Below are 72,089 nucleotides of genomic sequence, written 5' to 3'. Positions count from 1 at the left end.
GTGTTTCAGGAAACCTTCAATCTTGCTGGTTTCGGTCTTCTAAACTATGTATGTCCATTTTTATCAAACTGATTACTGTTGCGTGACTTTTGACTTTGAGTATATCCACCACAGCGTCAACGGCGTCCCGGCGTGTGCCAGCAAGGAGATCCTGACTGACATCCTCCGAGGGGAGTGGAACTTCAAGGGTTACGTCATAGCTGATGCTGGCGAGGTCATGTTTATGATCAATCGCCGCCATTACTTCAAGACCAAGATGGAGGCTGCGGTGGCTTGTCTGAAGGCCGGTTGTAACATTGAAGTGCAAGGGAACAATGACCGCGCCTACCTTACCTTAGGTACGAGTGAGTGAGTGAGTGAGTTTAGTTTTACGCCGCTTTTAGCGATATTCCAGCAGCAAAAGGGTGAGGGACATCAGAAATTGGCTTCACACATGGTACCCATGTGGGGAATCGAACCCGGGCATGACGAGCGAACGCTTTAACCACTAGGCTATCCCATCGCCACCTTAGGTACGTGGAGGGGGATGTGTTTCAGTTTGATACAAAAAGGTACCAACTTACTAACCTTGATTAATCCAGCTAAATGTGTATACGAAACTGGGTTTCACCTACCACTTTGTTGTTATACTGCACATATGCGTGTTTGTAAACACACTGCTAAATCCCCCATTGATGTTGATGTATGTTATTCAACGCTGCGATCTGTAAATAGTCAAACCGTACCAGATAATGCAATGATTGGCATCGAGCACATATGTCTAGTACGCATTTGGGAAACGATGACGTTTGTCAAGGAGTGAGTAAGTTTAGTTTTACGCCGCTTTTAGTAATATTCCAGCAATATTACGGCGGAGGACACTGGCAATGAGCTTCACACACTGTACCCATGTAGGGAATCAAACCTGGGTCTTCGGCGTGACAAGCGAACGCTTTTAGCACCAGGCGACCTCACAGCCCGGTGCCAAGGAAGTCTTCTATGGACAAACACGGGTCACAGAAACAAAACCTTCTTTGAGACATCCAGAATTAGAGGTGTTTAATTGTGACAATTGTGAAAAATATTGGTAATGTTGATTCTACAGCTGATGCCGTGAAGCAGGGCAAAATATCCGAGACGTATGTCCGTGACCAGATGAAGCCTTTGATCTACACTAGGATGAGACTTGGGGAGTTTGACCCTCCCAACATGAACCCCTATAACAATCTGAACAGACATGACAACGTGATGACCAAAGAGCACCTCGCTCTTGCTCTCGAGGCAGCCATGAAGAGCTTTGTCCTCCTGAAGAACCAGAACAACTATCTCCCTATTAAGCACAAACTGAACAAAATTGCTGTGAGTATTTTGTGTGATACATGTCACATGTAGTACATGCCTTTGTCATCGTTACGTCACTTCTGGTGTCGTCGTTATTGTCATCGTCATCGCATCGTCAATGTCACTATCACAATCATCGTCATCACAATCATCTTCTTTGCATCGCTATTGTCATCGTCGTCATTATCACCACCGTCATCGTCGTCGTTATTGTCGTCGTCATGGCATCGCCATTGTCATCGCCATTGTCACCAACGTCATCGTTATTGCCATCATCATCATCAGCAGCAGCAGCAGCATCGACATCACCGTCGTCGTCTTCGTCATCCGCATCGTCGGGAGGTATAGATTGCCTATTGGTTTATGCTTCCTCTGGGGTAGCGTAGTGGTTAAGGCATTCGCTCGTCACGCCGAAGACCCGGGTTCGATTCCCCACATAGGCGTGATGCTAATTCCATGTGATATTCTTGGAACGTTGATAAAACGGCGAGGGGTCATCATCACAACCATTGCCTATCTGACAATACCGTGTTTCCTTGTACTCATACTAACTCGCAAACACGTGTGTACTCTTTCGATTTACCTGTAATTTGAATGGACCATTGTTTAAATAACACTATATTCTAGTCAGTGGTTGCAGCTTAAATATAGTCACGTTTCACGTTTTTGTCTCAGTCCGTAAATGTATGCTTGTCTGAGTTCGAACGATTCCCCGATTTGCCTGTAATTTGAATGAACCATTGTTTGAATAACACTATTTTTTACTCAATGGTTGCAGGTTAAATATAGTCACGTTTCACATTCTTGTCTCAGTCCGTAAATGTATGCTTGTATTAATTCGAATGTTTCCCTCATTTGCCGCCAGCGTAAAACAGATTTAGAACCAGTCAGATTACTCTGAGAATGTATTCCAAGGTGCTTCCTTGTATTGAGGGGTAAATCAAGAAAAAAATTAAAACGGCAGGTAGCCTAATCTACACAGACGTACAAAAGAAAGTACTCACATAGTTTCTTGCTTGACAACCGAAACGTCTCTCTCAAAACAATAATGAAGTCGCTCTCATAACAATAAAGAGATTGTTCACCCATATATTGTCCAAATTTCGCAAGCCAGACGGGCTAGCTAGGCCTGAAAGTTACTAACCCACTGAATAATTTACTAGTCCGTTATTTGATTGTAGACACTGGTTTCATCATTACCATACTTTTATCAGGCCATAATCGTGCATGGTTTCTGAGTGTATCATTATTTATAACGTCGGAGAGAATGATATATTTACAAAGTGGCCCCTTAGAAATTCACTAGTCAGTTGTGCCAGTGACTGTGATGATTCGCTGGCCCGACTGGATGTTTACAGTTATTACGGTGCCAAATGGCTAGAATATTAGCGAAATCAGTGTTAAACGACAAATAAACAAATCCGATTGTTTACAGGTTGTCGTCATGTATACTACCTATCATTTAAAACTCTCACTATACGTTGTAAACTATGTTAGTACTTTCTTTTGTACGTCTGTGTAGATGAGGCACCGTAATAACTGTAAACATCCAGTATATATATAACCTAGGGATCTACATTTTTTTTATTACGATTAAAAATATGTAGGAGATTTTTCGGAGTCGATCAATGCTGATATGATATTATTGAATGTTTTGAGAGTGCATCACCATTTGCACTTCCTTGCAACCATATTTATTTGGAATGTAGTCGCTTTTAAAAAATAATTGGTGTGTGACATGTTATTTGCATATATATGATTTTCATTTTTAAACAAATGACTAGAAACAAACACTAACAAATGTGTGAAGCAAGATGAGTGTCAAGGTTAATGTTCTAATAGATTTCTCGACCTTCTTGAAAAGAAACCTCGTCAAAATCAAGAATGGGACCTCATGCACGTGTATGGGGCTACTGCGTTGTGCACGTGCATATCATGCGTTGTGTTTAGGGGTGGTAATAGAGGGAAATGATGGTGCGTTCATAAGATGTCTGTCCTTGAAACCTGTGTTAACGTTTGCACTTCCTATCCAACTTGAAAGTTCATTATCCCCTACTAATGTATATGGATATATTGAACTTTGATCATACATCAAATATCGGAAAAGCAAAGTTACGTTTAGTTAAAAGAATTCGCCAAGTTTCACGAACTTTCATCTTTTATTGAACTCATACCATTTCAACGTTACGAATTTGTTTTACAATAAATCAGTTCATGTGTAAACAGTACCTTTAAACAGTGTGGAGTGTTTTGAAAAATCCAGTCTAGAACAGTTGACCCTAATGGCAACATTTACAACTAGTGAGTCAAACCTTTGATAGGTAGTATAATTATAACAAACAATTTTTTAACAACCACACAATTAAATATGAAGAATATTCATGGCGATACTTTCCTGGTTCCGTCACCAGGTAGTTGGCCCGATGTCAGACAACAAGAACGACCTGAAAGGAGATTACGCTGCCCAAACAGACAGCCGTCTTGTGGAGAGCGCTCTCGATGGTTTGAAGAACTTAGCCAATCACGTCAACGTCAAAGATGGCTGCGACGACGTCACCTGTAATCACCTGGACAACAACGACGTCATCAGCGCTATTAATGGTGTAGATGCTATATTTGTTTGCCTTGGAGGAGGTAAGCTGTCCGCTGTCTGGAACAGTATGTAAACTAGCTTTTACCGAATATTTGAATTATATATTTGGATGAACAAAACGAACTGTTGCTCACTGATTTCTTGTTACTCGTTATTCTATTTCTTGTTACTCGTTATTTTTTTTTTATATCAATGTATTTACCTATGAAAATTTTATTTATTTATTTATTTATTTATTTATTTATTTATTTATTTATTTGTACATGGACTCCAGGCATGTTTTAATAAAATAATGCATATTGCAGATGTTAATTTGAAAGTATCATACAGAATATATACTATCCCCCCAAAAAAGAAACACGCAGACCATTTGTATTTTGGAAAATATACTCATTATAGGCGTTAAAACAATCGTCATAATATGTAACAATAACAAATTTATTTATTTATTTATTTATTTATTTATTTATTTATTTATTTATTTATTTATTTATTTGTTTGTTTGTTTGTTTGTTTGTTTGTTTGTTTGTTTGTTTATTTATTTATTTTGGAGGGGGTTATGGTGGGTATGTTTAATTCATATTTGCCGTAGCTTTCTGCCTTAGCAATAATATATCAGCAATATCGCTGGCAGAGATAGGGAGAATGGAATTCACACATAGTACCCAATAGGGGAATTGAACTCGTGTGTTCGCCGTCACGAGTCAACGCTTTAACCAGAAGGCTTTTGCGCTGGTTCTCTTTACATTACAATGTATACTGTGTGGATTGCTTACATGAACAGAACCGAATGGGACTGCCAAACGAAGAATTAGTATTTATCTACCCAAGTTTGTTGTATGAGGCTTCTAACAGGAGCAGGAGGTCATTCTCGCTAATTTGTTTGACACACATCATCGTGTCTCACATGTATACATGGATGCTCATGCTGTTGATAACTGCATTTTCTGGTCCAGAATTTAGTATTTACAGACCGCCGCCGTATAGCTGAAATGTTGCTGAGTGCGGCATAAAACTAAACTCACTCACTATACTGTAAAGTTAATTTTATACGACGTTGGTCTGGAGATGATTCATCAGCTTCAACATAGAAGTCTAAGGCTTCAACGGCGTAGGGCGGTGTTCGTTGTGTTGATGACTGGATTGTCTGGCCCAGGCTTTGATTCTTTACAGACGCCGTATAGCTGGGATACTGCTGAGTGAGGTGTTGAGTAACAAATAAGGAAAAGATTGATCATACTGATTACTTATATCCGTTGAAGATCCGGGGTAGAACAGGCCTTCAGCAACCCCTGCTTGCCACAAAAAGTGACTATATGCTTGTCGTTAGAGGCGACTAACGGGATCGGGTGGTTAGGGTCGCTGACTTGCTTGACACATGTTATCGGTTCCCAGTTGGGCAGATCGATGCTCATGCTGCTGTTCATTGGATTGCCAGTGCAGCGTTAAACAACAAACAAACAGACTTGTTGAGCCCCGATTACCCTGACCGTGTTTGAACTGTTCTATTTCAGGTCAGACTATTGAGCGGGAGGGTCACGACCGTCACAGCACCGGGTTGCCTGGACATCAGCTGGACCTCCTGAAGACGGTAGTCGGTCATGGTAAGAACAATGGAAAACACTTTAAACGCAGTGTAGGTTCCGCTGCACAGGGCGACCGTGACTGTACGACAGTCGCAAGAATGGAATTCGAGAAGGGACATTATCGCACTGTCGCGCTTTGGTCACTTTTTGCCTCAATTTCCTTCTTTTTGCGTGGGCAACAACGCGACAATGCGACAACGCGACAACGCGACAAATGTCCGCTCTCGGATTACATACGTAAATCTATTACTTAGAAGCTACCTTTCAACACCATGATCGCTATGGGAAAGCACCCACTGGTCTTGGTCAAACTGACCTGTCCAGACTCAGTCCAGGATATGAGATCCAGTCTCGATTATCAAGGGTATGACATCTTCAGTCCTTGATGATAAATAGTTCGGAGTAAATCATCACTAAAGTCCGTTTGAATCAGATGACTTGATCATTGTACAAAATTGCCACTTAAATATAAATAGTACACGTTTATCATTTACTAACACCCAACAGCTTTCTGATAATTTTCCGGACACCACCAAAACAGTTGTTTAAGAAACTATCACCACTGAAAACGCAAACGGCAGAAACGGAACAGCCAGTCATGGCGGGGGACATCTCAAGGTCAAGACAGAAAGGGCATGTAATGATTCCACGGATAACAGTTAACAACCTGTTAGGCTCGCGAGAATCACATGCAACCCGTGCTTATCATAAGAGGCTACCAACTGGATAGAAAGGTCCCTATCTTTACAATGTGTGAGTTTAGTTTTAAGTCATATTTAACAATATTCCAGCAATGCCACGGCTGGGGACACCAGCAATGGGCTTCACAGACAGTACGTATGTGGGAAATCGAACCCGGGTCTTATTCGTGACTAGCAAACGGTTTAACCTCTTAGCTCCCCAGCCCCCCAATCCTATCATAAGAAATGTCTCTTTTTAGTTGACCGAGTGTGTGAGTATGGTTTTACGCCGCTTTTAGCAATATTCCAGCAATATCATAACGAGGGACACCAGAAATGGGCTTCACACGTTGTACACATGTGGGGAATCGAACCCGGGTCTTCGGCGTGACGAGAGAACGATTTTACCACTTTGCTACCCCACAACCCCTGAGCTGAGTTGAAGGTGGATGACGATATGATATAAACATTTGCCATCATGTGTGATGAATTCGCGGGATACCCCATCTTCAATTTCAGTGCAAGGTGGGCCAGGAATTATAGGAAAACGTGCTTCTTCAACTCCAATCGTGGTGCTTTTGTTTAATGGCGGACCAGTAGAGATCTCCTGGGCGGAAGAGAATCCCCATGTGACTGCCATAATTGACTGCTTCATCCCTCACCAAAAAACAGGGGAGGCAATCCAGAAGGTTCTCACAAATGACGGTCCTTTCTCCGTGCCTTCTGCTAAAATGCCTTACACGGTGCCAGCTAGTGACAAACAGGTGGGTCATTTATTGAATGATAAACTACATGTCTTTAAATGGAACATATCTGCCCAAACCAGGAGTAGCAGGTTTTGGCACCAAAACTTTGCTCTGCATTAATACTGAGCTTGAGTGAGTTCGTGACTGAATTCGTGACTGAGCATAGTTTTACACCGCTTTTAGCAATATTCCAGCAACATCACGGGCTTCACGCATTGTACTTATGTAGAGAATCGAACCCGGGCCTACGGCGTGAGGAGCAAACGCTCTAACCACTAAGCTACCCCACAAACCCATTTTTCACTGCTTTATCGGGTTCCAAAACTCCATAGAAATCCATGAAAACAGGGCTTTATTTATATACACAGAAAATATTAAGATATGTGGAATTAACGCCATATGGATTCTCACACATTCAGAGCATTTGCAGTGATCTGAAAAAGCCTAAGTTCACTAATGCCAGTTTTTTTTTTTACTTTTGACCTCTATTTGCGAATATGCTGGTCAAAGGTGTTTCTTAAGATTTCTTTGGAGCAGTACAGCAGATCTCCGGGGATTGTTGACAAACCTCCTTTTATTACAAATCGTATTTTATGCAAATCTTGAAAAAATGCGTTCTAATCCAAGATGGCGTCTCATGACTCTCTTTGCGATCATGTCTGTCAAGTTTCATCGTAAAAAAGTGAATAGTCCCCTTTACATAGCGATCTTCACACACTTACAGATAGTTTGTTTGTTTGTTTACAGACATTTCTGAAATGATATCTCTTCATCTGGGCTTTGAAAGTGTATCGTGATTAAGAGTTTTAGATCAGTTTCGAATGACAAATTCCTAATTCTCAGGTAAAGTATAGTCTTCGGCCATTATTAGCGCCTTCTCTAAACCAGTAAACATTGAAGTGGCCTCAAATAATATCCTAAATAGAATAAGACAATATATTGCGGATCTCAACTTCTTCTTCGGAGTTTCTCAGCTAATTCTTGCAAAAATAGTCTAGAAACATTATATATACATTAAAGAAGTTTACATTCATACTATTTTGTGTTATACTTAAGAGCCATATCCTATGTATGCCATTTGTATTTGTATTTTACAACAGGAGCTTAAAATATCAAAATATTCTGCTACGATATGTTCAAGAATCCATCATTTTTCAAATTCTGATCGATCTGACACAGTCTGCTTTCTGAATGATATTTCAGCTTCTGCATGATATATACCCTCCCAAAAAAGAAACGCACTGTCCCGAAATCTGTTGCGAAAATCCTGTATTGTATAACCCGTCCACAAATAGACTTTAGTGCATGAAAGTTTACACCAGTTTAGAAGAAGGTAATGTCTGTACAACCAAGTGGATACTTTTCGATAATGGAAACGTTGAGCACGATGGTGACGACGTAGCACGGGTGCAACGTCGTGTTTCCTGACTCTCAGACCAATCTCTTCCAACCGGTTCCATACAGTTTGACCGGATATCCTCTTAAGTCCAGGCACCCTGGCTGCTGTGCTCTCACCCGTGGCAGTGTAATCACGCAAATATAGTACCCGGATGTACCTATCTTGGGCTACAGTGGTAACTCGAGGTCTGCCTGTACGGGGACGGTCGTTTGTTATACCTGTTTGGTTGCAACGAGCTGCAAACCACAGTACCTTGCTCAAACTAACATTCAAACGCCTGGCAACAGAAGACTGGTAAGGCTGCATACAAAATTAAATGTTTCACGAGCTCATTTTTAATATAAATTTTGACAGGAAAAAAACGTGGCGAGGGAGGAACATTTTTTGTCTCTCGGAAGTACAGTTTGGAACGTTTGGCACGTGTGAATGAGTTGTAGATTCAGTCACACTCATTCTTACAGACACTCATTCTTATAGTGGACAAATGGATGATTGGGATGCTGCCAAGTCAAAATTATCTTTTTAAAAGCGGCAATTAAAATTTTGTTACGCACACAAATAAAAATGACGCCCTGATGCCCGAGAAAATTTCACTTTACTTATTAAGCGTAATCTCCAGCTTGTCTTCTTTCAATGGCGATGTTCCGTGTCGCAGAGTCAAGACGTGGCTTGGTGATTTGACCTTAAAACTCCTGCAAAGCGAATGCCAATGTCTGGAAGTAATCTGGACTTTCATTGCCAGACAGTGCATGCTCTTTGCTGCACAACTTTTGAGTGGAATGTGATTTCTGTTGCGTCGTGGCGTTGCCTTGTAAGAAAGCTTCTCAAAATCAACATTTTCAGGTAGAATCATTACACTTTTGTTACATATTTTCACGATTGCTTGAACACCTAAAATGAATATATTTGCCAAAATACAAACGCCTGCGCGTTTCTTTTTTCTTTTCTTTTCTTTTCTTTTCTTTTTTGTTGTTGATGATATAGAGTCTGATTCTGCATGCTGCGTTCAAATTAACATCAACCCATGCTTGCCACAAAAGGCGACTATGCTTGTCGTAAGAGGCGACTAACGGGATCGGGTGGTAAGACTCGCTGACTTGGTTGACACATGTCCTCGGTTCCCAGTTGCGCAGATCGATGCTCATGTTGTTGATCAGTGGAATGTCTGGTCCAGACTCGATTATTTACAGACCGCCACCACATAGCTGAAATATTGCTGAGTGTGGCGTAAAACTAAACTCACTCACTCACTCAAATTCACATCTGCAATATGCATTATTTTATTAAAACATGACTGGAGTAAATAAATAAATAAATGAATAAATAAATAAATAAATAAATAAATAAATAAATAAATAAATAAATGCTTCTTTATTTGTGATAAGATTCTTCTGACGGGTATAGAGAAACACCACTGTTGTTCAGCAAACAGTGCATACTAATGAAGGGTCTGATCGATCCCTAGGTTCCGTCAATGGTCGACTACTCGATGGACGGGCGTACTTACTGGTACTTCAAGGGAGATCCACTGTATCCATTCGGATACGGACTTTCTTACACCACCTGGCAGTACTCGGGTCTCCAGTACAGCCACAACGTCAACGCCGGCGGCGACGTGAAGGGTCAGGTCGTCGTCCACAACACCGGAAATTACAACGCTGATGAGGTTAGTTCAGACCGTTGTTAAAGTTCAAAGGGGGTTTATCATTGTGATTGAATGAACGGGCGGGTGTGGTTTAAAGCCGCTTTTAGCAATATCCCAGCAATATCACGGCGGGGGACACGAGGGACGTGAGCTTCACACATTGTACCCAGGACGTTTTTTACACAGGCACCCCTTCTGAGTTATTGATAAACTGTTTTACTCAGGAGCTCAGAATCCATTATTGACAGATTATCTTGATACCAACACAATAGTGCAACTTGCATTTAAAGGAAACACTCATTTACTCACTTATTTCACGGTTTGTTTGTAATTTACGTAATTGGCTCATGGCTTGTGAATAAACCAGCGGGGGTGGTGTGGTGGTGTTGGTGTGGGGGTGTTGGGGGATGGGTAGGTGTCTGGTTGTTTGGGGTGGGGGTAGTACTGGAGCATCGCAAACGGATTACTTATTTATTTTATTACTTGTTTTGGTCTAAATTTGACTACTTTGTCTGTGTAATCTCTGTTATTCTTTGTTTCTGTTGCTTTCAGATCATCCAAGTTTATGTGTCTTGGACGGACAGCTCTCTGAACATGCCGAAGTATAAATTGGTTGCCTTCGGGAGAGTGTATGTCAGAAAAGGGCAAACTACAACCTACAAGTTTACAATCAGTCATAAGAACCTGGCTGTATGGGATGACAAAGCTGGCTGGAAGGTTTTACCAGGTGTGTGCTACAAGAAGGATTAAATCCGTGAAGATACGGATTAGAAGTGATCTTCAGCAGCCGATGCTTGTCGTAAATGGCGACAGGCGGGATCGGCTAGTCAGACTCGCTGACTCGGCTCACACATGATGTCAGTGTCTACTTCTTAGAGACCCGTGAAGGTCCGGGGCAGAACAGGCCTTCAGCAACCCACGCTTGCCTTAAAAAGCGACCATGTTTGTGGTAAGAGGCGTCGAACGGAATCGAGTGGTCAGACTCGCTAACATGACTGACACACATGATCGGTTCCCAAATGCGCACATCTATGTTTATGCTGTTGGTCACTGGATTGTCTTGTCCTGACTCCATTATTTACAGACCGCCGCCATATAGCTGGAATATTGCTGAGTGCGCCGTAAAACTCACTCACCCAGTCAGATATGGCTGCCATAAACTAAACTTAGGTGCTGTTTTGGTACCACATAAACGTTTGTGACTTGTAAACCACAAACCAAATACTTTTCGAAGATTTGTTTTCAAACTAAAAACAATACAGGGTGTGTACTTTCTTCTGAACGACAGTATTTTTCATATTTGAGCGGTATGCAGTATTGGAGAACCTTTTTTTTCTCCCACAGTAACGATCAGACGGGGCTTTATGTCCTTTTTCTAAACGAAAGTATGCTGTAACACAGAACTACGCACGTTTCACATGTTTGGTCTAAACATGTTTAGGGTCGTGTTTAACACCAAAATGTGTTTAATGTCTATGACCCGTAATCCCTGCTAGAAATTTTATTGTGGGCAAAACTAGGCTTATCTCAGAGATATTATGCTATTCTGACACATAAACTGGTTAATCACAGTGAACAAACGTTTAAAATAATCTCCAAAGCATCGTGCGTGTACTTACTTTTGTACTTCAGTTCATGTTAGTGTTTGTTTGCAGGTAAGATGAACATCTACGTTGGAGGCCAACAGCCACATCAGAAGAAGGCCATGAGTTCCAATGTTTTGAGTGGACAGTTCACCATAACAGGAACAAAGGTTCTTGGAAAATACTAGGATGTACAAATGCCATGGAAATGGTTCTGTGGAGGAGAATCCATCTTTATGCAATAAACCGTATACCCTGTTACACCGACTTTGTCGTGATCTGGAACCGTTTGCTGCTTGAGACCCTGGATAGAATGGCAGCCCAAAGATCGGTGATGGGATCTCATGTGTCAATGATGCTTCATGTTGTTACCTCGCCTTGTGCTCTTGTTAGAGTGAATGAGTTAAGATTTATACCGCTTTTTTCAATATTTCAACAATATCACGGCTAGAGACAGCAGAAATGGGCTTCATACATTGTACCCATATGGGAAATCGAACCCAGGTATTCGGCGTGACGAGCGAACGCTTTAACCACTAGGCCATTCCACCGATACGATGAAGTGTCAACCAATTCAGCGAGGCTGCCCACCCAATCCCGTTGGTCGCTTCTTACGACAGTGAGTGAATGAGTGAGTTTAGTTTTACGCCACACTCAGCAATATTCCAGCTACATGGCGGCGGTCTGTAAATAATCGAATCTGGACCAGACAATCCACTGATCAACAACATGAGCATCGATCTGCGCAATTGGGAACCGATGGCATGTGTCAATCACGTCAGCGAGTCTGACTACCCGATCCCGTTAGTCGCCTCTTACGACAAGCTGAGTCGCCTCTTATGGCAAACATGGGTTGCTGAAGGCCTTATTCTACCCCGGGATCTCACGACAAGTATGGGTTGTTAAAGATCAGTTCTAATCCGGATCTTCAGGGGACGAAACAGTAATGAGAAAACGATAAATCGATTTCATCATTCGTGTTTTTGATTTTGGGTATGTCAAACCATTAATCGGTATTAGCCGACTGACCAAGATTGGGTTGATATTTCAGATGAATAAAGAAAAAAATCTTTGGCTTTGTCTAGTGCACGGCGTTAAGAGATACAAGAAGAAGTAATTGGCGCTGCTTCCAAACACTGAGCGGAGCTGGGGAAATATTAAACCTGCGGCATATCTTCTCATATATGTTCTTTATTTCGGTACAATGGTGTGAGTCATCACTCATATGTACAGCATGGTCCATACATTAAAAAGGACTTAGGCAGATACAGCAACCGAAGATTTAGGACACTTATCGAAGTACATCGAAGTACATGTGCAATGGAAGCTATCAATACCGGCATCTCACCAATCCGACAAGTTGTCAACACCGGCATAAAATCTCAGTCCCGTCTGTGGGACTGCGTGAGACATAAATGTTTGAAGAGAAATACTCCAGGTATAATTTATATATGGCTGCGGTCTGCAACTGACAATCCAGTGACCAACGGCATGAGCATCGATTGATCTGCACAACTAGGACTGTCCACCCGTCGCCTGTTACAAACGTAACATCTTCACGAAAGCATGGTAAGTTCCTGCTAAACATCTCAGTGACTGATTAAAAAATATCCGGGAGTAGGCACTTAACGTTTAAAACTTTAGTATGTCAAGAAAACGATATGTGTGGGGGTGGAACACCGGAGCACATGCATTAACGCGTACCTGTCTTGTAGAAATGCTCACCGCGCACACAAACAGCAGAGCGGTGCGGTATAACAAACTACCTGTTATAACGCGATCTCACGCAGAACCACAGCGGTGCCCTGGGTAATAGAGCATGCTCGTCCACGGAATGCTCGTGCACGGCTCGCTCGCAGCAAGACGACAAACAGCTGATGAAACCGACATTTTCATATCAACTTTCTGTCCACGACAACTGACACGTTAATTCGCTAAAGACCTTTGTGAGTACGAAGTGTTTGTTCAAACAAACAAGAGATATGCACCCCAGGTACGCATTTGTATGCTAAAATGTTCCACGAACAAACCACGAACAAAGTCGAAATACATAAACGTACATAATACTGTACATAAAAGGTAGCCTAAACGGCAAAGAAGTCCATGTCCCTCTATCCATCAACCCCCAAACCAGAGAGAGAGAGAGAGAGAGAGAGAGAGAGAGGGAGAGAGAGAGAGAGAGAGAGAGAGAGGCCAGAATAATGACATCGGAGTGTGACATCGGAGTGTGATTTGTTTCTTTGATGATGTTTGTGCACGACATGATCTACACGACCAGACAATCAAGTGACCATTAGCATGAACCTCGATCTGCGCAGTTGGGAACCGATGATGTGTCAACCAAGTCGGCGAGCCTGACCACCCGATTTCAAGAGTCGCCTCCTACCAGGAGCATAGTTTGTTGAAGATCAATTCTAACCCGGATCTTCACGGGTGTTGCGAGTAAGAGATAGCGGACACAAAACCTTGAGTTACATAACTATTCCTTGTTCCACTGATCTGAAGCCGGTTCTGTGTTCATCATATTGTATTTAAACCTGACATGATCTTAAATCGTTTTCAGAAGGGGCTAACTCCGACTTTTAAACTGTTTCTTTTTTTCTTCTTTATTTCTGTGATAATATACATTGATGCTTGTATCCACCTGTATTAAAAACCGAATACAGATTGATATGTAGAATGTGTACCAGACACGCTATGACCAACTGTATCAGCAACTGTATTATGTTGATGGAAAACAATGGATGTGCAACTGCAAATTTATTGTCTCTATTTTACACCACATTTCTCTCAGACAACTGGGTGATCTTATTTGATATGATATTTATTCCTAACAACGGATGTGCACCAACAGCAGTGATGCCCCTATTTACTGCAGCATTTCTTTCAGACAGCTGACCTCTGGCCCCGATTTCTCGAAACAAATTTAGTTTTTACTCGTTTCAAATTGAGTTTGACAATTTGAAACAGCTGAAATTTTAACTCAACTGCATTTTGAAAATAGAAAAGCCCAAACAACTTAAGCACTTTATTCACAAAACGCAAACCGTTATCTAATTATGAATGTAATATCAGTTTCAGTTCTTTCCGGGAAATGTAGTTTCTCAAATTTGAGTAAAAACTCAGTCAAAACGTAAGTTAGTTTCGAGAAATCGGAGCCTCATAGGTGCAACATTAACGCGATCTAATGTCAAAACTTATGTGCAACTGCAGCATAAGAGCACATTTACTCCTACCAACGACGAAACCCCAACCCCAACTGAGCAATAGTGGCAGTAATGAATCAATCTCTTTTCGAAAACCAGTTAAATAATTACCCGGCTGCGGCAGTGACACTATGTTGATTCACGTTTATTCCATATATATAGTTTATTTATAACTAATTTCCGACTACCTCATTGACAATGTGCAGCATCGTGTTGGTACCATATAGTTGATTCCAATCATTGTGAAGGTTCATGTTTATTCCATACAAATGAACCCGTGAAGGTCTGGGATAGAATAGGCCTTCAGCAACCCATGCTAGCCATAGAAAGCGACTATGCTTGTCTGGGCTACTAACGGGATCGGGCGGTCAGGCTCGCTGACTTGGTTGATACAGGTTGATACATTACACAGATCGATGCTCACTGGATTGTCTAGTCCAGACTCGATTATTTACAGAATGCCGCCATATACCTGGAATATTGTTGAGAGCGGCGTAAAACTAAACTCACTCACTTCCCATACAATTGACTCCCATATGCCTTAAAGATTCACTGTACAGATTCATTTATATTCCAGATAGCTGATTCCTTACAGCCTCGACGACATTGTTCAGATTCGCGTTTATTCCCGACTATTGATTACCAACTGCCTCAATGACACTGTGAAGATTCATGTTTATTCCAGATAACTGATTCCTAACTTCACGAAGGACACTATGGCAATTCTTGTTTATTATAGACAACTGATTCCGAACCGCCTCAGTGACGCAGTGCAGGTTCATTTTTATTCAAGTTAACCGATTCCCAACCTAAATGGCACTGTACAGATCCATGTTTAGCCCAGACAAATAATTCCCAACTGCCTGAATAACACTGTACAGTCATGTTTGTTCCACATAAATGACTTCCAACAGCTCCAATAAAACTGTGAAGATCGTGTGCTGCTATGCTCTGGGTGAAGATCGTGTGCTGCTATGATTTGGTGTTAAGAGCATGTGCTGCTTTGTTCTGGGTGAAGATTTTTAAATTTTGCTTGTAGGTGAAGATAACTCGTGACTGTTTTGGGGTGGATGCATATCCTACATGGTGATAACCTGCATGTGCATTTCATGATGATCACCGCTTCATGTTTAACATGCATGTGCCCTCTGCATGTTTTACATGAAGACTACAATCGTATGCTTTACATGAAGATCACCACCATATGTAATATATTCAAGAAGAAACGAGAGGCGACTGAATTGGACAACCTGTTTGCCGTTGGTTGCGCCCCTGTGTCGGTGGAGGAGGGGATGCTTGTGGCTGAGGGCATGGGAGCGATGAATAGTATTCCTGTGCCCAACACGCCACTTTGGCCCTAACTTGACCTAGACGGGTGGTAGAATGGGCCCGACTCTATCAATCGGCTGGTCACGCCGAGCTCTGTGGTAAGTACTTTTGTTATATCTTGACTCGGTACCTTCATTCTGAATACTCAGAACGTTCATGAATTTATTTTATGTTCTTGCCTAGAGCTTATTCCCAGAAGGTGGTGACTCATGGGCCAATCCGGTTGATCCTTTGGATTAACTGGAGTATATCATTTCTGTAACCCTTTGGTGTCAGTTTGCTGGAACTCCGCTTACGTATGACATCGCTCCATAGTGGGCAGGAAACAGATTTGATGAACCATTATATATAATATTCATTATGAGTAAGCAAAATCAAATAAAAAATAAAAAACCAAAACGGCAACTTTCAGAATCTGATTCTGAGCTTGACTCTGATGAAGATGACGTTGTGACGAAATTGTTATATTCTGAAAGGGATACTTGGCCACGCTTTCTTCTTCTGGAAGCAAAGGGTGAACGAATCCTTGCTTCCTATTCCCCATTTCTGCTAGAAAAGGGCCTACAAGGTAAAGCTATTGAGTTGAAAAATGTTTCCAAATTGCGGTCTGGGGGTCTTCTGGTTGAATGTATCAGGAAGTCACAGGCCATTAACCTCATGACGTCAACCAAACTAATTGACATTCCAGTTACATTCTTATGGGAATAAGTTAGCTTGCTTTAGATGTGGAGAACCGGACCATGGTGGGGAAACATGTACCAACACCATCAAGTGTTTAAAAAGGAGTCTAAAGGTGACCATCTTCTAAAGACTGTCCTCTATGTAAGTATATGTAAGTATGAGGCCACTGTGCAGAGGTTAAAAAGTGAACAACGAGTCAGTTGCTCTGTTACCAGAACAATAGCCAGACTTCTTGCACCTGATTCAGAAAATCCATGATATGCTTCAGTTTTTAAAAAGGTCACGGTGTCTATACCCTGTCAGACAGATCTTTCCTGGGTACATTCCTACCATCCCAAATGCCTTTCAGATCAATTACAAAATACCGTAAGTTCCAAACCGGTCACAGATCCATCAACAAAACAAAAATGAACATCTTCTACACACTCAAATCAAATCGTCCTTATCTACCCAAGTGGATACAAAAAAAACCTAGATTGTCTGCCAAAAGCACTAAAGGACAGTGCAATTTCATGATAAATATGGATTGCTCGAAGATATGGATACTGAAGTATCCACCCGTGTGAGCTATGGTGACCATTCAAATGGTCACTCACGCAAAAAGAAAGGTAAAGCAGTATCTCCCGTTACTGCTCCTGAGATGCTTAACCCTCATTCAGCTAATCTAGTACAGTGGAATTGCAGACAATTTAAACATAACTTTCATCAAGTACAGTTATTAGTACAAGACTTTAAACCGTCAGCACTATGTCTCCAAGAGACGTATCTCAAACATACTGATACATTTGATTTAAGGCAGTACACTTGTTATCACTCTTTTTCTCCTTCAGGGGAAAAAAAGACTGGAGGTTCAACGATATTAGTTAGACGTAACATCATTCACAGCGATGTTCATTTGAATACCAATCTCCAAGCCGTAGCTATTCGCCTCAGCCTGCACATTGTTTACTCTGTGCTATTTGTACATTCCACCTTCATCTGTTCTCCGACAAACTGATCTTCAAAATCCCTATGATCCGTTACCAAAGCCCTGTATCATGGGCGATTTGAACGGGCATAACCCTCTTTGGGAAAGTACAAGCACAAACCACCAAGGCCAGATTATTGAGGATTTTATATCTGATAATAGCTTGTGTGTTTTTAATGGCGAATCAAACATCTATTTACATCCTGGAACAGGAACCTATTCTGCACTTGATCTGTCCCTCGCTGATTCGAATGTTTACAACGAATTTGACATGTCTGTTCAAGATGACCTTTACGGAAGTGACCACTTACCAGCTGTCCTAAAAGCTATCAAACCTGATGATGATCCACTTTTATCACGATGGAATTTTAATAAGGCCATTTGGTCTTTATATGAAATGTTGTGTATGGAAAAATTAATACCGGAAAACTTTATGAATGTATCAGATCCGATAGGGTTGTTTTCAGCTGTGTTAAATTAAATCGCTGACCAATCAATTCCTAAGTCCACTGCAATTCCTAACCTTCGTAAACCATGGTTCAACAATGAATGTAAACAAGCAAGAGAGTGTAGGAAGAAAGCAGAAAAATACTTTCGCGGACATCCTGCCGTTCATAACTTAAATGATATTAAAATTACGAGTGCCAAGGCACGACGAACTTATAAACAAAATAAGCGCCCGTCTTGGAGGAAATATGTTTCCAAAATTAATTCGCGCACACCCATGTCTAAGGTGTGTGGGATATGGTCCAAAGAATAAAAAGCAAAGGTTCCAAATCTTCTGTTAAACATCTTCAAGAAAGTGATAAATTGATAACTGGTAAGGGTGATATTGCCAATAAAATCGGTGAAACTGTTTCCAGAGATTCTTCATCAAATTATATACCTGAATTTCAGAAAAATAAAAATCGACAAGAAAAACAAAGAATTAATTTTGACTCTAATAACGGTGAAGATTATAATGAAGTATTATCATTACATGAGCTACATACTGCTCTCGAGCAAGCTCATGACACTGCCGCTAGTGATGGTTGAATGAATTCATTACCAATTACTGAAACATTTGCCCGAGACATGTCTTTTGACACTTTTGGAAATATTTGACCATATTTGGATTTCAGGAAAATTTCCTCAATCGTGGCACAATGCCATTGTAATCCCCCATACCAAAGCCTGGCCGGGATCATACAGATCCGTCAAATTACCACCCTATATCGTTAACCACGTTTGTAAAACCATGGAACGAATGGTGAACAATGGATTAGTATGGGTGTTTTTAAACGAATAATCTTATCACAGGTATTCAATGTGGTTTCCGGAAAAATCCGAAGTACTATTGATCCGAAGTACGATTTAATTTACATAAGATCACCTCTGCATGTTTTAGCTAAGATCACCACCACATGCCTTATGTGAAGATCACTACAGAATGCTTCACATGAACATCACCACTTCATATTCTACATGATTATCACCACCACTTGCTTTACCCGAATATCACCGTCAACGTATGCCCGACGTAAGAGGCGACTAACGGGATCGAGTGGTCAGACTAGCTGACTTGGTTGACACATGTCATCGGTTCCCCATTGCGCAGATCGATGATCATGTTGTTGATCACTGGATTGTCTGGTCCAGACTCGATTATTTACAGACCGTCGCCATATAGCTGGAATATTGCTAAGTGCGACGTAAAACTAAACTCACTCACTCACTAATAATAGCGAATCATGGCCGAGGAATTATTATTGTGGTTATAATATTTAGATCTAGGAATGATGTTATTAATAATAAGTGATCAAGGTGTCCTAATAGTATATTTAGAATGGGAAATAATAAATAAGGGCCTGTGAGGTAGAAAACATATACAATGTAAGAGAGGTAGGTAATCGGCTGCGGAGGAAATAAGCATGAATGTAGGTCGTCAGAACTTAGTGGGGGCAAGTCGAGATGGTCATGCTCATGCTGTTGATCACTGGATTGACTGGTCTAGATTAAAATATTTACAGGTCGCAGCCATATACAGCTGCAAAACCGCTGTGTGGAGTTAAACAGCAACTAACTAACTGACTGACTGACTGACTGAACGAACTAAGTAACCAACTAAACTAACTAAATATATTTGACTCGCTGCATGACTGAACGGAACTCACGAAACTAAACTATACTAACCCAACTAAATAAAGGAAGAGAGAAGCAACAGTAGGACTGCACAGTATTACAGATTATTGCACAGATCAACAGTCTGAGCAAACATGAAAGGTTTCCCCGTAATAGAAATGTGCCACCGCCCGACGTTGAGAAATCCTACCGCAAATGTCACGACGTTAACTGTGCAGTCGTGAATCGTGGCCAAACAATATTTAAGGTTTCCGAATGAACAGCGATATCCATGTGCACATTTTGTATATTTTGATTTCTTATGTACACAGTTTCCTTATTTGACTAGAATATGTTTCACTCTTGCAGTACTTAGGTCCGTCCATTCAGTCAAACATATGAAACGGTTTTCCCGCATTTAAATATATTTTTCGTTTCGTTATCAATTGAAATATGCTTCCGTAACAATACAATTTCCAGTTTCAAACAAACCCTTACGACCGGAAACGAAGCGCGCGTTTTAATAAAATACGGGACAGACCCATCAAATTAACTTCGTTTATCTGGTGAGTATTGGGAATTACCTTGCTGTTACTATTGAAGTTTGAACAAATGAAGATTCTGCTTGTTGCCCTGCATGGAAAATGGAACTATTTAAATTAGCTGAGTCGTTTTCATCGTTGTATTTGACCTGTTGATAAATCCGATTTTCCACTTCACCCAGGCCTGTTGTGTTTACATAGTTGTAGCACAGATAGAGACAGGTGTAGTTGAATTTCGATCTGAATACAGTTGTCGTGGTTTAAAAGTCAAATCCTGGGTTAAGTTATAAATCGTTTAATGATTTAACAGGTGAGTCAAGGAGGAGAAACGCGTCCGCCATGTTTGATCCGAGATCGATGGTTGTTACATCTACCGTAATGCCCGGACGAGAGGGGCCACATCTTTTGATGGTGCAGAACACGCTTATCATAAAACTATCTGGGTTACTATCTGAGTAATAAATATAGCGTCTGTTTTTGGGAGGGGATTTGAACTGATCTTTTTGTTGTACTGTTAAGTTTATTTCCTAAATATGGCTCCTTGAAGCTAGGCGGCCGGATTTTAATCGGCGAATCCTTGTCTGCCCGGTTTTTATGAACACTGTTTGTGTACCAATTTCCCATTTTGCACATAGGCACAACGCTAAATTTCACAATGTGTCACATTGATCTGATTGATCTGTCATCTCAACCTTTTTATTTAATGGAACACATTTTGTTAAAGGGATTATGAAAAGTAGCTATACACATCAGTAAGTTTTATTGTTATGATTGAAGGATTCAAAAGAACTGCTGACTAAGAGAACATACTGCACTTTCTCCCTCCTGTATGTCAGTGTCAAATTTTGCTTTCTACTGGCAAATGAATATCACCTGAGTGTCTTTTGATATCAAATGTATGTGTCAAAACGAGTTGATAAAGTTACAAATATATATAAAGGATAAGTTTACTTTTATCAATGAATGTTGATATAATTTGTATCAGAAGAATCGAGTTTTCAATTCTATTCATGATCAAAATCACTCTTTGTTAGTTTTCAATGGAAAATGTACACCGCTGAACACTGTCACTGCTGTTAGACTTGCAATATAGATTTTTTACGTCAATGCATTGTCAGAGCATTGTACAAAATCTACTGTCAAAGCAGTATTTCCTAGGAGATATCATTTGATCTCACACAAGCAATATCAACTGTGGAACAGTTTTGATGATAAATTACGATTCATGTAGTCACATGACTTACATATATTGGGGTTAACGTGTTTGTCAGTGTGTGACACTGATTATACAACCAGATCCTATTTTCTACTCATTGAAGCATTTGAACAGCATGTAAAGAATGCTGTTTTGTCATAATTATACCGGGAGAAATCAGTTGTGAAAAACAGTTGAGTAGATTTTGGGAAATATACAATTGGACACATGGACAGGCAGGTTGTATACTTCCACCGGACAGTCAGTAAATTGGCTGGGTCTGTTCGAGGGTCAGACACTGTTTGTGAGCACTGGTAATCCCAAAACTGACTCATTTACTCAATATATTGGTTTTCCTAAAAGATGTTGCAATACCTTTGGAACTTGTTATATTGTGCGTTAAACTGGCAATACTGTACAGTCCTACTAATGTTTGTTGTTTAACGATACACTCAGCAATATTCCAGCTATATGGCAACGGTCTGTAAGTAATCAAGTCTGGACCAGACGATCCAGTGAACAACATCATGAGCATCATTCATATTGGGATACAATCAGTAACAATTACGTGTTAAAACCAACTCAGCGAGTCAGACCACCTGATCCCATTAGTCGCCTCTTGTGAGAAGCATGGCTTACTGAAGATCAATTCTAATCTGGATTTTCATGGGTCTTAACTTCAAAATAACTGAAAATTTGAGACATCAAACTTTGATATGACAGTAACAAAAGTAAACTTGAGACTTGAACTGACAGAAACACTGAATGTGTCACACACGACATGGTTATAAAATGTTTCTGCAACATCGCTCTAAAGCAATGAGGCATTCAGCCATGAGGTGCTCAGCCATCATTGCACAAGCAGTGAGAAATAACCTTGTATAATATGTTGCACTATTACATCACAAAATTGGGTATATTTTCTGGTTCAAACTCTCAAGGTATCTGCTCATCACGGTACAGGATATGGAAACTGGTGTAGCGTACATCACCCCCAAAGGATCGAAATATGCTTCTGATAATATGTTTTATCAGGTTGAACAGTCTTTTTAACAGGCTGTGACATGCACAGATTGTCATGTTACTTGGTGATTTTAATGCGAGGACTTCAACTTTGAATGAGACCCATGACGGTCCCGGGATAGACCTTCAGCAACCCATGCTTGCCATGAAAGGCTTGCCATAAGAGGAGACTAATGGGATCGGGTGGTCAGACTTGCTCACTTGGTTGACACATGTCATCGGTTCCCAATTGCAGACCGATGCTCATGTTGTTGATGACAGTATTGTTTGGTTCAGACTTGATTATTTACAGACAACTGCCATTTAGCTGGAATATTGCAGAGTGCGGTGTAAAACTAAACTAATTTAGAAACCATATCTTCCCCTTATAGGTTGTCATTGCGTGTCCTTCAACCCTTCAAATTAGACAACTATCTTAACCTGTGTAAAAAAATGCATAGATATCTCACATAAAAAGTATTTTAAATAGTTGTTGCCTATCTTATGTATTTAATAACCCTAATTGTGTTTGTAAATAGTGTACTGCTTGTACCACCAATTAGTTGGAATAAATACTGAACTGAATTGTCAACCAAATCAGCAAGGCTGACCACACAGTCCCGTTAGTCGCCTCTTATGACAAGCATATCCCATAATATCCCATTATTAAATGTGGTCTTCTTTTCCAGGTGGAGAACCTACCATGTCCACTAGATCAGTGGCCAAAACTGTCCCAGGGGGGACACTGACAGACCCACAGGGGATGAAGAATGACTCCCCTGCACCCTCATTACAAACATCTCCCAGTGCTCGAGTGACACGGCAGTCGACGCGTGCCACATTTGAATGCGAAGACTGTGGTAAGAAGTTCCTGACAGAGCAGATGAAGACTAGGCACAGCTTGATACACTCGGTTGAGAAACCACACGGGTGTGACCTGTGTGGGCGACACTTCCGACGGGTTGATGAGCTGCAGCGACACAAGACCAGGCATAGTGATGAGGATGGAATATGCTGCTTTGTCTGCAGCTTGGAGCTGGACAGCTGTACAGAGCTGGTTGATCACATGAAAAAACACTCTATCAACTTCAAGTCTAAGGTGTCCAGTGCAGGCTATACATTCCGCTCGTCGTCTGTTGTGAAGAGCTACCGGGACCTTTTCCGCTCTGGCAATCCACAACCTTGTTATGTCTGCTTCAGAGATTTCCCAGGAAGTGCAGAGCTTCTTGAGCACCTCGGACAGCACACTGCTGTGGAGCTTTTGAAAGGTAGCAGTGACAGAGAGCTGTGGAAGAGTTCCTCATCCTATGCTGAACTTCAGTATGCGAAGTGGAGAAGGAGAAGGAGAAGGGCAAGCTCCTTACAGAGTATAAAAAGCTCAGGAGGAAGAGCAAGTAGAGACAAAGCTGAAACTAACTCTGAGTTCACGCATGTTTGTCGAATCTGTCATAAGATGTTCAAGGATGTGGATTCCCTGTTGTGTCACTGGATGGAAAAAAAGGGAAAGAGCGACCATGTAGGTGCAGTTGGCGGTGAGGGCTATGACACTCATCATATACATATGCACTATCATGGACGACGCCTTGGGTTCCGATGTGACCTGTGTGGTGAAACCTTCACCTCTGTCAACCAAGTTGTAGCTCATCTGGAGGTTCATGCAGACACTGAGGTCAACGTGCAGCTCACGGGAACAGAAGCACATGTTGAGATAGCTTTGAGAGACACTGAATCAGTCACAGAGCCCACAGTGAAAGTGGAAGCAATAGAGAGGGAAGTAGAAGGCAGGCAGGAGGGGAAAATATTGTTTCACATGTCGGATGAGTCTGAGGGAGAACTAGATCCCAGCCCTTCGGGGAAGTTTGAGTGTCTTGTTTGTATGAAGACTGCAAAATGCAAGTCAGCCCTGCGCCGTCATATGATGATACACAAGGAAGAGAAGCCGTTCCTGTGTCCGGTCTGTGGGAGGAAATATGCTCGACCTGAGGACCTGAAGCAGCACCTGATCCGCCATGTAGCCGACCTATACCAACACAGCAACTCCACAAACCCCAACTCCAGGTTTAAGTGTGACATTTGCGCTGCTGTATTCCAGTGTGAAAAGGACCTTCAGTTCCACAGTGTTTATCATGGAGTCTACCGACCTAATGCCAGGACCTATGCTGAAGGTCAGTCCACCGTGTGTCCTATTTGTGGGAAGATGTTGCAGAAAGCAACCAGCCTTCCCTCCCATATCGAGCTTCACACTCAAGACAGAAAGTTTGAGTGTGGTGTCTGTGGACGTACATTCAAGTCCGAGAGGAACCGGAATCGTCATCAGAAGATCCACTCAGGAGTGAAAGAGTTTGTGTGTGAAATCTGTGGGAAGGGACTGTCACGAAAGGCTGAGTATGAAGCACATTTGAATCGTCATAATACTAACCCAAACTTTAATGGCAAAGCTGGCCGCAAGAAGGGCACAAAGGTTGTCAATCACAAAGTTGTTTACTCGAAGGAAGGCAATGGGTCATCAGAAGACAAGGTGGCCAGGGCTAGGAAACAAAAGACTCAAGATCATCAGAGGGATGAAAAAGGGCTACATGTTAACAGCAATGGCGATGTTTTGATGGACATGTCAGCATTGTCAGGAGTGACTCACAGTCTTCTGAATCTGCCAGAGAAGACCATCATCCCACATAAGAACAAGAAGAGGAAGATGGTTATGGTTGATAACACCCCAGTGTCTTCCTCCAACGAACACCAGGTGGTGCTTCAGAGCGTTGAAACACAAACAGAGGTTCTGACATCAGAACAGTCCTCTCTGGCTCATAACATAGACATTATCACGTCTGAACTGACAGATCCTAATTTGACTACAGCCGAAGTGACCAGTGTTGATGGTGTGTCTGCAGCTGACGATGAAGCAATCATCATCATTGTTCAAGATCCCACAACAGGGGAAAATGAGGTTCTTACCATCAAGAGTTTCCAGGAGGGGGCATCCAAGCTCATCAGCCCCAATGAAGAGCTAATGAAAGCCTTAGAAAGTTTCCAGAAAAACAAAAGTCTTGATGAAATGACCACTGAGCCAGCTGAGAGCATTGATGGTACTGAGGTGAAGGCAGAAGTCATGGATCAGCCTGAGAGTGAACCTCATAAACATCTAGTTGATGATGTAACCGTGGCAAGAGCTTCTCAAATACTTGAGAATGTTCCACTTGAGGTGGTAGGCGATACGACTTTGAGCACAACCACACAGTGTTCATTACATCAAAGTGACATGGCGTCAGTTGCAGAACAGCATGACCAAGCGATAGCTGTACCACAAGAGGACAAGGTGTCTTTTATGGAAAGGAACAAGCCTCAATTACCAGCCAACAATGTCTCTGCTGATCAGACCATGACATCCTCCAAAGATGGTGGTCAGTCAGGAAGTAACCTAGCCTTTGCTTCTCAGCAGGATTCCATGCTTTCGAGGTAAGTTATAGTGTAACAATCAGGCAAACAATTATTGGTGTTCCCTTTGTTGATAATAATCGAAAGTCATTCAAAAGAAGGATTAAAAGGAATTATCGATTGTGAAAAAATATTTTTGATTAATCAGAATTTTGTTGTTTTCGTATAAGACACTTGGATGAAGTGAACTAACCATTCAGTTTGACGAATATTCATAAACAAACTACCTAGGGCATCGCATTAATATTTTCATATTTTTCAATATTGTAATTATTATTGTAACCTGTGTATGAGCATATTTTATATCTGTTGTGATGAGACATACTGCGAAATAGGAGATCTGGCATGTGTTTGTTTCATTGCATGACAGTATTAGTTCTGAAAAAAACATGTATTTGAAAAAACATTGTGGAAACCTTAAAATTGGTGGTTACGTTAAAAATGTATACACTAGTATTTCGATTATAATCAGTACTCTCTCACCACTAGCCCTCCAATAATCAATAGGGGATTTGGGTTTCAATTCTCAATCAGTGAATCAGTATTACAAGACATTCCTTCGGTAATTACTTCCATGTCCCTTGACCTCTAAATATTCCTTAAAAAGGTTTTTGAAATACAAAAGCGTCCTTGTGGGTTTGATTCCATCATTAATTACTTTTCTCAATTATTTACAGACTGGCGACATGTAGCTGGAATATTGCTGAGTGTGGCGTAAAACTAAACTCACTCACTCATATGTTCTCTACTTCTTTCTGTTCCAGTGTTCTTCCTGGACAAGGTGACAATCTCAATGTCAAGGTTGTGTCCTTCACGTTGGACGAGACAACAGGCATCCTTGTTCCAATATACCCTGACAAGTCTAACCTGAAACTGTCAGTCACTGGTGACAGTACTACAGTTGTCGTGAGCGACACCATCCCTCAAGCAGATGTTTCAATGGACACCATCCCTGGAACAGGTGTCAGCATTGACACCACCCCTGTAGCAACTGCTGCCATGAATATGACCAATGGATCTAGCATTGCCATGGACACTGTCAGTGGGGCAAGCGTTGCCATGGACACTATCAGTGGGGCAAGTGGTACCATGGACACCATCAAGGGAGCAAGTGTTGCCTTGGACAGTATCAATGGAGCCATGGCCAGTCCAGTGAAGATGTCAACTCAGGCTTCTCCCGCCTCCAAATTCCATGACTCCAATGAAACAACAAAAGTGTCGTCAATGTTGCTCAACACTGATGGTGACCTGACTGCTGTTGAGGCGCTGATGCAGATGAAGTCACCCCAGCATGCAGGGATAAGGCCTCATCTAGTCGGTCCAGCTGGAGACAGGATGACATGTCCCAATGTTCTGCAGAAGGCTGTTAGTGTCCCAGTGTTGAAGTGTACTCCAGATGGCAGAGTTATCAAGACCCAAACAGGAGCTCCAGCAGTATTTACGTCTGTTAAACTGTCACCAACTTTACCTCCCAGTCCTGGGAAAGATTTGCAGTCTGAGCCTGATGTTGCATCACCTTCAGCCGATGTCCCTGATGAACATGATATTGGTAATGATGATAATGATGGTGTTGGTGATGATGATGGCATGTCTGATGATGATGAAATACTAGAAGAACCTGTCAGGAAGAAGATGAAGACAAAAAAGGATTCAAATTGGACCCCGGCTAGACCAGTTCGTAAATCTCTTCGCAACAGCTATGAAGGAGTTTCAAAAATTGTTGCCTCTCTCCTCAGGCAGAAGAAACCCAGAGGAACAGTGAAGAACATGAAAGCCAAAGCTAATGTTGCTGCGGCTGCTGCTGCTGCAGATGCAGATGCAACTGAAGTTGTAAAGGAGAATGGTGAGCCAGACCGAGAGTTTGTCAAGTGCAACATCTGCCGTAGTCTACAGCCGTGGGAAGAGCTGCGACGCCACATAGACACAGAACATGGAACCAACGCCTACCAATGTGGACTGTGCTCAAAGGGCTTTGACAGTAACGTGGATCTCCACATGCATCTGCTTGGGCATGAGAAGGATGACCGCATCAAGAGGACTTTGTCACTGCTGACAGAGGACATGGAGGTGAGGAAGCAGCTGGCGAGTGCAGGGGTGAGTTCTGGGTTGAGTGGGGAAGCATCGGCAGCCATCTTGGCCCTGGAAAGGGGTGGGGATCTCAAGGACGTGCTAGCTACGGTGGAGGTCGATGTGGACAACCTCATCAACACTGACACAGATTCCAGCAATAAAGAGGAAGAGAATAACAAAGAGGATGTAGTCAATATTGACACAAAGACAATCACTAAAGATGGAAAGACTATAGTCACTATGTCTAATGTTAAGAGCAGTGTGGAGCAAGGTGAAACTGGATCAGGTCAAACCCCCAAAAGTGTTGAAACTTCCTTGAAAAGGAATCAGGACAAAAATGAATATTCCAGTGATAGTACGAAACCTCCTCCCGACGGGGAGGACATAGAGAACCCCACCTCTACTGAAACCACATCAGGTGGGAATGTATCTTCAGATGACATAAAGCAGCCAGGAGATTGTGCAGCTTGTTGTGAATCATTCATGTCCTCATTCTCACTAAAGAAACAGAACTCAGAATTACCCTTGAAGGAGCATACATGTAACAGGGCGGAAGCAGAGGAATACTGGGACAGGGACTCAGGAGACGAGAGTCGTGAGGGCCTTACTTGTGTTTGTGGTCTGTGTGGCTACAAGTTTGTCAATGTCAACCTCCTCACCAGGCATGTGAAGGCTCACTATAGAGAGAAACCTTTCTCCTGTGATATGTGCAGCAAGAAGTATGCACGCCGGGACGAACTCGTCAAACATCGGATGTCACATCAGGCCGTTGTTGTTAACAAACCTAAACAGGAGCGGCGGAAGTTCCTGCCGAGAACGAAATCGGGAAAGTATCCTTGTCACCTGTGTAAGGAACAGTTCAAGACATACCAGAGCAGATACACACATGTGTTGTGTCATGAGAGTGATGACGCTGCTACTAGCAAGAAAGTTGACACTGACAAACCTAGGGACAAATCCAGGATGTCTAAACCCACAGACAAGGCAAACGTTACATGTGACGTGTGTGGTCTTGTGTTGTCTGGACCTCGCCACCTTGTTCGTCACAAACTCATTCACACAAACGAACGCCCGTGGCTATGTCAGGAATGTGGGAAGAGTTTCCTACGCAGTGATGATCTCCGTGTCCATCAGAGACGACAACACAGCAATATTGTAAACTCTGACACCAACATGGAGTCAAAGTTCCGGAAAGTTTGTCCTTTCTGTAAACGAGTCTTCACCTCTTTCAACTCCTTCCGCAATCATGTGAAAACCCACAAGAGCGAGAGACTGGACGGAAGTCTCAAGTGTGAAATCTGTGGGAAGGTGTTCATCAAACACATCAGCCTCCGCAACCACCAACAGATACACAAAAACACCTACCGCCGTGGCATGAAGAGAAACACCTCCGTTCATAAACCAGCGACCTTGACCTACAACTGTGAAGACTGTGGCAAGCAGATTAAGAGCAAGAGCAACTTTGTGCGTCATATGAAGCTGCATAACGAGGGTAAACATCACATCTGCTCCAAGTGCACCAAAGGCTTCGCACGCCAGGCAGATCTGCGCATGCATGAGCGGCTGCACACCGGCGAGCGTCCATTCCTGTGTAACCTGTGTGGCAAAGGTTTCACGTCCAACTCTGCTCTCAGCCACCATGTGAAGATGCACAACCAGCCAGTGGTGTACAAGTACTCTTGCACACAGTGTGAAGGTCTGTTTGCCTCCCGGAAGGAATTCAAGGATCATGTGAAAAGCTGTACGCCCAAACAGATGGAGATTGTGTTCATACAGGATACCGAGATTGTGCCAATTGAAACTATAGAGTATATCCAGCAAGGCGTATAAGGTCACCGAAAGGCTTTGAAAAGATCAAGCTTAAAATTGGTCTTTGGCCATCCATTCTTGTCATAAGTGATGACTAACAAGACTGAGTGGGGCTTGATACTCATAATGTGAGCCAGCCACAATGTTGCTGAAATATTGCTGAGCACAGCATTAAACAACAACCAATCATACTGTCAGCCAGTGGATTGTCTGTTCAAACTTTAGTCTGTTTGCAGTCAACTTATCAATGAATGTCACTCTAAACAAAAAAGTGAATCAAATAAAGTGAAATTATGATTGCGAATCCTCACTCATAATTTTACCTTGGATCATTTGAAACTCAGAATTTTGTTCAGGATAAATGTTGTTAAACAAACAGTCATAGTTTATGGTTTGTATTACAAGGGGATAAATACAGTGGTTGGAACAGTGAAACACATGCAAATATGGTATGTGATGTGTGTTAACTCGCCAAGTTCTCGGTGTTTCATTCAGTGTGCATACCCCCTTGTAATTCTTTCTCAGATTTGAATGTTCAAATTGCAAGGTAAAATTATGAGGTTTAACAATCTTAATTTTATTTTATTTGATTTACTTTTTTGTTTAAAGTGAAATTCATCGGCACGGTGTCATTGCAGACGGACTGTAAATATGTCTGATTCTCTGCATGGCACTGGAATATGCTGTGTGTGGTGCTGAACAAACATGTGAATGACTGTATATATACTCCTCACAAAAATGGTCTTATTCCAAATTCATTTACTGAAATAGCAAATCATGGAATTATGTACACACCATTAACAAAATGAAATAAGATTGTAATGAGAAATGTAAGACATACAAATCATCAAAAACATGTCCCCACAAAACAGTCTGGGGGGTGGGGGGAGAGGGGAGAATGTGTGAGTGGCAGGGAGACTATAAACACTACTCCCAATAATGTCCCAAGCAGGTCCTGAGGGATTAAGATCAAGTGACCTTGCAGGTCATGTGAACTTGTTCCATAAAAGTGAAGACAAGACGCTTGTTGTATTAAAGGAATGATTACAGGTAGGGTTTCACCGATTAGACTGCAGGTGTGAAATGTGGAGCACATTCATGCCACACATTTTGCACGTTGTTTCTGAGGGTGGTTGTGTTCGGGTGATGTTGTCAATGTTAACAGATAAATCAATTTCACATTCACTAAAGGTTATATATTCTTTGAATGTTTACCTTTCAGTAACATGCCGGCAAAATTCACTATCAAGATTGATAAAGATATTACACTGAAAATACTTGTTGCTTAATTCTTTTAGAAGAGTGTAAAACAGGTAGATTTGGTCTTCTTACAGAATGTGTAATTAATAACAATAATAATAGTATCAAAACTATTCCTTTTGGAGGTATTGTATATGTCATTGAACTGCATCAGTGAAAATGAAGATTGGGAAACACCACTAGTCATAAAGTGTTTTAATTTACATACTGAAACTCATGGAAAGAATTTTGAAATGACATCACATAAACATCCAAGTTTGTTTTAGGAGGTGTAGTTCTTGTATTACAAATTCGGTCCAGTTAAGGCTGTGCAGTATAACCAGTTTTCTGGTACTTACTTGGTCAGACAATATTGAAATGGATATGTATTGTGATTTTGATCAGTGTACGAAAAAGTGTCTGCCTGGCAGCCCCACTGCTTGCTGGTGGCATGGCGGGCTTACAACGTTATCTAATAACCGGCCCTGTGTGCCAATACACTTTCCAAGGGTATAGATTTGACCATGTCATTGGCTACAGCAAATATTTCGAAAATAATTTACAATTGTGGTAGCTAGATAATGTCTGTATAGTCAGGGGCTTAAAAAAATCCCATCACCCGATGCCTGGGACAAGTCTCTTTTCATTTTGGGGCAATTGTATCTTACTTGTCAGTGGACTACTAGATAATATCCACTTATGGTTTCAAACTGCAAATAAACTTGGATTTCATTTCGTATCTGCTCATAATGAAGTGATAATAGTAATTTAAGATATTGTTCTTTGAAATTATCACTGCAATAAATATTTCAGCCACTTTCTTGAAGTCACTTGCCCTATGGCAAGTTGCTTTTACAAAAAATTTTGAACCCTTGATAGTTCATGATCAATCAAACTGTAACTTCCAGAGATCAACCCACCCATTTATCTGACACTTAATGTGACTGGTCTAGAGAATGCTTTCAGACAATGAATAATACTGTGCTTTTCTGATACAGACGGTAGTGACACTAAATGAATCAACAGTGACCACCAACTGACGGTTTTATTAAATTTGCTTGTGCACATGTCTAAGTTTACCTCACTACAAGCAATTCATTAATTGCTTTTACACCATATCTCAATTTCCTATTTTTAATACAGGCCTGGTTTCATGTTTGCAAGGCTGGCAACATAATTTAGCTATCAGCCCTATGGGCTTCCAGGCATTTTTTAGGAGTTTCATACACTATGAAAATCCAGTATTTTGAAATGCATTCAGAAATTTTCAGGTATTTCCATTTTTCACATTGAAAAGTCAGGTTAAGTTTGGTTTTCTTTGATTGTTTCACAATGTTTTAGATCTAAATGTTTTCTAATTAATAACCAGTGCTTTTTTTTTTTTTGTTAACATGGAGCAACTAGTCGATATAGTCGACGCCTCGTCTGTCCGTCCGTCCGCCCGTAATCATGGAAACAATTTGGACTTAGTCTCAAAATGGAGGGATAGGCTTCGTTTCTGAAGCACAACTTGAAAACCATTTCTTATCTTTCAACAGATCTCCGCATATGTATGAGATAGATCATGAAGTGGTGCCTTTTGCTGTTTACAGATATATGGCGTTTATATTTTTCATAATTTCCATGGGAACGATTCAAACTTAGTCTAAAAATACTTTAAGCAACTGTCAGATGATTTATCCTTTCAAATATGTGGGGACCAGGGGCTAATGTCAGCCCCTTATTCTAAATAGCAATATGCCAGTCATAAGTCTAAAATAAAGTGAGTGAGTGTAGTTTTACGCCGCACTTGGACTCCAGGGTGAATGGACCCTGACATTTCTTATCTGGATAAATTTTGTTATGCATTTGGGTTAGAGTGAGGGTGGTTTTACACCACTTTCAGCCCTATTCTGGGGAATCATGGTGGTGTGTAGTCCTGTGGATGGAGCTCAGGTCACAAGTCAGTTGAAGTTAGGCAATGTTGAGCTCGGACAGTTCTTCGATGGGTGACCATTTTTGGCAGCTTGACTCCTGAGAGTTTCTAGGACTTCAGTCGTGCCCCACAACAAATTACGTGTGATACATGAGGTCTCACCTTAGGCTAGTGAGTTTGTTCAAAAGTGGTTCTGTTCAGTCAGTAGAAAATGGGTACCCGGTGGGACACATGGATTATAACCTTCTAGTGCCTTCATGGCAGCTATGGTTATGTGGGGTAATCATATGCCTGCTTGGACTGTTAGCGCTATGAGTATTCCTCTTGTGAATGGAGTTTGGCACAATATATGAAGCTATTACATGTATTATTAGTATTATTCAACTTGGATCTTCAGCGTAATGGGCATTTTAACTGCAAGGCTTCCCCTCTCATTCACTCCTTTGTTAGAACAGGTTCACGTCACGTGATTCTGGTTGTAAGTAAATCATGCTGCTTATTGAGGCTAAACCTTAACAAACGAGAGTGTGTGCCAGTGTAGCAGCTATAAAATTTCGAACTTCCATGCTAGGATTTGAACCATGGAAATTCTGATCTGGACGAATGCCTTGTCCACATGACAAGCTTAACCCCAAGCTGACATGGTAAGGACGTCATCCGTGGGATCACTCCACATCCCACATTAGGGATGCAGGAGCTCCACTGTGAATGCTGTACATTCACAGTGCACATATCCTGATTAGAGTAATTTTAATCTAACAGTTCACACAGCAATATTCCAGCTATATAGTGACAGTCTGTAAATAATCAAGTCTGGACCAGACATTCCAGTGAACAACAGCATGAGCAGTGATATACACAATTGGGATACGATTACGTGTCAACCAAGTCGGTGAGTCTGACCACCAAATCACATTAGTGGCCTCTTACAACAAACAAGGTTTACTGAAGAGCGATTCAGAGAAGGATATTCATGGGTTATCCCAACTGGGGTAAACAATACAAATACCGAGTCTCGAATACAAATACATGTCAACAGTTGATGTGTTATTCATTGTAATTAGTGAAACAATAAGTAATTCATTTTTGGACGTGTTTTGACCTTGTTGACAGTTGAGATACTTCAGAGGCATTTAGGAGGCGACTAACGAGATTGAGTGGTCAGACTCGCTGACTTGGTAGACACATGTCATCAGTTTCCAAATGCGCAGATCGATGCACATGTTGCTGATCACTGGATTGTCTGGTCCAGACTCAATTATTTACAGACCGCTGCTATATGACTGGAATATTGCTGAGTGCGGCATAAAACTAAACTCAATCACTCATTTCCTCGCTCATCCTGTACGGACAGTACAACACTAGTTCTGCATTAACAGTACAATTTGATAGCAGTTGATGTCTTTGTAATTACACAAGCAAATTTTAGAAATATAAAAATGTGATTGGAAATTTAGTCGCCACGTACGACAAGCATAGTCGCCTTTTGTGGCAAGTATGGGTTGCTGAAGGCCTATTCTACCACGGGACCTTCTTGGGTTAGCGAGGAAATATAATACCCACTTCTACTAAATACAGCGGGTACAGTACCTACATGAGCTCAATATTATCTGGAGCTCTTAAACAAGGTTCACTTCTAAACAACAAAAGGACAAATGTGTGAATCGGAACATTTCTTCTTCTGAAGGGAATGCTGTGCTAGGTGTCAATTTAACAAAAGTCAGAAAACAACAATGTATATAAGGAATTACTTTCATTTATTCTGAATTGAAGCTGCACATAGCACCATTCAACAATCACTTGTATATAGACAGCACTGCTACCACACACTCCCTATCATCTCTTGAGCTGTACATACACAAGCTGTATCCAGACTATTGTTTCACAGAGTCTAGTGGGTCTCTTATTTACTATCCTCGATGTTTCCTGGGTATGCATTCTGATAAATCTCCACTATACCCTGGATGCACCTACAGCATAATTTTATTACATCCCTTTGCTGGCTCTGCATTCTCACAGTAGCCAATTAGATAAGCCGTCGCTACAACCAAGTCAGCCAGTAAAGACATCTGATTGGATAAAAAGCCATCCAAGGGAGGTAATAAAATCATTGAGTTGTAGATGCATCAAGGGTACAGTGGAGATTTATCAGAGCATATACATTGGTGATACTGAGGATGGTTATTTACATACACACACCCATTCATTCAAGCTTCATCAGTGATAGTGCATGAGATGCCACGGGAGGTAACTCATGCAAGAATCACATTTCAGCCATACTTGGCTACTGTTAAAACAGACGAAAATGGACAGTAGTAAGTATTATATGTCCTGGGTTATAAACCTATGTGTTACTAAGCAAACAGCATTGTTAATTTGCAATAAAATGGAAGAAATAGGCCCTTGATCATAAAGTAGAACAGTTACCTAAATTAGTAGTCAAACAAAACTTCTTTGAGACGGCTTTTATTTACAATAACCTCTTTCAGTTTTATTTCGTAGGTGTAATGCTTTGATACAGATTCTTGTACTGCTGTCAAGCGGGACAGGCAAGAGTCCAGAGCACACTGTTTAATTTGGACTGGCTTGGGAGTGACTAAAAAGTCTGAATTAGACAGCAGTCCAATTTACACAGACGTTTCCTATATCGATGCCTGAAGGCTCGAATTATTCCCTGGTCAAGACGTTGGAGATCAGACACTGTGATGGCCAGAAGATATTTTACTGCAACATTGCTGATGAATTAAATATGAATTCAGATCACTATTTTTACAGTTAAACAATGAAGATCAAGCTCTGTATTCTTTCCCCTGCTTACAAATGTGTAAGTCAATTATTGTGTGTGTGACATTGACTGTTTACATGATCATCTCAATTAGTGAGTGAGTTTAGTTTTACGTCGCACTTAGCAATATTCCAGCTATATGGCGATGGTCTGTAAATAATCGAGTCTGGACCAGACAATCCAGTGATCAACAACATGAGCATCGATCTGCACAATGGGGAACCGATGACATGTGTCAGCTAGTCTGACCACCCGATCCCGTTAGTCGCCTCTTACGACAAGCATAGTCACCTTTTATGGCAAGCATGGGTTGCTGAAGGCCTATTCTACCCCGGGACCTTCACGGGTATCATCTCAATTATAGTTTACAAATTAGTGTTAATCGTATCAAAGGTCAATAAGCATTCACTGTTAGACAAAATACACAAACCAATCAACAGGTTGTCTATGCAAGGTTATTGGCCCAGCAGACTTTCTGCTCAGTCCTGATTATTAAGCAATGTTTTCATGTGTAGCTAAGTTTTGGGGCAAATACTTTGGTCTGAAATCTGAAATAACAAGACAGTGAGATACAAAACTTTTTTCAACAAAGAAGGGCTTTATGGCTGGACCATATTAGTTCAGTCCAGTATGTACAGCAATACGAGAAAGACAGAATTCGAGTTGGACAGACTGCACTGTACAAGATTCTGTGTCAAAAGATCGCAGTCATGAACTAAAAGAAGTTGTCCATCATGTTAGTTCAATATTACTGTCAAACAAACACATCTCAAAGCTGAACCTACACATATGCGCTCCAGATAAAGGCCATATTGGCGTATGTACAGATAAACACTGCATGATACGATAGGAAAAAAAGCAGAAAACGTAGCAGCTACGCACCACACAATGGTGCGTGGTCTTAGAATCATTTACGAACGTATTTATCTGGAAAAGTATTTCTGTATTGTTTATTGATCTGTTTACACAAGAGTAGCAATTTTGTGGTGCATATATGAAAAGAAACACGAGATTACTTACACGCCATTAAATTCCATTCAGTCCTCTTACTATTCCCAGCACTCTTATATTGAAAAAATAAGGCGTACATACTACTCATGTTGAAAAATTATCTTTAGCCCTGCTTTGATTTATCCGAGGTGCTAAACAACCAAAAAATGGCAACTAAGGAATAAGCAGCATCAAGCCTTAATGTTTAGTAAGTGGAGGAATAAGTGAGCTTAGTTTTACACGGCAGTCAGCAATATTCCAGCTATATCGTGGCTTGATTTAGTGCTGTGTCACTTGTACTGGCGCAACCTAATATTACAAAGCGCAACTTAGTCATAAGCCTAACTTGTACCAGGTACAAGTCAGTTTTTGAATTAGTACACTTCTGAAAAAAAACATCTAAATATTTGCATCTGCATATTGCAATAAGTGAGTGAGTGTGTGAGTTTAGTTTTACGCCGCACTCAGCAATATTCCAGCTATATGGCGGCGGTCTGTAAATAATCGAGTCTGGACCAGACAATCCAGTGATCAACAACATGAGCATCAATCTGCGCAATTGGGAACCGATGACATGTATCAACCAAGTCAGCGAGCCTGACCACCCGATCCCGTTAGTCGCCTCTTACGACAAGCTGAGTTGCCTTTTATGGCAAGCATGGGTTGCTGAAGGCCTATTCTACTCCCGGACCTTCACGGGTCCATATTGCAATAAATGCAGTGCAGCTGTGATCTGGCTGGTGCAGCTAGGTTTTTATCTTAGGTTGCACCTGGTGCAAGTAGGTTGACATCTCTTAAATCGAGACATGTATATCTGTAAATGATAAAGTCTGACCAGCTACATGGTGGTAGTCTGTAAGGAATGAAGTCTGGACCAGACAATCCAGTGAACAACAACATAAGCATCGATTACATTGGAAATATTGACATGTGTCAACCAAGTCAGTGAGTCTGACCACTGGATCCTGTTAGTAGCACGACAAGCATGGGTTACTGAAGATCAATTCTAACTCGGATCTTCAACTTTGAAACAACTGAAAGTTTGACACATCTAAGTTTGGTATGATAGTGTTTGACTTTGGAGCCAGTAAATCCCATGAAAAGCTGTCCAGGTGAAAAAACAGAAAGACATTTTTAACTCCCTTCACCATAACTTAAGGAATAATTATTTCCAGTTCAATATTTCATATTCCAAAGAAAATACAACAATCTACTGTCAAACAAAATCAGTGGCTATTGGATGGCTGTACACATCAACATTAAAAAAATGTAGACATAAGGCATCTCACACGTTTTAGCTGCTTTTAAATAATTATCAAAGGCGAGAAAACAGCTGGGACACCTGGGATACCCATATTGTGCAAGTGGGGATTCAATCATGGGTCTTTGGATGAATGAACACTTTAACCACTTTAACCAGTATTTTGAACACACATGAAGTTTTTGTAGTTTCAATTAAAATCTACCCATACAGCTATTTACAACAGATGTTTTCATTTGTTATTCAATGACCAAACTATACTGTAATACTCTAAATGCTTCAAAAAAGGAATAGTATCCATTACTATACTACCTTATTTTGAGATTACTGTTATCAGAAACATAACACATATGTTTAGGGAAACATATGTAGAAAATAGGATTGATATGCACAATTAGTGCAACTCACTTTCAAACAATTAAGGTCCCAATATATCACTATACCTATCGCAATATGGAGACCTATTTCGCAATACAATGAAATACAGTTTTGTTGCCAATACACAGCACTATTAACCACTATGGCACCCTACTACTCCCCTCTAACTGCATTGGATACCTGGGGAGGGAATATGGATTGGGCACCTGGGCAGAGCTGGGGAATATGGGTTGGGGAACATGGTTGGGCACCTGGGAAGGGCTGGGGAATAAAGGATGGGCACCTGCGTGGGGCGGGGAAATATGGATCAGGCACCTTGGCAGGATGGGATAATATGGGTCAGGCACCTGGGCACAGCAGGATACCAGAGGTCAGATACCTGGGCAGGGTAGGATAATATGGGTGAGGTACCTGGGCAGGATAGGATAACACAGGCTAAGTAACTACACAAGGTAGGATAATATGGGTCAGGTACATGGGCAGAGCTTGATGACAGGGTGAGGTACCTGGGCAGGGTAGGATAATACGGGTCAGGTACCTGGGTGGGTATAATATGGGTGAAGTACCTGGGCAGGGCCGTATAATTGGGGTCAGGCACCTGGGCACGGTAGGATAATACAGGCTAGGTAACTACTCAAGGTAGGATAATATGGGTCAGGCACCTGGGCAGGGCTGGATTATTGGGGTCAGGCATCTGGGCAGGGTAGGATAATACAGGCTAGGTAACTACGCAAGGTAGGATAATACAGGTCAGGTACCTGGGCAGGGTAGCATAATGTTAGCCAGGTACCTGGGCGGAGACGGGTAATACAGGTAGGGCAGCTGGGCAGTTCACTGGAACTCATTGCTGGTTAGCGTGGTTTAACAGAGATAAGGTTGCGCATCATGTCGAATGTGTTGCCATCAGGCTGGACACTGAACTTGCGACCACTGTCCGTCTCTACCTCCAAGTAGCCAAAGTTATCCATCCCAATAATGGTCACTTCCTGATTGCTCTCACTCTCAACGGTCACACGCACCCCGCTGTGAAGCCACCTCTTGTAGTACTTCTCACAGAACTGACCATGTCCATAACTCTCGAAGTCTGTGATGAATCTCTCGATGTTGGTCACTGTCCTTGCAATAAGCTGGTCGGTCGAGCAGGGTGGTAAATCAGTTCCGTGAACTTTATTATACTGTTGTATGATGTCGTTGATACAGATAGTTGGGTTGCTGTTCGCAACATTAAATCCGCATCCAATAACCGCATGGAATGTAGATCCCATCACTGTTGATGAGACGATCACACCTCCCAGCTTCATCTTGTTGCTGTAGTAGATGTCATTGGGCCATTTCAGCCTCAGGTCAAGGTTTTCGTACCCTGTCATGGAGTTGATGCTGCTGACCACTGACAGTGATGTGATGTGTTGCAGGAAGGTCACCCTCTGTCCAAGTTGGCTATTGGTTGGAACACGGACATGCAGACTAAACATAGCACAGCCTTCTGGACTCAGCCATGCATTTCCACCTCGTCCCTTCCCACTGGTCTGTCTGCCTGCGATAGCCACAACTCCAACACTCTCTGGGACACAAAACTGTAGTCCTTCAAACAAGGCCATTGTTGTGGGAATTACATCAGCATAAAGAACAACTTGGCCAAGACACGAAGTTTTCAAATTTTTCCAGTACACTTCTTCGTTGAAGTATTTGTGTTTCTGAGATCCTGAAGTTGTTACAGGCAGATGAGAACCACTCACTGTAACATTGTGAACATCTGTAGCAGCAAACTCTAGATTTACTGACCTCGAAGTCAAGCACCCACCCTTTAGTCGATTCTGTAAAGATGAAAGAAACATGTCCTTTGTTTTTTGAGAGTTTGTCAGCAGAGAAGCTGGTGTGAGTGGCGGAACCCCTTGCTGAGAACAGTCCAACCCAAGCCATTTGAAAATGTATTGTAAGATTTCAATACGAACTGAATTGTTGCACTTCAGCTGGTCAAATGTATCTGGATCCATTGTGGCTTCAGACGGATCCCTCTCAAGATACAGCTGCGACAGAACAGCTTTGCCTCCATTTGAACCATGAGTGGAAATTCCAATCATTACTGGCTTCCTTTCTTGATTTTCCCGAGCCAACACCTCGACACGCATCCCTGTCCCCATATCGACTTCCTCCTTGTAGTTGTATCTTCCTCGGATGCATTTCACATCTTTCCATTTCTCACTCATGCTGAAGACAGACAAACCAACCCTTGGCAAAACTTCCTCTCTTTCAAGAAACTTCGTTTCAAACATGCTTCCAAAACTCATCACCAATCCTCCTTTGTTGAAATAATCAAAGAAAATATCGTTCACGCCATCATAAAGGCGTTCTGTAGTTATGACAAGCAGAACAGTGTTGTCTAGCCAGGGTGTAGTTGTTACTTGGTCATGTTGCAAGTGGTAGACAGTGTACGAGTCTGTGTTCACACAGTCGTTAATCACATCAGAGACATTTTTAAAGTGTCGAACGGAGTCATGCTTTCCACAGTAGATCAAAATATTGGGTGGTTTGGGGCTCTTATCTTCATCTGTTACTTCAGATTTAGACTCTTGAACATTTGTTGGAATATCTGTTCGACTGGACTGATCTGACTTTTGGTCAGGCTTCTGAATGTCAGCAGTTCCAGCAATACTGATTCTACTGTCACTCTCCGAAACGTTTTCTGTTTCAACGGTCTGCATAGTTATAAGATCTAACCCTTCTTGTTCTTTCAGAGTTTCATCACCTAACAGTGTACATATGGCAATAAAATCATCAACACTACATCCTACCAGAATTCCAGTGTGTACTTCATGCCTCCATGCTATTGGTTCGCAGTGTTTTAAGACCCAGTGGCGACGAAGATCTGGGACTTCTGCACTCTTATTTCCTTCCAGTAAAACGTGTAACTCGTACGATCCAATGTGATCACTGTCTCCAAACCTCGCCCATGTTGCAAGGTTCACGACATTCTTTGGTGTCACCGACGAAAGTAGAATGTTATCTTTATCATACAGCACGGTTCGAACTCCTACTGGTTTGGCGAACTCCGAGGTACACGATGCTGTTGCTGTCCTGCTTACAACGATGCTGCTATTACGTAAGACATGGCGGATTGCGGACATGAGGTCGTCACGCCTGCGACATCGTCGGTACCACTGAACCAATGAAATGTACCCTAACGCAAGAAACATAACTGACTGTAAGAAGTGGAAGTCGAAGAAGTTTGTGTCAGTCGTTGCTTACAAGTGTCACTCCTGTCCCTGCGTGTCGTTTAACTTGGTCTTTAAGTGGTTGCTCTTTGCATTCATTATTAGGTTTCGGTCAGGGTGCCCCTTTTCAGGGTCGCAATTGCATTTATCGAGATATCACTATCCCGTGTTGTATCCACATAGCTCCTCTACAGCGTCACCGCACTCACCGCTATATCTCACACTAACACTTCCGCTGTGGGGTTGTGAGGAGCTCAGGCAACCTTGACCTTACGACAAAGCTTCCAACATTGCTTTTCTATGAGGTGAAAAAACATCAGTGACACCTCTGTCGTCGTAGGGAGTACGTCTACTTGGGACAACAAACCAATGCGTTCGGTCTGCTTCAGGAGCTTTATTCTCGAAACGTTAACCCTAAAGGTGATCGTAACCAATGTGTTAAGAGTGACCCTAAGACGTTCGTAGAGCTACGAACGTTGCAAGAATAAGTATCCTGTTTCCTTAAATTCAAATATCAGTAGCGCGTTTATCTGTGAATGGTTTGACGCTATTTAATGTGTTGGTTGTCGTGAGGGGTGCCAGTCAAATAGCCGCAGCGAATTTGGTCAAAATGCCCCAGATTTTTGGTCAAATCGCTCCAGGCTTGGTCAAATCGTCCCACGGTGGTAGTCAAAATGCCCCAGTTTACTTAATATGGTTTAATATAAGCCATAAATGCATAGTTTTCAACTTCCATATAACATTCTTTACATAGTATTATGTAGTAATATATCTGATAAATTTCCTATTAGTAAACTGATAAGAGCAAAAGTAATATTCATGTATAGACAACACTGTAATACCAGTTTTGTGGCAAAGAATTACAAGAATAAATTAAAGGTTTGTATAGTTTGTTTATTGTAAATGCTGTAAATGCACAGTTTTTGTCAACAAATAGCATTGAGTAATCATAACAAGTATGGTATAATGCGTATAAAAACTATCTAGATTTTTGTCAACTGGGATATTATAACCCTCATACAGAAGTTCCTCATACAGGAAATCACATGTCTTTCTTTCAGTTTTAACTTTTTAACTCATGTCTGCATGGTCTACTGGTCCATGAATGGAGCTGCTGAACTGAAATTTGGTCTACCATGAATTCTGTTCAGAGAGCAAAGAAACTTTTTCTGCATGCCACCTGTGACAAGAAACTCAAAATCCAGATCCTGTGGATCCTTGATCTATTCCTTGTTAGCTGATCCTTGTTCTCCCTAGCTCCATTTGTTGTAGCATCTAGCTCCATTTGTTGTAGCATCTAACTCCATTTGTTGTAGCATCTGGCTCCATTTGTTGTAGCATCTGGCTGCGCTATGGTTGTAACCACGTCCTCCACAACAGTTGCAGCTGACTTGAATAACTCCTTTGTGGCATCTTCTTTATCTGATCAGCTGAATATACGACAAAATGTTATGGATGTCAACTTCTTCTTTATTGTTTTCACAACATTTCTGGGCTATTCCTTGCCCCTTCATCAGGTGGATGCTAGCTAACAGTTAAACAGGATATATATACTAGTAATGTACATGAAGCCAGAGAGGTGATTTATGCATGTATATACAATTGAAACATAGCAGATGAAAAAGAGGATTAAAATATACAAAAGCTGGTATGGTGTTGTTACAATGGATTAATCAGGAGAAGCCAATGTATTGATTATCAAGTTGATAGGTGTACAATGGCGGGGGGATGATAGACTAACAATTACAAAAGCTAAGATACTAAGGGTGGTATGATGCTGTAGCGGTGGATAGCAGATGATTGGTGAAGCCTCGTGTCTAATTGATTTCCCAGGCATTTGGTACGTAGGCTTCACCAATACCGACTTCTAAATGCCTCTCAAGAAACTGATCAGCTGAAATATATCATAATTTGCAATATTTGTTTATATACTGATCAACTAATATTGCCTCTTCATAAATGTTTATGAAGGAGAACTGGAATGTGACAGCCTCCTTGTTATAGTTGGGATTAACTAGCAGAAGCTCTTGATGTTAATTGTATTAATTAATTAAAGAAACAATTAAGCTGCTAAAGCTTAAGAGGCTTACCTGGACCGTTACGTGTGATGCTTGTAACTTGCAAGGGTAAGAAGTATGGTTGTGAGGCGTATCACTGGGTGTGAAGTTAGTTCCCGTCTGAGTGACATTAGCAGGGCAGCTATGCTTCTTGTTGCGGACACTACATCTTGTTCAGCATCTTCAGTGAACATCTTTTAATAGTACGTTTTTATCCACACGCTTTGACAAGAGAATTACAACACCTCAAGATAGTTTTGATACGCACCTTACCATACTTGTTACAAACCCTACACCTCTACTGCCTCACTTTTTGGCAAGAGTATGGTTAACAAAACCTCTAGATAGTTTTGATATGTATTTTACCGTACTTGTTAAAGGTCACATGCAACGTAAAACATAACTTTGCAGATTCTGATACCTTTAGGTATGCACTTACCGAAGCAAATCATGAAAAGTTCCAATACAGTCTATAAAGTTGAAAAAAAACGTGATGAAAAAAAAGCCCGCGAATTCGGAGTTCAAACGATTCGCTAAATTCCCCCCAGCACTGGGGGGAAAACTGGTTTCAACACCTGTGCTGCGCTGCGCCCATAACGCATGCGCAGTGAATAGGTTCGCGGAGCTTGAAACAGTATGCATGCTCGGAGTATGAGGTCGTGAGCAGTAGTCTAATCTTAGTTGTGTACACAAACAAGTAAATAATCTACTCGTTACATAAACAAGCTTGTTGATTGTGGTGAGCAGCCTCTGTCACAGAGAAAGCTCAATGTCTGGTTTATTGACACCTACATGTCTGCCTGCCTGTCTGCTAAAGCCAATATACAATAGACAGCTTCAATCATTGACCACATGCAATTTGAACTTAACACCTATCAGGCTATACGCCATAAACAAAATGAATTGATTTATGACTCGTGCACCCGAATCCAGTCTCTGCCACATTATGTAATTAGGCAGGTGTGATACTTGTACACATGACAAGTTTTTATGTCTGTGGGTTGCAAACAAACTACAGCCATTTTTTCGGATGACTGGATTTGACGGAAACTGGTGCAAACTCTTTCAAGTTCTGCTTTGTACTTGGACGAATGACACTTTCCAGTCACGCAGTAGTTCACAATCTCTGCTGAGATGATTTTTGATTGGACCGAACTCAAATTCAGAGAACATGTATTTACAAAACCCAACATCTCTATATACATTCTCTAGGGATAACAACTTCTTCTGGTGTAAATGATTTTGTTTGACAACGGTATATGAATCCATACTGAAACGATGCATCAAGTACAGTAAAAGAAGTTGTTATCCATAAAGAATCTTACTTTCTTGTGACTCGCCATACTTACAAAAGGCCGATCAAACAGATCATATTTCTGTACACACAATGAGCCCTCAACGTATCAGCAAATGAAACAGCCAATCGGAAGCCGTCGTTATCCTTGAGTGCACAGCCACCCGCTATGACTGGGTTCGGTCTCCCGAGAGCTTCGTTTCAGGGAAAGTAAGCCCAAGGACAAAATGTTGCACTTTTGAATCGCGATTGTATGCTTATAATTTTGTTTATTTGTATTTTAACAAGCAGCAATGTATATTAGATGTCATGAATAAGTGATAATTGTGTTTCAATTATGTTTGATTTTTTGGTTGCATGTGACCTTTAAGATTACACAATGCCCCCCAAAACCATGCATTTACAGCATTTACAATAAACATACTGTACAAACCTTTAATTCATTCTTGTAATTCTTATCCAATTAAACCATATTAAGTAAACTGGGGCATTTTGACTACCACTGTGGGGCGATTTGACCAAAAATCTGGTGCATTTTGACCAAATTCGCTGGGGCGTTTTGTTGTGGGGCGATTTGACTGGAACCCATCATGAGCACATCTTGCATCAATCGTCAAGTCATTTTCATTGTAGGTGAAACTAAATCGGACAGAACAAAGGCCAACTGCTGCGATGGGGTCCTGCAGTCAAGACATAAGTTGTCATAGCCCTGCGTCATATCTTGACTGTGGTACTGCATGCAAGCATCGTGCCTGTCTGCTAGGATAACCTGAGCTTAGTGTCAAGTATTATATCTCATCTAACATTATAACTAAATCAATCATTTATGGATATTTTATCTAGAAAAGAAAACCGTACATGAAGGTTGCTGGAAACAGAGACCATATAATAGATGGTTAGATGTAATGCAAAACTGTTGAAGAGGGCCGTCCCTCTATTATATGGTGTCCAGTGTTAATATTAATACCTGTATTATCAATTTAAGTACCAGAACCAGTTACCAGATGATAATAATTAGTATCTTTTCCTTCTGGTCAAGGAGATAAGTTAGCCAAGGTGCCGTTTGTGATCTGTGCTCTCTAAGCATGTTAAATTGGATAAGGGTCACTCTGATTTGTTTTGCTTCTGTCAAGAAACAATCATGAAATACAGCATTTTTCATAAAAGTTGACCACAAGTGCTCACTGACTCACTGACTGAGTACTAACTGTTAAACTAGAAACAAAAATATCATTCGTAATTGCTGTTATATGCATTGCAGAGAATATTCATATTGTGATTTGAAAGCCTGTATTGCGATACATATTGCAAGAATTTTTTTCACCAAAAGAACTACGTTTTGTTGAGTTAATGCTTGATTTTTAAAGCGAAAACACAACAAAATCACAATGCTTGATTAAGCCTTAAAACCTTTAATCATGTCAAAATGAAGGAAATTATGAAAAGAACAATTAAAGATCAACACTATGGTTACTGGGATTTTTGACATTTACTTGACCTGGTTATGACATGTCAGAGATCACTGGTCATAAATGAGTAAATATTCATAACATTCAGATCCAAAATATTGTGAAACACCTGAGCAAAAATTATGAACACAACTTCAAACCAAACTTAGTTTGATTTCGGGTGTGAAAAACAGAAATATCCAAAGATTTCCTAGTTTTCCAAAGTTTTCCAAATGCATGTCAAAAAACTTGTTTCATGTCTAAACAGGTAAATCCTGGTAAACCAGTTTTATTGTGCAACCCTACAGTTACTTGAAAGGATTACATTGAAAGTCACTTTGGAGTAAAATGGATTTTCAGTGTACCTGTAACACATATTGCCACTTTTAAATGATTAGACAGAGTTTCAATAAAGTATAAAACTTGTATACTTGTCACTTCACAGTGATTTTTGTCATTATCATGACTTCAGCCACATGTGTCTAGTGTTCCCCCTAGGGTTCAGAAAGGGCAGGGTAAATTCATGGAAAAGGCCACTTCATGACCTCAAACTGCATGTTGGTGAGGATTATTGAAAACACAACAAAATGTGTAAGAAGTCAAATTGTCTTATAATTTCAATTCTAAAGTTCGTTTTCACTCTTCTCAGTTTGTATTTTAAGATTAGAATTTGAAAAAAGCCTTTCAAATCTTCAAAATACACACTTGTCATAGTAAACGACTGTGACTGAGGCGAAAAAGGGCAGGGTGCAAAATAAAAAGGGCGGTGCACAAAAGTCAAAGGGCAGGGTGCTGCGCCCTCCTAAATGTGCCTAGGGGGAACACTAGTGTCAGATTATGTAACTGATGACTTTCTATTTCAGGACAGTAAAGGAACAACGCATCTGATTCCACAGAGTGTTGGATAATGATTTACACTCAGTACAAGTGCCTATACCATGTTCATCACAGCAGAGCCATACATCAACAACTTGGTTTATTCCTTCACAGTTTGAAAAGAACCATCACTAACATAGTATCACAATCAAACCAGTATAATTTGAACTCTGTACCACGAGTATGCTGCCTTTATGGGAAACTCAGGAGATGCAGTTGGCCCACAACAGAATATACCACGTCTAGAAGAAAAAAACATAACTTTTGTGACCATCACAGACTATATATCAGCACCAATTCCACTCGACAACACTGTGAGTCAAGGGAATTCTGTACTGAGAAGCAAAGCAGACCTCCATGGCGGATTCTGTTTTTTGGAAGTGATGTTTTTTCTGTGAAAATTCTACAGGTTCTTCAAGAAAACAGGTGTGGGTTTATAGCAGAAATTTATGTTGACATTTTGTTATTCACATGCTGCAGACTATTGATCCTTGAGCAGATCTAGAAAAATACCTTCAGACTGAATAGTGGTGTGATTATACGTCAGTATCTCATTGTATTGCACTATGAGCTTAACGATATATCATTTTACATCACCTTTATCACATTACACATGAAGCCTTACACAAAGAATAGCATGAATAAAGTAGAATCCTTTCAACTTGTAATTAAAAAAACTAGCAGGTCGTTGGGGTCCCCGAGTTGTCAAGTGTTTGCTTGTCACACCTTATTTCTGGGTTTAAAACCCCCACATGGGTACAGTGTGTGAAACCCAGTTCTGGTGTCCCCACTGTTATATTGCTGGAATGTTGCTAAAAGCAGCATAAAATGAGACTCTCTCACTCAAGAACACGCTTATACAGATTCTCTCATATTTTCTACTTAGCTTAGAAATAGAACAATTGTTATGGCATCCCTTACCGGTTATGTTTCTCCACTGTGATGTCCCTTAATGAGGTAAAAAGAGAATTAAGGAAACTACTTTGACTTGTTTTTCCTGGTGTAAGTAATTTGATTGCATACAAGTTTCTGAGATATAGTCACTCGTGTTATGTCTCCCTTCAGGTCAGCAGGCAGTAACACACTGGTGGGGGCTCTCGATGTTGTGTCAACGGAAGGTCAGGTGAGACTGACATACTGTCATCTGGATAATCTCCAGAGTATACGTTGTGATAAATCTCCACTTGTACCCTGGATGCATCTACAGCTCAGCCAGATTATAATATTACCTACTTTGGGGCTTTGTTTACAGACCTCCGCCATATAGCTGGATTATTGCTGAGTGCGGCGTAAAAGTAAACTTACTCACTCACCCATCTGGGATTCAAATTCAATCACCTAATCACCAGTACACCTTACCCACTCAGCCACCGTGACTTGCACAAATATTGCTGTCATAATGCTGGAATATTGCTGAGTGCGAGGTTATCCGTCTTACCCACTCAACCACTGCAGCGTCTACAAGTATTGCTGTCATATAGCTGGAATATTGCTGAGTGCGAGGTTAGTAGACATACCCACTCAGCCACTGCAATCTCTACAAGAATTGCTGCCATATAGCTGGAATATTGCTGAGTGCGAGGTTATCCGTCTTACCCACTCAACCACTGCAGTGTCCACAAATATTGCTGTCACATAGCTGGAACAACCAGTCAACCAAACCTGTCAGCTTGATCTTTCGATCAAATGTCAAGCCCAGACTGATGACAACCATGAAGGCTACCTCTTGTCAGGACATCATGTCAGTCACAGGATTGTCTGGTCCATCTGGTTTTAGTAAGATTTGAAACAACCCATTCCCCAAAGCAGGAGTATGTTTCTGTTTGAGCTGAATTTTAGGTGTTTGTTTTACATACAAAAATGTTATATCTATGACTTTGTTAGAGTTTGTGTATATGAGAGTGTTCATGTGCTTAGTATATATTAGTTGATACATTAGAATCAACCAGGCCCTGTTGCCAGCAGATGTATGAGGTTACTTTCCAAGGACTCGTGACAACTGTGATGCACCACTGTAACTAACACCTATAGACTAACTGTTTTTGGTGATGTTTTTGTTTCTGATGGTGTCTGATCTGAACAACAGCAATAAGTGTCCTTTAAAGAATTTAAGATATGTATGTGAAACAAAAGAGTATGAGAAAGAGGCAAAGAGCTTTAAGATACTGGAGAATTAGGATATGTTTTTAAATCTCTGTTATAGGATTGTGTCTTGTGAGCTGAGAGTATATATGGTTTTTCAACCCATCCAACCACTGTCTGCTAACTGTCATGTAAATGTTTAGTTATTGTTATTCTTTCATTGTTTGGCTTGAATTTGGAAGATGTGTCATAAGAAAGCTTGGAACTTGAGACTAAAGGACATTTTGAAACTGCTGGATCGAGTTGCAACTTTTCCACCCTCTACCCCCAAGTATTGTAAGGACTCACAGTTTCCAAGTTCAGTGGCAACATTAGAATCACAGAACAGTGCCATTTGTCTATTAAGACTTTGATCTCTTCTTCAGAACAGTGTGAGGACATATGCTGACACTATGGGCGTGTCCGTTCGCGACTGGCCAATACCAGACCTGACCGGCAGCTACGATGTAGGGGTGTTGGCATCATTTGGGCATCTTGTTCCAGGGAAAGTCATCAGAATGTTTCCACAGTATGTCATACTGGGTATTCTTACCTCTGCAGAGATATAAAGAATTTAATTTTCTGAGTTCATATTTTCAACGGGGTGGTGGGGCAGCCTATTGGTTAAAGCATTGTGAAGGCCTGGGTCTGATTCCCCACATGGATACAATGTGTAAAACCCATTTCTGGTGTCCCCAGGTATGATATTGCTAGAGTGTTGCTAAAGGTGGCGTAAAACTATACTCACTCACTCAAGAGGTTTATTGAAGTGTTAGACATTTTCTTGCACCTCTTTGAACTAAAGAACATAACCATTTAGTTAACAGGGGATCCTGATTTTGGCAATATTCCAGCTAGATATCATTGGGGACACCAGAAATCGGCTTCATGCATTGTACCCATGGAGGGAATTAATCAAACCAGGGTCTTCAGCATGACAAGCAAATGCTTTAACCATTAGGCTACCCCATCGCCCCTCCAGAAGAAAGAATATTCATATGAGAACATACATTGTGAAAATATATCTGAGACTGCATTTGAAACTATTATCCTTGAAAATTTTGACTGGAAATTTTGCCTAGGATATTACTTTAATTTGTATTTGTGTTGTTCAGACTATCAGTCTCTGGTTTTACACAACATTCATTGTCATTTATATATTTATTTATGTATTCCCTCGTAACACAGAATATGTTTAACAACATTTGCAAATACCCTCATTTTATATGTTTGACAAATGATAAATGTTGACTGTTGTCTTCCAGTGGTATCCTGAATGTTCATCCAAGCCTGCTGCCTCGATGGAGGGGAGCGTCGCCTCTTGTACACACCATCCTGTCACGTGACAAGGTGACTGGAGTGACCATCATGAGACTGAAACCCAAACAGTGAGCAACTACGTGCACATCATTTCTGTCATGAAATACCCATGAAGATGTGGGTTAGAATTGATCCTCAGGACCCATGAATGGTAGAATAGGCCTTCAGCAACCCATGCTTGCCATGAAAGGCGACTTTACTTGTGGTTAGTGTGATATAACGGTATTGGGTGGTCAGGCTCGCTGACTTGGTTGACACATGTCATCAGTTCCCAGTTGTTCAGATAGATGCTCATGCTGTTGATCACTGGATTGTCTGGTCCAGACTCGATTATTTTACAGCTGGAATATTGCTCCATGTGGCGTAAAAATACACAACAAAAACATACATGTTGATTTAATTCCACCTTACAAGTAAAACTGATAATATTAATGAAAATGATTTGTACATTTTGCGAAATGTATAGGCCCACATATTTAAAGGAATTGTTCACTGCATTGCTTTGTGTTGTTTTTATAGAAAAAAATTATGAAAATTTATTGACCAGGAGCGAGATTGTCAAAAACGTTTTATGATTCATTATCGTTGTTTTCGACAATTAAGTCAGTTCAAATTTGATGAAAACATATTTTGATGTCAGAATATCTAACTCAAACAATATTTATACAAAAATTGTTTAAAAATATATAAACCAGGTCATGTCATAAGTTGGACAAACCTCACGTCCATATTCTAATAGTACCATACTAAAAAAGCAATCTGTTTGTACCTTTCATTGCATACTTTATATCCTAAATGAATATTTAATGAATATTCAGGTGTTGTGAAATTTTCATTTAAGCTAAATTGATGCTAGGCAGGTGCGCGTGTTGCTCACAATAAGATATGTAGTAAAACCGTGTAATTGTTGATATATTCAGGACACTATTTCAGTGGTAAAACCATTCATTTTATGTTTTGTCTAAAAAGTGTTGAATTCTGACACAGAAGCCGAGACATTTTACACAGTGAGTGGAAATTAGGTTCGATATATACTAATCAGAAAACCAGTGTCGTTTTTTTCTGACGTCACAAAATGCACAAAACATGCCATGATATCTACTAAAGTGTCGCATTATTTTCAGTTATTTCATTACATTTAAAGATGCGTCTGTCACTCCATTAATTATAATGCAAATTAATCAAAATACATCTACACAAACAGGAGAATATGGGAATCTCAGAACTAAATTATGTATCGGATATTGACATCCAAATGGCTATTACCTGCTTTCTGATGTAGTACATTGGCATCTTTTCTTACAAATTGTGAAACTATCAAAAGGTATCCTCTCACATTGCGAAACTTTGTAGTGCAATAGTTTGGTTCACGGCGAACAAAACATAATGAAAAATATACTGTCTGTATCCTCAGCAAATTCTCTCCATGTGATCTGAGTTACCTTGACCTAATGTCAAGCACAGTGGTGTTATGCCCCCTTAACTTTATACCTGCATGACATCTCTGTCATAGAAGAAGATTGATTTTTGACATTTATTGCGGGTCATTATTGATTTTGTGCATATGACGTTATACATTACCACATAAATCCATTTCATATACACTTACGTCGTTAAGATATCAAGCTGTATTTTCTTCGCTTACACTTTCCTTAAATATGACAATTTAAAAAATTGTAGCAGAGTGTTTTTATTGGTGCATGATAAAAAAAACAGAGAAATCTTTTTCTGCACGCACACAAAAGTTTTGGACAACATTTAGCTGTGTCTATTTCTCAAACCCCTGAGGTAGTTGAGTTATATTTATACCAACGGATTGCTGCTCATGTTGATCACTGGATTGTCTGGTCCAGACTTGATTATTTACAGACCGCCACATATCTGGAATATAGCAGCGTAAAACTACGCTCACTCACTCACTCATTCACTCTATTGTTAGTTGCTGATTTTCAGTTGAACATGAAGTACCAAATTTATCCTCCACATATTGATCAACTAACTCAATAGGGGCTGCCATTGAGTGAGTGAGTGAGTGAGTGAGTGAGTTTAGTTTTACGCTGCACTCAGCAATATTCCAGCTATATGGAGGCGATCTGTAAATAATCGAGTCTGGACAAGACAATCCAGTGACCAACAACATGAGCATCGCAATTGGGAACCGATGACATGCGTCAACCAAGTCAGCGAGGCTGACCATCCGATCCCATTAGTCGGCTCTTACGACAAGCATAGTCGCCTTTTATGGCAAGCATGGGTTGCTGAAGACCTATTCTACCCCGGGGACCTTCACAGGTCTGTTCTGATTGGACTGAAAGAAGGGAGATAATTTGTTTTGTGATATTTTGCTGCCAGGGGCTTTTACAAGAAGCAGGGAATATATCCGTTTTAGAACAGAGGTCACGTGGGAAGATATGACTTGAGTAGCCTCTGTGGGAAGATTTGCACACATTTGTATGTTTCTTTCAAGATCTGTATGACAGACTAGAATTTTGGCAACAGCGACGTAATCTATGCACATTTTTTCCTTCTGGTTTGTCATAAGTGACCTCAGTTGTCAGATATAATATTATATGTTCATGTTTATGTTCCCACCTTGTTGTTTGTGCATGTCATATATATACTGAAAAAAAAATGGATAGAGGTTTCTTAAATGACAACTTTCTAAAGTTTCATTATGGTTGACACATTTTTAGGAATCAAATTTTGTTCAAACAAAATTACCAAACATGGTACCATTAGAATACCTCAAAATCTGCATTGTGTGTGGCCTGCATGATCATCAATGATGGCGTTGCATTGTCTGTACATAGAATAAATTAGATAGTTGATGAAGGTCATAGGCACTCACATCTGTATTCATTGAAATACCTGACCGAGTCCAGTCTAGGAGCAGTTGCCTGCCTTGGTTGGAGGTCATTCAGTCTTCTTTGAATCTTGTTGTAAGGGTGGTTTATTGGTGGTTTATTTATTCAGGCCGAGTACAGGCCATTTTTGGGTTTGTATGGTATGTTGCTTTAGGAAATCGTGTTGCTCGGGCTGTATGTGGTAATGGGATCGGGTGCTCAGACTTGCAGACTTGGCTGACACGCACATGTCGTCAGTTCCAAATCATGAAATCGGTCAGATAATTTAAAAAGCGAAAGTGAGTTGTAATTGGTTCTCTCAACTTCCCAGTGTAGACACCAGACTGGATGAAAGCCAGCAAAGGGAGGTAATAATTATTGGATTGAGTCGTAGAGGCATCCAGGTTATATTGGAGACTTATCGGAACGTATACCCTGTAGCTTTCGAGAATGGCCTTTTGTATCCTTGAATAGTTATGATGGAAATGTCCAGCATTGTATTTTCTTCCAGTTTTGATGTCGGCACAGTCTTAGCGCAGGAGAAGATGTTGGTCCCAGACGAGTGTACAACTCCCCAGTTGCTGGATGTGACGGCCAGACAGGGGTCTCACCTGGTGAGTGATATGAGGAATGATGTTGCCATGGTGCTGTCCAACTAACAAATCTTAGCCACATGCCAGTCATAAACCCCTAAGATCTCAGTCTAGTATGACATTACGATTGGTATACTGTCCCACTAACCAATCTTAGTGCTACGCCAGTCAAAAGCCACTAAAATCTCAATCTGAGCTTGACATTACAATCGCCATACTGTTCCAGTAGCCGATTTTAGCCCTACGCCAACCGTAAACCCCAAAAATCTATAGCATGACATTACGATTGGTATACCGTTCCACTAGCCGATCTTAGCACTGCGTCTGTTGTATATCCATAAAATCTCAATCATAGTGCAGCATTACAACTGGCATACTATTCCACTAAGTCAATTGTAAAGTTAAGATCCAAAGTCGAACTTGTTCACGAACAACTTGGGTCATTAAGACCAATTGTAGAGAAACCAAAATGTTGGCTCTCATTAATCTATGCAAAGAAGAAGGGTGAGCATTACTCTGTGAACATGTTTTTTCGACAGCGCTCACATGTAGATACACTATCAGATCTTATGGTTAGGTGCAGAATGCCTCATCACATCTTGTTTATGCTGATCGCAAGGTTCAACCACATATTATGCCAGTACCCAGTGTTCACACGTACCTCACTACCCGCCCCTGAAATAAAGTGCTCGCTACCCTAAGATTTACAAAAGTTTCAGAACATTGCTGCCTGTATTATAACAAGAAGCAATCCATCTTGTCACATATCACCCATTCTACGATCTCTCCATTGGCTTCATATTCCTGAGCATATCAAATTCAAAACACTGATTCTGACTATTCAGGCAATCCACAATATGGGACCTCTCTACCTTCAAGACCTCACGACAGTGTACACTCCTTCCAGAACTCTCCACTCCCATGATCAGTTTCTCCTGTCCGTGCCTTCTTATAAACTCAAATCATTTGGTGCCAAGTCCTTTCAGTATGCAGCTACTAGCCTTTGGAACACCCTACCTCTTCATCTAAAACTATTGCCAACCCTGCCACTCTTCAAAAAGAGACTAAAAAATATACCCTTTCCAATATATGTTTCATAAATCCATGGATTATCTTGTGCATATGAACTGTGACTTGTCAGTGCTTTGAGCATTCCCTTTGTGTGGTGGAATATGGTGTGGTGTAAATATTCTTCTTATTATTATTAAGATTTCTCAGGAAGTTTGAATTTTTTGTTGAATCAGGAAATCTTAATTGGATATCTCAAGCATATCTAGGTTAGGTAATGGGAGATAACTCATGCCTTGCATTTTCCGTCTCTCGCATGAAAGAGTCGCGATCTTAGCTACGACCGACCTAACATCTGTTAGTTGAAGAGCCGCAACTTTTAGGTAAGATGATTGTAAAATTGGTGTAACTTGCTAAGACTGATCTTAGATAAGATCGGTTAGTGGAAGGCACCCAGGCATGGATGTACGTACGTACAGTGAAACCTACCAACACCAGCACCTGTCTAATCCGGCACACTGTCAAACCAGGCATAAAAGTTTGGTCCTGCCATTTAACAATGATATTATGATTATAAAAACATTGCCTAATGTGGCACTTCGATTCCATATTCCGACACGATGTTCTGATCCCAACGGGCAACTTTAACTGTAGCTAACACTTTCTAAAGTGGCATGGGTTTGAACAGTCCAATCAAGGATCCATATTCCAATACACTAATTTATCCTCTTGGCATGCTAGATAATCAGGAAAAATTGATTGCTCATTGAATCAAACCCATGTAGGAATGAACTGTTTTCAAATGAGTGATGTGTGTCAGAGATTAATAAATAGGCATTGGCTTTATTGACTCATCATTTACTTTGTGTAAATGTAAATCTAAATGTAAAATGTAAAATGTAAAATGTAAAATGTAAAATGTAAAATGTAAATGTAAACATAAATGTAAATGCCACCTAAGCGGGCATGGTGGGTGTGAAATTCAGCTCTTCAGTGACTTTTATACTCTTCCATGACCCTCTCAAAAGAATTTGCCGTTAAATATTAAATTAAATAAAGAACAATTTTTTGTCAGTAACAAATGCTGGTTTAGACAGGTTTCATCTCGCGTGTTAGATGTACAATGATTTATCTTCACTTGCTCTGAGGCAGATAATAAGTCTGCACCAGGTGACAGGCAAGTTTCTGATATGAATAGAAATTTCACAATTTCTCAGAAGGAACATTAGATGTATTCAGATTTTGAATATGTATGCTATTATTAATATTAACATTTCTCATAATAATGATTTTATAACGTAAACAAGAAGTGTCAGGGCTCAGTTAACTGCTTTGCTGCTTGCACTGGTGCAGTCCAATATTACACAGTGCAACCTAGTTATTAGTCACACTTGCACCAGGTGCAAGTCAGTTTTTGAGATATAAATCAACAATAAATCTAACATTATAAACAAAAGTATGTCAGCTCATTTTTCTTCTAAACTTTGTATAGCTATGGCACTGAAATTTCGGTTATGAAAGCGGTTGTCAACGTCTTCGACTCTGTGTTGCTATTGTTTCATTGGTACCACATCAGGGAAATAATGTGCAAGGGCACCTCTTAACAAACTATGTTGCAACTGGTATCTTGATTGTGCAGGCAGGTCTTTGTCTGAGGTTGCACCCGGTGCAAGTAGGTTAACATTTATTAAATCGAGCCCCGAATGTAGTCTTGTGCCAGTTTGCTGATCATAGGGACTTGACCCGTGAAGGTCCCAGGGTAGAATAAGCCTTCAGCAACAGACCGCCGCTATATAACTGGAATATTGCTAAGTGTGGCGTAAAACTAAACTCACTCACTCATAGGGACTTGGGAACCCCAGGAAGACGCCAGGCAGAGACGGGTCCAAATTTTGTACCTGTGTACCCCACCCCCTATTACACTACCCTACCCGAATACTCGTTATGTTAATTCCTGACATCAAATTTGTAAGGAATAGCTCAATATTCTCCTGCTAGAAGGCTCAAATTTCGAGTTTTTCAATATCTTAACCATGTATCATATTAAAAAGAAGTGACTGTAAATTGTGTCTCAATCTTCAAAGATAATATAACCTTTTGATCATGAAAGAATAACATATTACATGGTCTAATCTTGTAGTCACATGACCATCATGGGGTCGGTTACTGAGACGCGTACTCGGCTCCAACTCATTACCTACCTGTATGGGTATCCGAGTTACCCTTCTCAGCTCCACAGCTGACAGTGTTGGACACAAACTGTACAGACCTGTCATGGTCCGGGCTATAATATTGACCCTCAGTAGCCAATGCTAGTCGTAAGAGGTGACTAACAGGATCGGATGATCAGGTTCGCTAACTTGGTTGACACGTCATCGGTTCCCAGTTGCACAGATCGATTCTCATGCTTCAGATCACTGGATTGTCTGGTTCAGACTCGATTATTTACAGGCCACTGGCACATAGCAGGGATAATGCTGAGTGAAGCATAAAACTAAACTCACTCACTCACACACATGGTCCAGTGTTGTTTGCATTGCCAGATACCCTCAGCATCCACTGTTGTCTGCAATGTTATTCACTGTGTCTGCAATGCTATTCACTGTGTCTGCTGTTGCTGTTCAGTGTCTTTTATCTAAAATGTCTATTTTTCGCTGACTTGGTTCATACTTTCGTAAGCCAGTCACTCATGCTGTTAATCAGTGGACTGTGTGATCAAGATTTGATTATTTAGAGAGTTCTGCCATAAAGCTAGAGTACTGCAAGGAAATATTTGCTGTTGCTGATTGCCTGATGTTATGAACAATGTCAGCTCATAGTGTCTGAGTAAACTGCCTGTGTTTGCCATTGTTGTGAACAGCATCAGAATGTATTGTCAGTGTTGCTGTTGTTGTTCACAGTGTTTCATTAACGTGTCTGTGCTAGCTGCTGTTGTTCACAGTGTCTGAAAAAACTGCCCATGTTGTCTGATGTTATTCACAGTGTCTAAATAAACTGCCTGTCCGAAGAAACTGTCAGTGTTGCTGTTGTTGTTCACAGTGTCTGAGTAAATTGAATGTGTTTGCTGTTGTTCACAGTGTCTGAAGAAATTGTCTGTTTGCTGTTCTTCACAGTGTGTGAATAATGTGTCTTTGTTGCTGTTGTTGTTCACGGCGTGTGATTAAATTGTCTGTTTGCTGTTGTTCAAAGTGTCTGAAGAAATTGTCTGGTCTTGTTGTTCAGTGTCTGAATAAATTTTCTGTCTGCTTTGTTGTTGAGAGTGTTTGAAGAAATTGTCTGTGTTTGCTGCTGTTGTTCAGAGTGTCTGAAGAAATTGTCTGCTGCTGTTGTTCAGTGTCTGAATAGATTGTCAGTGTTACTGTTGTTCAGAGTGTGTGAAGAAATTGTCTGTCTGCTTTGTTGTTCAGAGTGTCTGAAGAAATTGTCTGTGTTTGCTGCTGTTGTTCAGAGTGTCTGAAGAAATTGTCTGTGTTTGCTGCTGTTGTTCAGAGTGTGTGATATTTAGTGTCTTTTGTTCATGATGTCTACTGTTTTCGGTGTGTAATGTTCAGGCCCCCCTAAGTAATTGAAGGAATTACAGCAAATTTGAAGGAATTGCATCTCAAATGTAAACAAACGCAGCCCACTCGCGAAACAATTGCAGCGATATCGGTAGTTTAGCGGTTATTACAGAAACACATCGGCCCTATCGGAAGCAATGTCGGTAATACTGGAAACACGATCGGCCATCTTCGGAGATTTTTCGGTCGCGAGCGGAAACTCACGCAGCAAAACATGGCGTCGTTGGAAGAAGCACCTGTCTCGGTGAGATTTGTTTTTAGTTTCTACTATTACATTTTTATACTTATCCATCTTTGACCACCCGTGTTGAATGCGTTTAGGTATGAGGTGTTGTCGGGGCAAAAGCTTATGTTTTTAGGAAAAGATAGTCACTCTAGGAGAGTGTCACAAGTCATGCCCCTGTAGTTTGTTTACATCTGAACATCGAAGTCGTGCCGATGATTACGAACGTGCGCCAGATATAACATCATTTTTTTGTAAAATGTGTTTAAATTTGTCAATTGCACTTCGTAGCAAGAAAAATTATGGCTCATAAACTTCTTCATGGCGCACGTTCATGATGTTCGTAATCATCGGCACGACTTCGATGTTCAGATGTAAACAATCTCCAGGGGCATGACTTGTGACACTCTTCTGCAGTGACAATCTTTTCCTAAAAACATAAGCTATTGCCCCGACAACACCTCATACCTAAACGCATTCAACGCGGGTGGTCAAAGATGGATAAGTATGAAAATGTAATAGTAGGAACTAAAAACAAATCTCACCGAGACGGGTGCTTCTTCCAACGACGCCATGTTTTGCTGCGTGAGATTCCGCTCGCGACCGAAAAATCTCCGAAGATGGGCGATCGTGTTTCCAGTATTACCGACATTGCTTCCGATAGGGCCGATGTGTTTCTGTTATTACCGCTAAACTACCGATATCGCTGCAATTGTTTCGCGAGTGGGCTGCGTTTGTTTACATTTGAGATGCAATTCCTTCAAATTTGCTGTAATTCCTTCAATTACTTAGGGGGGCCTGATGTTCTTGACAATGATTGATGTTCATAATTACTGCTGTTTTTTTAATGTAGAGATGACAACCCATATGATTTTATCGTGCTCGCTCTTTTTTAAAAGAAACAACACAAAATACATGACTACTATAGGAGTAAAAATATACACATTTTAAAAAATAATACGTTAAATTGAATTATCAAGTGACATTCGTACTATATGTAATCAATTTGAACCACATTTTATTCAGTATGAAGCTTTTTGTAAATAGTGATTACTGATTTAGGCACGTACAATGTAAATGACACATTTATAGAATATCTGTATATTTTTTTGTGAAATATGAAAATTCTTGGAAAGACAATACTCATTTGGCCCCCAAAATACTAAGTATTGCATCAGTTTTTGGCCAAAATACTAACTGGTCTATGCTCGGGCTGGCATCTCTGGTAATGCATAAAATGTCTGATTCATTGTCGGTGTGTAATGTTCTTGACAGTGGTTGACGTTGTTGTTGCAGCTGCTGAGGACTCTGAGGACCCTGTCTAACATCCAGGAGAAGGAACAAGACAAAGATGGAGTCACCTATGGTAAGTAATCCAGTACGTAGGATTACCTTACACCCTCAGCTACCTATTGTCAACTATTTCAAACCTACCTTTGAAATCTCAATTAGCCTAGCCTCACAGCTACCTGTTGTCCATGAAATCTGGGTTAGAGCGGGCCCCCAGCAAATCTACCCATGCAATCTAGGTTAGAATAGACCCCCAGCAAACCAACCCATGAAATCTGAGTTAGAATAGACCCCCAGCAAACTAACCCATGAAATCCTGGTCAGACTAGACCCCCAGCAAACATACACATGAAGTCAGGGTCAGAATAGGCCCCCGGCAAGTGTACATATGAAAACTCTGGCAAAATAGGCCTTCAGGAACCTATTGTCAAAGATCTGAAACTTACCTATGAATCTGTGTTGGAATGGTCCCATAGCAACCAGAGAAGTTCATGAGAGGCATCAAAGTCGATGAGCTCGTCGGCAGACTCGGTCACTTTGTTGCCTGGTTGAGTGAGTTGAGTTTCACACAGCTCTTAGCAATGTTCCAACATTCTTACAGTGGGGCACACCTGAAATGGGCTTCACACATTATACTCAAGTGGGGAACTGGGGTCTTTCATGACGAGCGGACTCCTCAACCTATAAAAGTCTACCCCTCTGCTTTTGTTTTGTTGGGAATCATCTTCTAGGGAGAGCATAACATACATCACTGGATTGTCTGACATAGACTTGGTTATTTACTGACTGCCATCATAAAACTGGAAAATTACTTACACACACGTTGCATTGATACTTTGTCATCATAAAGCTAGAAAATTGCTTAAACACATGTTGCATTGATAATTAGCAGATAATCATACGATGGTCTCCTTGTGTAATTTAATGTGACTCAGCTATATATATCCAGAATAAAGAATTTATGTGCCAGCCTGTTTCAAAACTACAATGTGATGCTACAATAATTGGGAAGACTGGTTCATATTTATAGACGGTTCTTCTAGTAACTGACTTAGAGATATCATAATAACTTGTATTTACAATTAAAGGAAATATTGTTCAAGGTGTGATGGCACTGCTTTATCCTGCTTTTACAACACTATTAAACTTGGGTTTCACTTGTCAATCAACTTGTTGGCTATATTACAGTCATATCTGATTTTCACATTTCAAAATAAGGTAACTTGTTTGAGGTTAATGAAATACCTGTTGTCCAAAAGTGCATACATCCTCTTTAAGATAAAGATAATTTCAATAATGGTTTTGTTTTTAAACTGAAAAGTACTAAACCAAAATATGGTAGGTGTTCTTTTCTTGACAGATTTCTTATCAGACAGCCTGTATTGGCAAACATACTGAGTGTTGCTTAACTGTTTTTTAGCAGACTTGCTATGTGGTTCCGTCATGCTTGCACACACTGATGCACACACGCATGCACACACTCAATGACTCAGTCATTCAGGTCATAAAGCAACACACCCTCATTTACTCTTCCTTCTGTTATATAACTCTCTCGTTCTTTTTGTTTGATCTTCCTTTAAATATTTTATGTTTGAGTGGCAGTTCTGTACTATTCGCCACAGCCCTCTGAATACATTGTATCAAGTGGTGTAGTGGTCTTAGGTCAGAATAGGTCCTCAGCAAACAATGTCATGGAGTTGGTGCTCAGGCATCATTCTTCCTCTTGTCTATCTGTCTGTCCACCTGGTCAGCATCACTACCGCCTGATTACTGTTTCTTTCTTTCTCTCTCTTTGTCTGTTTCTGTCTCTTTGTTTCTGTCTCTTTCTCTGTTTCTGTCTCTCTCTGTCTCTCGCAGTCTCTGTCTGTCTCTCTTGCTCTGTCTTCTAGCACACTTTCTAGCACACTCACTAGCACACTGTCCCTCTCTCTCATTCACACTCATGCTCATACTCACACTCACACTCACACTCACACACTCACACTCACACATACTTGCATAACCACTTGCTGACCCTCTAACTCATGTTTTCCAGCACACAAGGTGAGACCAGCCATGGCGTACATTGACTGGGACCAACAGACCATGGAGGAGATACACGCCCAGTACAGAGCTCTCAGCCATATGGTAAGGAGCTTGTGTGGTTTCCATCACAATAGCAGACTCTGTTAAAGTCTTCTGAAATACTGATAGGCTGATATATACAGTCCTTTACTTTTCATTTTCTCAGGGTAGCATGGAGTTCTTCAGGGTAATGTTCACTCTCTCAGTCTTTCAGGCTAAAAAATATTAAGTCTGTCAGGCTTATTTTTTTTGTCTATGTTTGGTTTACTCTCTCAGAATTAAGTTCAGTTTTTCAGGCTAAAAGGTGTTCAGTCTATGGTTGATGTTTCCTCTCTCAGACTAAAGGTCAGTCTTTCAGACTAAAAAAGACTCAGTCTTTAGACTAAAGGTCAGTCTTTCAGATTAAAAAAGACTCAGTCTCCTAGACAAAGGTCAGTCTTTCAGACTAAAAAGGGCTCAGTCTCTTAGACAAAGGTCAGTCTTTCAGACTGAAAAAGGGCTTAGTCTCTTAGACAAAGGTCGACCCGTGACGGTCCCGGGGTAGAATAAGCCTTCAGCAACCCATGCTTGCCGTAAAAGGCGACTGTGCTTGTCGTAAGAGGCGACTAACGGGATCGGGTGGTCAGGCTCGCTGACTTGGTTGACACATGTCATTGGTTCCCAATTGTGCAGATTGATGCTCATGTTGTTGATCACTGGATTGTCTGATCCAGACTCGATTATTTACAGACCGCTGCCATATAGCTGGAATAAAACTAAACTCACTCACTCACTCACTCACTCACTCAGAGTTCAGTCTCCCAGGCTCTCAGGATGAATTGCAGTGCTTCACTGTACAGTGTTTCAGGTGAATGAGTTCTGCAGGTTACTGTATAATACCTCAGGATGTATTGAAGTATCTAGTGTCTTGTTTCATCTTTGCCTGCTATGTATCCTATAACCTCAGTTACTTTAATCCTGACACCAAACTTCTGATATGTTAACAATGGTAGTGAATGGATCAAGGGCGTATGGCAAAAACAACGTAGGTACTGGGTGTATAATGTAAAATAACATGGGCCTAGGGTACATAACATTAGATAACAAGTGTCCAAGATGTATAACAAAATAACATGGATCCAGGGTGTAAAAACATTATTTATCTTACCTCATGCATAAATGTTGCTGTCTGATTGGTTGAGCGCTTTTCTATTGTTTTCAGTGCACCCTGTGTACACGTGAGGTGCATTGAAATACACCCCACTGCCAATAGCAACTCATTTGGTACTTTGTGGTAGTTATGTCAAATAACATTGCATTATGCATGACAAATGGAAATTACTGATGCTTTACGAATGCAAATCGATGGAAAGGAGATAACTCTAAAATGTGTTTTTCTTGTGTTGTCTGCCATAACTAGCAAGGGCTACGAAAAAATTTGCCTTCCATTCCAATAAATACATTTTGCCAATTTTGACGTTCAAATGTAGTCTCTGGGAATATTAAGAAGGAGAATTACATCATGGCCACTTTACTCAGACAATATCTATGGGAAAATGATGCAAGATTTGAATCGTTTGATTGACACAGGTTCGCTGAAGTGTATGATCCAATACCATGCTTCAAACATTTCAAAATTAACATTGAGGTGTCCGGTAAGATAAATACGTTGTTCACTGGTCCCTTGTGGGGAGGTTGAGGTACCCTCAAAATATAGTCACCAAGGGTCCAGTGAACAACTTATAATGTCATATCTATGATACTTAGATTTCTGAGGTGTGCAATTTTGGTTTTGAAGACCTGATAAGCAATAAATGTGATATACTTGTCCATGACACTATTTCAGATGCCTCTGCGTAGTGAGTTGAAAGGACATCCTGTGAAGCTACTTGACATGCACACAGTTAGTGAAGGTATGTGTGGGCTGATATATGTTCTGGGTTGATATATGAACCTGGGCTGACGTTTGGTCCTGGTGGATGTATGTTCCTGGGTGGATATATGTTTCTGGGTGGATGTATGTTCCTAGGTGGACATATGTTCCTGGGAGGATATATGTTCCTTGGTGGATGTATGTTCCTAGGTGGACATATGTTCCTAGGTGGATGTATCTTCCTGGGTTGAGGTATATTCCTAGATGTACATATGTTCCAAGGTGGATGTATGTTCCTGGGTTGACGTACGTTCCGTGGTGGATGTACGTTCCTAGGTGGCGGGATATACATGTATGTTCCTTGGTGGATGTATGTTCCTGGCTGGATATATGTTCCTTGGTGGATGTATGTTCCTGGCTGGATATATGTTTCTGGATTTGGTCATAAGTTCAGTGCACAAGGGGGCCAATCTCGATTGAATTCCAACGACTGTCGTAGCACTGTGATTGCTTTGTGGAATGGGACCCTGGTCTTAGTGGATCAGGGGCCCTTTTCACAAAACTCTTGTAAGCCTAAGAAATCATAAGTTTTCTTGTAACCATTGTACCTCCTATACTGTAACACAAGAGCTACGGATGCTACGAGAAAAGTTACGAGATCTTAGGCTTACAAGACTTTTGTGAAACGGGCCCCAGGACTGAAAACTTGTAGGAGTGAAGCTGTAAAACACTGGGATGCTTGTAAATTTAAACTACACTGCATAAGTGCATAAACTGGAAACTTGGCTGTGAAGTAAAATGATATTATTTTATTGTAGATGTTGCAGGTGGTGCTGCAGCTCCAGGAACTGTAATCTTTGACAAGAAACAGAAGATATTGTGTGTAAGGTGCCAGGTAGGTACTACTTGAACTAAGTTGAGTGAGTAACCTCTCAAAAATCATTGAACCTTGACCACCCATGTGGTGTAGTGCTACGTGTTCCCTGGTACTCTGCATTAATCGATACAATAAGGACTGTTCGGCTCGGCGTCTGCGTAATGTGTCTGAATGGGCTATTCATGCTTAATTGCAGAATGATATCTCAATGAGCTAGCACTGTAAAACCAGCTTTAAGCATAGGAGAAAACACGTCTCCGAGGTTTTGGTAGACACCGGAATGGAAGGGATTTCCCAACCCTGATGGCTTTACAAAACCGAGAGAAGTGTTTCCTCTAACATATATACCATCAGTGATGGGTAATTACAATGTAGATGATCATTTAATGAAGCTACATAACAATAACTGAAGCGCGCATAAAATCAATCTAAGTACTGTAAGTAGATAATTTAACCCCAGCACCTTTGTTGGCCCGGCGGCCGTGCGGTAGAGTGTCTGAGAGATTAGCGGTTCCAATCCTGCTTCAGAAAACCTTTGTATTGTGAGTTTAATCTTGAACGATATTTTTGCAATTGATTTCAAACACTCAGGTATCATTTGAATGTTGATGTTCGTATAAAGTTGGGAAAAGTAAAACCTGAAACGCGGTCCTTCTAAATTCTAGCGAAAAGTAAAACCTGTCCCTCCAAAACAAAAGTCTCAAATGTGGTTGTTCTGGGAAAACAAGAGATGACCTAACATATAGTGAGAAGCGTAGATAAGGTTTATATATCTGGGTAAGTACAAGTAGACACATACACTCACATGCGTGTCATTATATGAGAGTAATATTCTCAAGTATTATGTTAAAACCCAGTTCACCTCACCTCACCTCACCTCACATCACCTCCACCATTATATATGACCCTCAGCTGAAAGAAAATATTTACAACATTTACACCACATGTTCTATTCATAAAATGCCTTCTTTTCCATGATGTGCCTAAAACACATGTTTTTTTTTTCAATTCAAGTCAAAACCATTGAGTTCAAACAAACAATCGAAATCATGGGATGGAAGGCTCTTGATAATATTTTTGGTCATTTCAGAATGGCTGGGTTGGTTTTGAGAATATTGTCTTCAAAAAGAAGATGTCTGCACAGGCTTTCTTCAATGGCTATTTGTCTAAAGTACCAGAGAGGAAACTTTTACTGGACTGTGTGAAGAACGGACTCGACAAAGAGCGTTACATGCAGAGAATTCTTCAGAGAGTGTGACTGCTTGTAAATAAATATGACTGCTTCAGTTTTGCATGTGTTTTCATTTAAAACCACTGTGATGTACGCTGTAAGATCGGGGTTAAAACTGATGTGCAGTAACCCATGCTTGTAGTAGGAGGTGACTAATGGTTTGGGGGTGTCAAGGTCACTGACTTGATTGACATATGTCATCATGTCTCAGTTGCATAAAGTGATGCTCATGCCTTTGATCACTGGACTGTCTGGTCCAGACTTGGTTATTGTTAGATCGTGGTCATATAGCTGGAATATTGCTTAGAGCAGTGTTAAGCGATAAACACACCAAACCAAAGTGATGTGAGCTGTCAATTTGAGATGACTTTTTGGACTCTTTTGCTTAATACCATCCAGTTTGAGAGGTGTTAGGTTCTAGTAAGTGGAGAGATAGAGATCAGTTTCGATTCTGAAAATGACTGAAGGTTTTAGTGTCATGAGTGAGGAATTGTGTATGGTGTATACAAAACTGCCATCAAGTATTATTACAGAGTTATGGCCCCTGTTCGATATTTTGCATCTGGTGGACAACACATCAGAGATAAAATTTCTCAGAAGTCACTGAAACAAGGATTATTTTTGCACTGGTTATTACAGGAGAAGTTGATTAACGTCGGTAAGTGAGAGCGTGTTTGATTTTACACCACTTTTAGCAATATTCCCATGTGGGGAATCAAACTAGGTCTTTGGCGTGACGTGTGAACGCTTTAACCACTGGGCTACCCCAATATTTGTCTGAGTTATGGCTCTTGACTTATGATTTGGACAAAATATGCCATATCCACAGGCATATATATTTTCTGAGTGATTGTCACAGATATAAGGGTGATATTTTGCATGGGTTAAATATGTTGAACTTGTTTGAACATAGAAAAGTTTCACAATGTGAAAGGTGTTTCAGATATGGGTTGTAGTACTACCAACCAGCCAGAACCATTAAGTGAGATTTTGATCAAATCGTTACGTCAATAAGTGTAAAAACAATTTTGAAGGTTTGTCTTTTACAGAGTTTTTCAAATTGGGTTAATGAGAAAACCCATAACTTGATAGATAACAAACTTCATTGCATTTATATACATATTACTCATGTTTCATTCTTAGGGACTGTTCATAATTTTTGGCTGGGGGTGGGGGTGGGGAGGTGATTATGAACAATGTGAGTGAGCCCCTGTAAAAGTTATGTAAGTGACACTAAAGGTCTGGGTTTGAGGACCTGTGAAGGTCCCTGGGTTGAATAGGCCTTCAGCACCCCATGCTTGCCATAAAAGGCGACTATGCTTGTCGTAAGAGGCGACTAAAGGGGTTGGGTGGTCAGCCTTGCTGACTTTGTTGACATGTCATCGGTTCCCAACTGTACAGATCAATGCTCAGGCTGTTGATCACTAGATTGTCTGGCCCAGACTCGATTATTTACAGATCGCCTCCATATAGCTGGAATATTGCTCACTCACTCTCACTCACTCAATCTCAGGGTTTGAGTGTACCCTGTTGTGATATTACTGGATTACTAATAAAAGTCTAAAAGTGGCTTTATACCTCACTGACTAACTCATCAGTAGAGATCAACTGTACAAATGTTTACAATAGCTCTAGGATGAAAGTGGGCAGCTGGATGCATCAAGGATGCCACTTAATATATCATGGCTTCCAATGCAGCACAAGAGAGTGTACATGACTCGTAAAAGTAAAATGAGAAGGGCTTTTCCTGCAGAATCACACCATATTAACCATGGTCACAGGTGCAGGAAAGTATTTATTGATTTTCCATATATGAATACAATCAATTAGTTTCATAATGGTATCAATGGAGTAGCAGGGATATGTTGTCATGGCACCAACTGGCATATCCGGTAAATAATGGGCATGGTGGATATACTATCTATGGCACCAGGCTAGTGGTCCAGAAAGGGGGTGTCGTGATCATCCCAACCTGTGAACGGCTGTAAAAGCCATGGTGTCAGCTTTGTGTGCAGACTGTTTCAGTAGCAGTACACAACCCTGTGAACTTAAAAGAACTCATGAATCCGTTGGTATATGACCAGATGGTGGCCACATGAATATGTGCAAACACCTACACCTTGTGGATACAGTGAGGAAGTGAGTGTAGTTTTATGCCACACTCAGCAATATTACAGCTATATGGCAAGGTGGTCTGTAAATAATCGAGTTTGGACCAGACAATCCACTGATCAACAGCATGAGCATCAATCTGCGCAATTGGGAACTGATGACGTGTCAACCAGGTCAGTGAACCTGACCAACCAATCCTGTTAGTTACCTCACACAACAAGCATAATTGCCTTTTATGGCAAACATGGCTTGCTGAAGGCCTCTTCCGGGACCTTCACGGGTGCCGTTCTAATGGAAGCTGGGGCTCTTCAATATAATCGGTTAACTGTTATTTGCCGGTTCAGACATGAAAACGACACGTATTGCGATACACTGATCGAAAACAGGTATTTTGTCATGCATTCAGAAAACTTTTTAACACTCGGACACCTGCGGATATTTTCGTTTTTCACAAAGGAAAATGACAACCCCAATAGCTAGCAGTTTAATGTTGTGCCTGTCAAATGTTGTGGCAAAGGCTTCCGTACTGTACCATTTTGAGTTGAAAAAGTACACGTAATCAATGTTGGGATACGCTTTCCCATGAGTATATATGAAACAGGGTTCATAGATGTGTTTTAGATCCCAGGTCCGCAGTGTTTTTATGTCTGTTTTAAACCTGATAAGGTATCGAAAAGACTTGCATGTTAGGGCCTCTGGGATTAGAAGTAATTAACATCGGATCCGGCTGATTGTGTGTGAATAAGACTGTCGACACCCTGACAACACACTGTCCCACTACTACTGTATTTGCACACAACAACAGCTAGACAAGTTTCTTGTGTCGTTCCGCTCTACAAATTATCTTTAGCACAGAAAGATTGAACAGGCAGACTGGTTTGAATGTGTAAGTATATAACTTGAATGTATACTAAATGCTTAAAGAAACGTTACCCCACTTCCTTAATGACGGGGTACCTGTCTTCAGCTGGCGTTGCGATGCGTGGACGCCCACTTCTTGGTCTACCCCGGGACCTTCATGGGTCTGTGCATCGTACTTGGACAGACTACTGTGACTATGTGACCCAGTCCACCCAGCTCTGAATGGGTTCCTTGTAAGGACGAGAAAACTGCAATAGCTCGGTGTGCCTAGTGGCAGGTGTTGTATGATTCTCAGGGAGTTGAGATTGATAATGTGATGTGAAGTTGAGACTGACATCCAGTGATTGAGAGGAAAATACCATGTACTGCTTGCATGGATATGTGTGCTGTATAAATATCCTATAATAATAAATAATAAATGGTGTTGACGCCTCCTGAAGGAAGATTATGTGGCAGGGTGATATATTGATAATAATGACAGTTATTTATTACATCTCATCCTAGTTTCCACACACTTGTGCTTGCATAAAGTGTGCAGTGTGAAGCCCATTTCTGGTGTCGCATGCTGTGATATTGCAGGAATATTGCTGAAAGCTGTATAAAACCACTTATTTCCCCCGCGGTAGCACCTACATCAAAACGTTGGACTCATTGCAATGAAAAATGACTATCCATAGAACTTGGTTTTCCCTCAAGGCAATCTGTAAATAAGCAAATCTGGACCAGACAGTCTAGTAATGAACAGCATGAGCGCTTCCAGAGAAGAGAGTGGAATATGCATTTCTAGTGCATGCCAATTTCATGTTGTTAAAAGTCACAATGTCATAGATACTCAGGTGCATCCTATCACAGGAACAGTGAACTATTACACTGAGAGGAAACAGATTTATATGTGGTAATGTGTGGTCCTGTCTTCAGGTCACAAATCAGTTGAAGTTAAGCAAGGTTGAACTCAGTCCATGAGTGAGTGACTGTTTTTGACAGCTTGACTCCTGAGAGTTTTAGGACTTCAGTCCCGTCCCACACCGAAGTATGGTGCAACCATAGGCATGTGAGTTTGGTAAAAATTGCCTGTTCACCCAGCAGGAACAGGGCACCCAGCAGGAACTGGGTACCCGGTAGGATTAGTCATATGACTATAACCTTCTAGTGCTTAACAGGCAGCTTGGGTTATCCAAGGTAATAATAATCAGTGTGTTGGCCTTTGAGCATACTTTCTTGAATGGATGTTAGAGTATTAGAAGATTTCACATGATTATTATTATTATTATTATTGTTATTCATAACATTGTGCCTAGGTGTATATGTTTGCCTCATCACCTGTTAATATTGACCAAATTTATTTCCTGTTTTACAGATTTATTTTGCCACAATACCTAAAGGCAGGACCCGTGAAGGTCCCGGGGTAGAATAGGCTTGCCGTAAAAGGCGACTTTGCTTGTCGTAAAAGAGACGACTAACGGGATCAGGTGGTCAGACCTGGTTGACACGGGTCATCGGTTCCCAATTGCACAGATCGATGCTCATGTTGTTGATCACTGGATTGTCTGGACCAGACTTGATTATTTACAGACTGCCACCATATAGCTGGAATATTGATGTGTGTAGTGTAAAACTAAACTCACTCACCCTAAAGGCATGAAGGGGAAACTAAGCAAAAACAGAACAGCACCAGTCAAAGTAATATTCCTTTTCAATACTGTTCAGGTTTATGTAGCTCTTAACAATATTCCAGCAGTATAATGGTAGGGAGATGAACACACTGTACACTGTACACTGTACACTGAACCCAGGTTTTTACGTGGTTTCACTATGAGGCTACCCCACCGTCCTCAAGTCAAACAGGAGTCAATTTGAGTTCCAATCCTTTTATTTACATGACATTTTTAACAAATGAAAGAATAGTCAGTATTTACAAATATCATAGTACTTAGTACCATTACAGAGTGTTCAGTCTATACACTATTTACATGGACAAGGCAGGATACTGGTCATTAAGTATCCTTAACTTACAGAAGAAAATATATTTACAGTCACATGCGTAATGAACGACTGTTCTTGTGGTACTCCCTTGTGTCACCATCTTTACAAAACTAACAGACGTACTTGCCCTTGACAAGGGAGACAACCCCCTGGACCAAATAATGGCCTTAGAGTTACCTGCCCTTGACAAGGGAGACAATCCCCTGGACCAATTATTGGCCTTAGAGTTACCCACCCTTGACAAAGGAGACAATTCTCAACAAATAATAAGTAATAAAAGTTCAGTAAATACTACCGAACACCTAAAACATCAGAATTCAGATCTAACGGCTTTAAAACCTATTTTGTGCATGTATGATATCATCACAGAATTTGAAAGGGTATTTGTGTATCGTCAGTCTTGTACCTACCATGAATTTCAACTGACTTACAGAGATGCCAACCCTAAAGTGTTGCAAATAGCAGTTTCAGCAAAATTAGTAGTTGGACCTTCAAATTAATAGTCAACTAAATACTTTAACTAATGATGGATTCTGAGACAGAAATATGACACAGAAGAAGAGCGCAGATTTACCTTCACACACCTCCAACAGCAAATTTCCAAATTATTAGTATTACATTTCTTCTGGTCATCTCTTTTTCATGAAAATATATTTAATCAAAAAAATATGTGTTTTGTTTGAATTTTAATGAAGGTTTGTTCATTTTCTTCAAATTTCATAAAACTTCTAGAGCAGTCATGACTAAAATTCATAGAGAAGACATCGGCGATGAAAATCATACAGGTTGGCATCTCTGGAGATCCCCTACA

General features: G+C 40.8%; 5 protein-coding genes across 6 annotated transcripts in view; 3 read left to right on the top strand and 2 right to left on the bottom strand.

Moving 5' to 3' along the window:
- Positions 1-11,815, top strand: part of LOC137259782 (uncharacterized) — a 21,360-nt gene extending 9,545 nt beyond the window's left edge. Inside the window, exons 6-13 of the mRNA XM_067797395.1 lie at positions 115-338; positions 1,085-1,338; positions 3,732-3,954; positions 5,428-5,517; positions 6,699-6,943; positions 9,790-9,990; positions 10,522-10,696; positions 11,625-11,815. Coding sequence (XP_067653496.1) covers positions 115-338; positions 1,085-1,338; positions 3,732-3,954; positions 5,428-5,517; positions 6,699-6,943; positions 9,790-9,990; positions 10,522-10,696; positions 11,625-11,740 — 1,528 coding nt within the window. The 3' untranslated portion in view covers positions 11,741-11,815. The remainder of the gene's footprint in view (positions 1-114; positions 339-1,084; positions 1,339-3,731; positions 3,955-5,427; positions 5,518-6,698; positions 6,944-9,789; positions 9,991-10,521; positions 10,697-11,624) is intronic.
- Positions 11,816-20,319: 8,504 nt separating this feature from the next.
- Positions 20,320-31,160, top strand: LOC137259776 (uncharacterized). Its single transcript, XM_067797390.1, has 3 exons — positions 20,320-20,401; positions 23,264-26,027; positions 26,771-31,160. Exons 2-3 carry the CDS (start codon positions 23,278-23,280, stop codon positions 29,904-29,906), a joined length of 5,886 nt encoding a protein of 1,961 aa, XP_067653491.1. The 5' UTR covers positions 20,320-20,401; positions 23,264-23,277; the 3' UTR covers positions 29,907-31,160.
- A 3,619-nt stretch (positions 31,161-34,779) lies between these two features.
- Positions 34,780-41,844, bottom strand: LOC137259780 (biotin--protein ligase-like). Its single transcript, XM_067797393.1, has one exon. It carries the CDS (start codon positions 41,645-41,647, stop codon positions 39,305-39,307), a length of 2,343 nt encoding a protein of 780 aa, XP_067653494.1. The 5' UTR covers positions 41,648-41,844; the 3' UTR covers positions 34,780-39,304.
- A 22-nt stretch (positions 41,845-41,866) lies between these two features.
- Positions 41,867-66,376, top strand: LOC137259784 (methionyl-tRNA formyltransferase, mitochondrial-like). Of its 2 annotated transcripts, XM_067797396.1 has the most exons (11): positions 41,867-42,085; positions 47,328-47,766; positions 48,406-48,463; positions 49,848-49,990; positions 50,727-50,849; positions 54,136-54,238; positions 60,305-60,374; positions 62,334-62,425; positions 64,188-64,254; positions 65,033-65,109; positions 66,182-66,376. In XM_067797396.1, exons 2-11 carry the CDS (start codon positions 47,372-47,374, stop codon positions 66,347-66,349), a joined length of 1,296 nt encoding a protein of 431 aa, XP_067653497.1. In that variant the 5' UTR covers positions 41,867-42,085; positions 47,328-47,371; the 3' UTR covers positions 66,350-66,376. The 2 variants fall into 2 exon arrangements, with proteins under 2 accessions (XP_067653497.1, XP_067653498.1); XM_067797397.1 differs by lacking the exon at positions 41,867-42,085 and having other exon boundaries at positions 47,333-47,766; positions 65,042-65,109.
- Positions 66,377-71,147: 4,771 nt separating this feature from the next.
- Positions 71,148-72,089, bottom strand: part of LOC137259787 (phosphoserine aminotransferase-like) — an 8,019-nt gene continuing 7,077 nt past the window's right edge. Inside the window, exon 10 of the mRNA XM_067797399.1 lies at positions 71,148-72,089. This exon is cut by the window's right edge and continues 221 nt beyond it. The gene's annotated coding sequence lies outside the window, so the exon portion shown is untranslated.

This window comes from Haliotis asinina, chromosome 13 (assembly GCF_037392515.1).
Source record: "Haliotis asinina isolate JCU_RB_2024 chromosome 13, JCU_Hal_asi_v2, whole genome shotgun sequence".
NCBI classification, from domain to species: Eukaryota; Metazoa; Mollusca; class Gastropoda; order Lepetellida; family Haliotidae; genus Haliotis; species Haliotis asinina.
The sequence above is the reverse complement of the archived record's forward strand: the minus strand, read 5'-3'. Positions and strand labels throughout refer to the sequence as shown.

Coding starts and splice junctions, on each gene's coding strand:
- LOC137259776 (XM_067797390.1), top strand. CDS start 23,278: ATGTCCACTAGATCAGTGGCCAAAACTGTCCCAGGGGGGACACTGACA. Junction 26,028..26,770: donor CAGGATTCCATGCTTTCGAG/GTAAGTTATAGT, acceptor TTTCTGTTCCAG/TGTTCTTCCTGGACAAGGTG.
- LOC137259784 (XM_067797396.1), top strand. CDS start 47,372: ATGATTTACACTCAGTACAAGTGCCTATACCATGTTCATCACAGCAGA. Junction 47,767..48,405: donor CAGGTTCTTCAAGAAAACAG/GTGTGGGTTTAT, acceptor GTCTCCCTTCAG/GTCAGCAGGCAGTAACACAC. Junction 50,850..54,135: donor ATGAGACTGAAACCCAAACA/GTGAGCAACTAC, acceptor ATTTTCTTCCAG/TTTTGATGTCGGCACAGTCT.
- LOC137259780 (XM_067797393.1), bottom strand. CDS start 41,647: ATGTTTCTTGCGTTAGGGTACATTTCATTGGTTCAGTGGTACCGACGA.